Raw genomic sequence first — 63,003 nt, 5'->3', positions numbered from 1 at the left:
TGACTGCCAACACCACCGCCATTAATTCCCTCTCATACGCATGCTTTAACTTTTCTCGATCAGTAAGAGCATAACTAAAGAATGCAATTGGCTTCTTCTCCTGCATCAGAACAGCACCCAAACCCACGCCAGAAGCATTTGTTTCCACAATAAACTTCTTCGAAAAATCTGGTAAAGCTAATACTGGAGCAGTACACATAGCCTTTTTCAATTCCTCAAAAGCCAACTGAGTAGCAGAAGTCCATAAGAACTGCTCTTTCTTCAGCAAATTTGTAAGTGACTTAGCAATTAACCCATAATGCCAGAAAAAACGCCTGTAGTAACCTGTTAAACCTAAGAACCCTCGCAGCTGCTTAACATTCTTAGGAGTAGGCCACTGACGCATAGCTTCTGTCTTCGCACTATCAGTTGAGACGCCATCTTTAGAAATTATGTGCCACAAGTACTCGACCTGAGTCATTCCCATCACGCATTTCTTCTTGTTTGCGAATAACTGTATCTCCTGAAACACTTTCAATACAGCTTGAAGATGCTGCACATGTAATTCTACTGACTTGCTGTGAACAAGCACATCATCAAAGAACACCAGCACGAAGTCACGCAAGAACGGCTTGAATATCTTATTCATCAGTGCCTGAAACGTTGCAGGAGCATTGGTGAGGCAAAAATGCATCACCAGAAACTCATAATGCCCTTCAACTGTCCTGAACGCTGTCTTGGGAATATCCTCCTCGACCATACGGATTTGGTGGTAACCAGAACGTAGATCAAGCTTAGAAAACACCACGGCGCCATTCAATTCATCAAGCAGCTGATCTATGACCGGAATGGGAAACTTGTCCGAGACGGTGCCTCTGTTCAGAGCTCTATAATCCACACAGAACCGATGACTATTGTCCTTCTTCTTCACAAGTAAAACCGGACTCGAAAAAGGACTAGTACTAGCACGTATCACTCCAGACTGCAGCATTTCCTCCACCATCTGTTCCATAATCACCTTAGTTGTGTGTGGTTAACGGTACGGTCGAACCGAGACCGTGGAAACTCCTGGAAGTAATTGTATAGAGTGCTCACTTCCTCGAAAAGGAGGTAACCCCTGTGGCAATGCAAACACTGACTCCCAAGCCTTTAACAGCTCCGTAATTGCTGGATCACAATTAGCTGTAGACGCTGTCGCAACTGCACTAGAGAACATCAATTCCGGAATCTCCAGCTTTGTACTCACAGTGGAATGTAAAGATTTCAAGGACAAACGAGGTCCGTGCAAACTCCTATCTCCCTCCTTGATAAGGAAACGACAACTCCTGTTTCTTTTAATCCATCTCACATTTGCCCAATGTCTCCAGCCATTGAACCCCCAAAATAACATCTACTGATCCCAATTCCAGCGAAATAAAGTCTGAAATGAAACACGCATTGTTAATCTGAATAGAAACATCTCTGCACACTCCCAACCCTTTAACTATCACGCCATTCCCCAAAAGCACATCCAGACCTCCCGCTTCACACAACTTCAAATGTAACTTCTGCATCACAGTTGGAGAAAGGAAATTATGCGATGCTCCACTGTCCACCATGCAAATAACATCACTCCCTGCCAATCGCCCCAACAACTTCATTGTCTTAGGAGCATCGATACCCACAAAAGCAGAGTAAGATAGTGTTTTCAACTCCGGATGTAACCACTCCTCAGGTCTCTCCTCTCGCTCCTCTTCAGCATCCAATAACTCCACTTCAAATCCATTAATGACCGTAAGCACTCAGAATTCCTTCTTTGGACATATTGCTTCATGTGCTTTAGACCATTTATCCCCACATTTAAAACAAAGCCCCTGCCTCCTTAACGCATCCAGTTCATCATTAGAATGACGCTGACTTGGTCGTTGAGATGGCCTAGAAGGTGGGACATTCTCTTTCTGTGGCTTGATATCCAACATCACAGCCTTCTGGTTATTATTATAGTAACCGCCAGAACGAGCATTAGTGTTGCCACCACCATTGATAGGCTTCGAAGCCACCTTTGAAGCATCACCCAAAACACGACAGAACGTGTTAGACTCCATTTTCAACACGGCTGCAATGTAGTTTGAAAGGCCCTGTGGTTCCTTCATGCGAATCACCTCCTTCATCTCTCTGTTGAGACCAATATAAAAAATCCGTTCCAAGTGATGATCATCCAGTCCCAAAACCTGAGCTGATAAATCTTCAAACTCCGAAACGTAATCAGCTACAGAACCAGTTTGCCTGATAGAAAACAAGCGTGTGCTCGGCTCATCCTCAATAGATTCAGAGAAGCGCACAAACAAACTCTGTTTGAAATCCTTCCAACTCCTAAAGCCACCACGACGCATCACCCACACAAACCACTTCTTCAAAGCACCTTTCAAACATAGCGGAACCAGATTCAATCTCGCCTCCTCATCATACCTTCCCAATTCATAAAAATACTCCACATCCACCAACCACTCCGAAACTCTAGTACCATCGCAGAACGGCATCTCAATTTTCTTAAGCATATTCTCGCGATTGTCTAGATTAAAATCATCCTCCCTAAACGCCAATGGTGAATGCTCATGAACTCTCTCAAAACGGGAAGTCCGTACCTGCGAATGTGACGACGCGAGTACATGATCTCGTATTGGCGTCTGGATTGGTGATCGATCAATCACCGGTTGTTTCCCCAACGCCTTCAGCACCGAATCGAGTTTCGAATCCATCGACGACAACTTCGTATCCAGTGCGCCGACTCGCGACTCCAACGAATCAAAGCGATCGTCCTTCAACTTCGCATCATCGCACAACTTCTCATAAGCTCCCATCAAAAACTTAACCTGACCTTGGATCTGCTTCGTCAGATCCATAGATGCATCAGAATAGCCCGAATTTGAAGACACCGTCGCGATTTGAGAAGATCGAACCGTTTCACCGCACCAATGATAGAGTAAAGTAGATGAAAGATTTGTAAACTAAAATACTCGTTTATTGAAATGGAAATAGCTTTGTAAAGTTCAGATGTGATCTCTATCTCATAGCGATATAGATCAACACCTACGATCTCATAGCGATCGTGAAGAGACTCATATCGTCTTCTCTCAACATACAAAGCATAAAGAAACTACAACGACTCTCTTCCTTTATTAATACTCCATCTCGAGCTGAGAAGACTCTAACCGCTAACCCTCCGCTTCCTTCGGAGTCTTCTCCTTTCTTGCCAGCTCACCCATTTCCTCCAATAAGAATGCATCACTCGGATCGGCCACGTCATCCAACTCCTTATTCATAATCTTCTTTTCCCGCCTCACATTAGAACGTTGGTACTTATCAGTTAATGGCATGTCGTAGTCCCATTTTGAGCAGTTACCTTTTCATCACGAAATCGTTGATGTGGAGAGAGCTTACGAGATGTCGTAGAGTTTATAACATGCAGAGAGTCAACAGAGTTACTAATAAAGTTCCTAATGGTATATTAAGAAACAAATTGAGAATAGGGACTTGGTGATCATCATCATGTACATACACATAAACTTCCTTACATTGTGCCAAGGAAAACCAAAACATAACTCATTCGCTCGCAAGAAACAAAAAAGTCAAATTCAAAAAATGTAGATTAATATTTCTCTAATCTTGATCTTTCTGCATTACATTGAAGCGGTTAGGTTGTGGCCAGAACTCATGACGGCAACATATATGAAAAGACGACGGTTTAAGCATACTCTTCATCAAGCACCCACCAACTGATGACACTTTACAACAGTTTGGCTAATCTGTTAAAACGTTTCAATAGGCATTCCGGTCAAGCGACATAGCTCAGTTTCATTCTGTTGCAAGATGTCCACTAAATCCAATAGCTCATTAGTGATTGGGGTATCCATTCCTCCCACGTCAAGATGACTGGATCAAGTGCTCTCTTCACAGCCTGCAACACATCCACCACCAACGTATACTTAGAGAAGTCTACTCAACATAATGTTACATTAACAATCTCGTCATGATGATTCAAATAGTATATAATCAATATATTCCATTTCCAAATGCTACATCTTTTCAAAGACGCTATTAAATTATTAAACCTGAAGCTGCGTCCTTTGAGTGACATGAATCAATAAAATTACAAACTTGATACAAACCTTAGCATCTTGAATGTCGATGGAATCTGAGATCTCTCTTTGAATCTGCACAACACCAGCATTCCTCACGATCTGAAGTTCATCATGGATCATCCTCTCAGACCACCATCTCATATTAGCACCACTTACGATAATGATCGACTTCTGCCCGTTCAATTGCAACATCTCTTCCATCACAAACTTCAGGTACCCTTTAAATCCATCCCCGAACACACCTTCTATCAGCTTCCCGTGTGCTTACGAACCCACCTTGAGACGACGACATTCTACTGGAAATAATTCCAAGTGTTATTTGGATTTGTGAAGATGATGTTTGAGGTTCGTAGACTAAACTTTTATAGCAAAGATGCACCGCCTAGAAGAGGGGGAAAATGCATTGTATGTGGAATCATGGTTGTAGTAGGGCCAAGGAGTTAAGAAGGTAGTTAATGAGAGACAATCAATTCATCGTGTAACGGTCCCGGGGAGAAGAACCGGAGATGAAGCAACACCAAGACTTCTCGATCTAGAAAATTATCAGCGCTATTCGTCTAGAATAGCTCTCTCCAAACTCCATTGTTGGAGATGAATGAGAAGTCGATGAGCATGACAATGGCGAACAGAAGATGTCGACAGCCCCCATTGTTGAAGAAGGTGACTGTAAGTAGCATGATTAGTTTTTTTTTTCTGTAGCAGATCCAAATAAATATTATTGTCGCTCAATAATGTAAAGCCAAAATGTAACTGAAACAAAAAAACCATAGAAACCTGCCTATACTTATTGTATTTAAACCAAATGCACCGTATGATTAAATAAAGTGATGCGTTTTGTGCATGCGAGACACGTGTCGAAACCACATCAATCGACTTTGTGACCTGGTGCTGATGTGGCGCGCTCTCATAGGAGAGAAAAAATACTCTTTTATGCATTTTGTGCAGGCGAGACATGTGTTGAGACCACATCAATCGACTTTGTGACCTGGTGCTGACGTGGCGCTCACAGGAAATAAAATATTATTTTATATATATATAGATAGATAAATATATGTTCATTTTTATATCATTTTTATTTCTTATTACCAATTGCATATGGAAATCCGTCGCAACATGTTGCAATTCAATTTTTTCACCTTCTTCGGTTTTTACTTTGTATGTACACGACTATCAAGTAGATGATGTAACTATGTATAATGTATCAATGGTAATTTCAGTACACTACATATATTTTTCTTTTTCAGTCATTTAAATTGATGATAACTAACTGATATTGTTTTTAAACTTCTTATAATGTAAAAGTTTGGACAATGAAAACCTCCTTAATGTAATTAGTTCCCGATGTATGTAGGTTTTTGTTGATTATTGGTGTTGTAATGTGATGTTTATTAAACAACAAAAACATTTATACAAATTAAGAGGTTTGCAGCAACTTCCTACAAAAATAAAAGAGACAGTGTGTTTGAAAGAGAAAAGGAATCGACTAAAAACTAGTATACGTTTCGATTTCTACTTACTATTTTCAATATATCTGAAGGTTTTTTTCAATTACAGTTTCTTAGTAGGGTCTAAATAATATAACTGAAGGTGGTAAGAAAACTACTATTCCCTCCGTTCTCGAAAGTAAGATTTTCTAGATTTTTTTTTGTTCCACAAAGATAATTTTTAAAGTTTTTTTTGTATATTTTGAGAAACATTAATTGAAACTATTTAAATTGATAAAATTTAATTGGTAGATAGTTATTGGAAAATGTATAGAAAAATAAATAATCAATTAAATTATGAATATTTGTTATATTTTTAATATGCGTGAATACTTTAGAAAATTACTTTTGAGAACGGATGAAGTATGTATAAATAATTTAATAAAAGTAATTTTTCATTTTATAAATTCAAAAGGCCATTTCAAAATCTTGCTTGAAAATTAAATATCGTGAGTTTTAATATCATATATCCTCTATATATTATTTGTGAAATATTACAACTTCTTTTTGTAGCCACGTGTCATCATTAGGATGATTCTTAGAATTATTAGAGAAATATGTTGGTCTATCTAATTATATAATAAGTGTTTTATTAAACTAACCATAAATTCATTATTAATGTCATTTATTATTTCCTTAAATAAAGATTACGGAATTGCCTAATGTGACAATTAATGATTTTGAATAATAAAGATCTGATAAAAAAAATAATGTATCTTCTACCAAATTTGTTTAATTTTAAACTGTTAAAATAATTTAAAAAATCACAATAACCATATTATAAAAACTTAGATTTTTGTGTATATGTTATATTTTGAATTTTAAAAAACGACTATAAATTACTAAAACTGTTAAAAGTCTCACATTCAAATTTTGCGATCCATGGTTTAAAATTTTTGTTATGACAAAATACAAATGATTACAAAATCATATAAATAAAAGTCTAATTTAATTAATCATTAATATTTAAAATATATATGTATATATATCATTTTAAATTAAACTATAAACCATATTGAATAAATAAATATTTTAATTTCAAAATTTACTTTGAATAATTTTTTTTGATAAAAATTTTGAACTAACATTGATAAATTTTTTTAAATTATAAATTACTAAAATTATTAATCCCACAATGAAAATTTTGTTATAAGTAATTTAAAGTTTTTGCTATTAAAGATACACATGATCAAAAAAACATATGAGTAGAAAACATCATTTAATAGACATTAGTATTAAAATTATACTATGTATGTTAGTATCATTTAAATTTAATTACATATCCTATCAAATTTTTTAAAAAATTGTTTGGATTAATAAAATTGATTTATACGTTCGCACCAATTTAATTATATATGTAATAGTTACTGACTTTTAATTATTTAATATATATTTATTATTTCATAATATGTAAGAACATATAATACATAAAATAATTTATATATATAATGTTTATAATTCAAGGCGCGGATCTAATCTAGTATATATATATATATATACATATATATATGTGTGTGTACATACAAATGTCCCATTGTGATCATACGAAAAAACGTCACGTTGATAATAGGCAATGTTATTCAACAATATTAATTTCCTTGACGAAGGTTTTGGTTGACTCCGTATAACGAGATTGTTTTTCTTATATAAATAATTTTTATTTTATCACATGCACATGTCACGTTGATAGTAGACAATATTTATTGTATACTAGGGTTCTCCGCTTCGCGCGGAATATGCTTCGTGTGTGATATGTATGTATTACTATATTTTTCATTGCAATTGTGCTATGCTAGGATCTCGAAGAGAAGTATATAAATCGGTTGTGCGTCGTAGATGATCAACCCGTGGTTTACATTATGCTAAAACTTAGTGGTCTTATAGTGAATTTTTTTTTCTGGACACTTAAGAGTTAATTTATATGTTTGTAATCTGACTTGTACTATTTATATGATCAACCTATGTTTGATCTTAATTTTTTTATTTTGTTATTTTTATTATAGATTATGTATATCTTAATATTAAAAAGAATGGATTCCAATTTCGTGGTTATACGTTTTTTCTTTAATTCAATGAATTTATTTACCAATGAACGAAAAGTATACATACAACTATTGTGGTCTAAATACTTCAAATTACAATTATAATTATATATGTAATTCATAAACTAAAAATTACAATTAAATATGTTGCTAATATTTTTTGTGTACTTTGCAAGTTGTAAAAATACGACCACTTCTGCTTTTTTTCTTTTTTAGGATGTTTGTTTTCTATACGATGTGTAATTCACTTATGACTACTTTTTCTTTTATAAAAATATTTGATATGTTTTTTCTAAAATATAAGAAATATGTATCGTAAACATGTGTTGATTTTGCCCAATTTTTAAAGATGTTAATATTTTCTATATGCTTTTCTAAGTACTCTTAGTTATTTGTGACTGTGCCTGATGTTTATCTGTGGATTTTTGTGATGTTTATTGGTGGGTTTTCAATGTGTTTGTATTTATGTGTACAAAACTATATGTTGTTAGTTCATTTTGAAATATATATATATATTGCTTTATTATGGGTTCGAAGATTCATATTTCAGTGAACACCCGCCCGTTGGTAACAATTGGTTCTTAAAATATTAGGCTGTCATATGTATCACTTCGCATATGATATAAATAGCGAAAGTGGTTGCCTAAATTATTATTTTGGAGCTGGAATGGATATTAAGGTGGACATCTTTTTGAATTTTCATTTGTGTTTTACGCAGTTTCAATTGTATTGTCTTCTGAATTTATGTTCAGACTTCATGTTTTTTATTTCTTGTAACAAAAATTTATGGAATTCATTTGTTCTAGGAGAAAATAAAACAATCTTCAGCAACACCACAACATACTAAAAACACACAGCAATACAGAATGATCATAAGATGATTAAAAAAATTCTGACAACAAAACAGAAGAAAAAAGCAGATAATGTAAAAACAAAAACGTATGGTTTGATAGATATTCTCTCTCACGCTGTCTCCATGTTCCTTCCCTGCCCTAGTACCCGTGGCTTGCATTCCAAGAAAAGCTTATCCACCATTTTATCGTCTTGCTCCTCATCATCTCCTCCAACACCTCAACCTCTGCCTTCATCACCACATATTCCTCCTCCTTTACATTCTCTTTCAGCCACTCCTTCATCCCCATATTTTCAGGTTCGAGGCTAATCTCACCGTTCACCGTTTCAATCTTGTACATCCCAAACTGCAGATTCCTTGTTGGGTAATTGTTAACAAACCATCCTGTTCCAATACTTCCTTTTCCACTACCCACATCGATAAATACTTTCCTTTAGTAGCTCCCAATGTTCAGGAAAACCAAAAATAAAAAAAAGTAGACTGGGATTTCAAAAGTGTTACCGTTTAGGGATTATGCTCTCTCTCTCTCTCTTGAGCCCTGATTTAGTCCTCTGATAATTATACGAGTAATAAAATGGACAAATCTCCAAAATAGCAATTTTCTAAGTTTATATCACAAAAATAGCACTCAAAAACTAAAATGACCAAAATATCACCTTTCTAAGTTTATCCTTTGAAAATTTTAATTTTTTTATTTTTCAAAATTTGAAATCTTATTCCCAAAACCTCATTTCTAAACTCTAAACCCTAAACCCTAAACTCTAAACCCTAAACCATAAACCCTAAACCCTAAACCCTAAACCCTAAACTCTAAACCCTAAACCCTAAACCCTAAACCCTAAACCCTAAACCCTAAACCCTAAAATCTAAACCCTAAACCCTAAACTCTAAACCCTAAACCCTAAACCCTAAACCCTAAACCCTAAACCGTAAACCGTAAACCGTAAACCGTAAACCCTAAACCCTAAACCCTAAACCCCACCCTTTAACTCTAAACCCTAAATTTGTGACTTTTGATAAAACATTAAGTGCTATTTTTGTGACTTTTGATCTTGAGTGCTAGTTTGTGAACAAAAACTTGATTTAGTGCTATTTTTGTCTTTTTCTCTGATAAAATCGTTTTAAAGATATAAAATTTCAATCTTAAGACCTAGGAGATGCGAAGAAGGATGTACCAGCGGTGATAAAAGAATTGATCGGAGCCGCTGCCACAGTGTAAACCGAAGAAAGGTCAACTCATGCGGTATTAATATTTCTCGCGGTCACGGCGGTTGTAGTGGCGACTGAAGAGGCTGAGGCCAAGTGGTTAAGATGGTGTTGAGAGGATTCTGCGGCTATGGGCTGTAGCGGTGATCATCTGATGGACCTTGGTCGTAGAGAATGCCTTTGAACACGTAACCTCCGATGTTCACAGCCGTTTGATATGCATACTCTTCGTCTTCATCGTCGATTGAGCTGACTCTCGTACACCGGAAAACGGTGGGTAATATCTCCGGTGGTAGGTGACTACTCTCAAGCCCTAAATTCAATAAAAATGAAAATTATTATAAAGCCAGACATAACACATATTTTAATATAAAGTTCATATAATCGAATAAAACCAAATCCTTGTAAAGCTAATTACCGTAGAGATTGGTAATAGCGTTAGAGATGGCAGGACAAACTCCTTCAGCAGAACCTGACATATCTTCACCAAGCATTCGCTTCGCCATCCTCTCTTTCAGTTACTCAACTTCTGCACACAGACATATCAAAAATGTCAAAAAAAAGAAAATTTGTAACAGAGAAATTGATTTTTAACAAACCTGAAGTTTCTATTCAGATCCGTTGTTTCAATAGATTGATAGGATGGTTTAAAGAGTAGGGATGCTAACATTTTTATACTCGATGTTTCACCGCCTTCCAAGAACAAAGTTTGCATTGAAGGTAGATCGAGATCTATAACTGGACTTCTGCCACCAGAGGTTTAAGATGATTTAAATCAGGGCTCAAGAACAAAGTTTGCATTGAAGGATGATTTAAGACGGAATTTAATAGGATGAATCTATAACTGGTGGATTTCGGGATCTATAGGAAGAAGATGAGGCAACTGAATCGAAACTCTAGGAGGTGACCCAATATCGCGACGACGGAGAAAAAAAACGGGTTGACAAAACAACGCGTGTGGAGCATATTGACTGACTCTTTATCAAATGGGCTTCACCAAATATGCACAAAAAAGTCCAAACGAATTAGAATAAATGAAACGCAAAGTTTAAAGAATGAACATGTGTCGAGCTGCTAGGAGACGAATTTTCTAGCTGGAATCCTACGTGGACAGCCTAGGAGGGAGTTAAACACTCCTCTATATATATAGACTAGTGGTGTTCCGGCGGATTCGTATATTTTATTCTCTAATGAGTTCATAATTATATTTTGATCTATTTGATAGTGGTTAGTGCTGGAGTGTAAAGTGGTTTTTACTAACCGATTCAATAAAAATAGAATAAATAGCTGATAATTACATCAAAGTAAATATAGTTGAATTTAAAACATAAAGTAAAATTGATGTTCCAAAAGTAAAAAATGTAAATGCATGTGTTTGTTTTATGATTATCTTGTTCGAACGGAGATAATAAATTTGTTCATCCTATTAAAATAATAACAATCTTTGGATGCATTGTTAATGTCATAGATATAGCAACCTGTTAGAAAATTCATTGTAGACATGTGTATATTAAAAAGTAAAACATTTTAAATATTATAGTAGGCCTTAATGTAAAGCCCAAATAAAAATTTACCCGCCATTTCAGTTGGGTTTTAACATTTAGTTGGCCTTAAATGTTGAGGTGATGGAAGTTGCGGTGGAGAAGGAAGGAGACGTACGTCCGGAGAGCTGTCAGTGATCGTTGATGCTACACTCGTCAGCGTGAGGATGAGCTCTTCAAGTATGCCTCAGTGTCTTCCTCATCATTATAATTTTTCATTCTCATACTTAGATGTGTATAATCTACGGTGTATGTTTAGACATTCTAAAACTATTCATAATGTTCTAGGGTCATATAAAAATTTATGCCCTTATTTTTCATATATTTTTTTCTATAATGTTCTACATACATCTAAAATTTTCTTATAACACCGTGATATACCTTTTCTTTTGCTAAGCAACCGTGATACTTTAACCGGCATGTTCTTTTGTCTATGTTTTGAGCCGAGCATGGTCTTCTTAGCCTTCAGAGTAAATCTTCCAAAGCTTCAAGTAGTGAGATTATAATTACGGTAAAAACACACACACACACAACAGTCAAAAAGTCAAGGTCCAAAGAGATGACAATTCAGATAATGACTTAAACTCATCAAAATATAATCATGTTTTATTATGTTAATCTTTCTTTCTGTAACTTGAAAGTCGCAATAGAAACTCAAATTTTAGTAGACCGTATTTTTTTTCAATTTGGATATAGATCTTAACTGAGGAAAACCAAGTTTAGGTTGCATTTATCATTTTATTAAATATTTTATTTAGTTTCATTAAATATTTTATTTTATTTTTGTTTTAATTTCATATATATGTAAATCATTATTTTCATGATTGATTTCTTTATTTCGTTTCTATCTTGTTGTTGTTAAATAAATTTTGTTAAAATTGTTTTGATGAAGCTATGTTCTATTTTTAGTTTAGGTTATTTAGTTTCTTTTATGTTTTAATGTGTTCCTTCCATGTTATTCTATATTTTATCTTCTAATAATCATGTTTAATTGATGAGGTCTACTTAATTAGAAGTTTGAGGGACGTAAAAAAAAATTAGAAGTTTGAGGTAATTTAAATTAAAATGATTAATCATTTCTTATTTAAACATGAATTTTAAAATTTTATTTTATAAACTATTGAACTGTTTTGAAATATTTTGAAGTTTTCATTGTAAAGTCTTTTTAATTAAGATTTTAGTTTAAACTAAAAAATAAATCTTATAACAAATGAGATTTTAGAGTAGTTTAACTTAAATCAGAGTATTTCTTAAATCTTCCAAAATCATTTTAAAACTTACTAAAATGACATCGCTTCAGGTTCTAAATTTAATAGATTCCCCATGTATTTCTGTTGATTAAAAATGTTATTCGTTTCAAAAAAAAATCACGGAAATAATTAAAATGAAATATGTTTTAAAATATTTTAGCTGTATTTATTAAACAATGTCCAATAAAACAACATAAATCAAACAAAATTAACTACTTGCAAAGTTCAACCCGTAATGAAAAGAAAATTGATTAATGATATCTTACAAAAAAAAAAAACAAATCATGGTTAGTTTAAGGGTCTATTTAATTGGAAGTTTGAGGTAATTTAAATTAAAGTGACAAATCATTTGTTATTTAAACATAAATTTTTAAATTGTTATTGAACTTGATTATTCATAAACTATTTGAAAATAATTGTTTAAAATATTATGAAGTTGTAATTTTTAAAATTTTCAGTTATTGTATAGTGTTTTTAGTGGAATTTTTAGTTTTAAAAAAATCTTTTAGTTTGTTGAAATTCTAGAATAATTTAATTTAATCAGAGTAATTCTTAAATTTTCCAAGACCATTTACAACTGCCTAAAATTAAATCCCTTTAGCTTCCAAATTTAATCATTACCCCATGTATTTCTTCAGATTTCTTTTCTTTTATTTTCAAAAACGAAATATATTTAATTAAGATATTTAAAAACTATATTAAATATGTACTTAATCAAACCATAACAATATCCAAAAACAATATAAATCACACAAAATTAATAACTTGCAAAGTTCAAAAAAAAAAACTTTCAAAGTTCAATATCCAAGAAAACAATATAAATCAAAAAAAATTAACCACTTGCAAAGTTCAACAATTCAGACCGTAATAAAGGGAAATTGATTAATTATAACTTACAAAGAAAAAAAATAATCTGTGAAACTAAAGGAAAACATTTGTTTATACGGTATGAACCAGAATTATTTGTTTATATGGTATGAACCAGAATTACACAGAGTACGGGATACTTGGATCAATAACGTTACACTCAAGTCTTTGAAACAAAAATATATACAACAAAGCTCGCTTAGCTTCACAAATTTTTTTTTTGGGTTTGGACATGTATATAGGATCTATGTATATGGTTAAACCGGTACCGAACTGGAAAGAGTCAATCTTTGTTGATCAAAGCCTCTTTCCCTGAAGATGTTTTGTCATGACACTCAGAAACACTATAAAAATGAAATGGATTCTTTGATACTCAAATTGCAGCAGCTTCTGTTGTGTTGATTCAACATGCTGATTCAGATTCTCTCATCAGATACCTTCGTTTTGAAGATTCTGATTCTGATTCCTCTTTATCTCCTACTTCATCTTTCGCTTATAATCTATGGCTCTATGACATTTATAGTCTGCTCGTAACAAAACCTCCAATTTATAATATATAATATGCTGAATTCAAACACTATAAAGATACTTACTCTTCTAAACAGAAAAACCACTATTGTTCGTCAGTATTCCAGTAACAATGTTTGCAGTGGCTGCACATTCTTATGATTGAATAGATATCAGTAGAAAGAGTACTACAGTCTCAATATATAGAGAAGAATGTATAGGAGAGAGAGATTAAGAACATGCATACCCATCCCAAGGGTAGACAGTCCAACATCATTGTACTGCTGCATATACTTATGAAACAAAACCAAGTTACATCAATCTCTGTCAATACTAAATTACAGAGGCTAGAACATAAGTAATAACTACACCAACAAAATCTAAAACATTTTGCCTGAGAGAACTAAAGCACATAAAAGTTTTACAACGGTGGTTTTGTAGAAAATTACATCCTAGATAGAGTAAAAATTGAGCTTTTTGAGTGGATACACAGAACATTACATCCTAGATAGAAACATATCATGGAGTTCAAGTTAATAGGCAGAACAAATCCCTGAAGTTAACCCAAAAATCTCTGCTTTTTCTGAATAAAAATGACCTCGAGAGCATTCAGAAGGACTCCTCTCGTAAAGAGCTACGAAGCTAACCACAAAAAGATTAGCATTTTTCAATAAATCTATAAGATAACAAAGGAATCAGGAGTTGTAGAGATACGATCGATTGAACAATAGAAACAAACAAATAGCACTCCTTTAATCCAAAAACATACCAGGTAGTTGTCTGTTCGTGTTCGACAGTGTAAGTAACTGGTCGTACATATGGAATCAGAAAAATTCATTTGGTAGGCTTCACTGACTCTGGCAACTTTCAAAAAAAGTGCCATTAGTGAAACGTATGGCGAGGGAGCATCAGACAATCGAAAATTCTGGGTTTCGTCGAACCCACTCATCATGTACACAGAGCCTTTAGTGAAACGCTCCCTGCAGATGCTGAGACGGTTCGCATTCACGGATCTTTGCATAAGCGTTGACTGTTGCAGACAAACAAATGAAAAAAATTACAGTCTCTGTAAAACTGGTATCGTCAAAAGGGTTTACAAAATTCGGGACAGATTACCTTGGCTGTGGTTGAACATCGACCGGCTTTCAGATCACCAAGCAGGGTGAATGAATTCGCCATTGTTGGAGGTGATAATGAGCAGAGATGATACTTGTAGTTTTCGTACACACGGCGGTTTTCATCGCTGCAACGATGTCAATTAATAGGAGAGCTTTGGTTGGTTACATACGAAGAGTCTGAGCTCAATTTAATGTTTCGTAGTTGGGTAAGTGGGACAAAGCTTGTTAATGCTCGGATTAAAGGACCACATTAATGGAAACGCAAGCGTTTCAGGTTGTATATTGGAGGCGGCTCTGTCGGGACAACGACGACGATTGACCTAAATGGAGTTTTTTCTGTAGAACACAAAATATGGGCTTTGAGACAAAGACAAATAAAAGAACGCAGAGAAAGGAAAAATCGGTTTCGTTGATTTTTTTTAGGTGACATGTGTCCAAATTTGCCCTATGCTACTTGCTGAGGTGGCACAAAGAGAAGAGAGAGAAGTCTATTTTATTGTTATAGATAGATAGATATGGTGCTAGTTGTAGATGAAACTGAAAGTTGGTATCTTATCATAGTCGATTAAAGTGAAAAAAAAAACAAAAAATCTCGTAATTATAGAAATAAATAACAATTCCTTCATTCGAGTGGCACCATACAAATCGTGTGATTGTAAGAGGTAGAACTCAGTCACACCTTTTTCGCCGCAAATACTAAGTCTTAGTTAGCTCCCCACTCCTCTCTTTTATTAATCAGCTAACCAAAAACATTTTATATATATATATATAAGAAGTCACCTTTCATTCAGATCCATATCCCTCCCTTCTACACAAACATCACAGTCTTAACGCTTATTTTACAGAGAAACAAGTATCAAAGAAGAGCAAAAAAGTATCCACAACAATGTATATTTCACCGTCTGTATTAATACGCCTCCTTTTGGTCCCTATCTTGGCCGTGGTGGCCATACAACTTCTATTTGTACGCGCTGTTTCGTCAGTGAACATGACAAATCCGTATCTACACCATAAATGCTTTGTCACTCTAGGGAAATACAAACCGGGAAGTCAGTATGAGAAAAACCTTAAACGTATAATCAATGAATTCCCTAAAGGAAGTTTTAAGAGAGGTTTCATCTCTATGACCCTTGGTGAAAGTCCTGATTTCATAGTCATGCTCTTTCAATGCCGCGGAGACACCCACGGGCCCAAATGCCGTTCTTGCTATGCTACCGCCAAACCCGAGGTAAACTCACTTTACAAATTTTGAGATGTATCAGTTTTGGTTACATCCCGTGCATGCAATTTTTTTTTTTTTTTGATTATGGCATCACATATTTTAATATGCATATGACAGTTTTTTAAGAGATGTCCAAGGCACAAAGGTGGAATAATATGGTACGACCAATGTTCTTTATATTTTTCTACGATCGATTCTTTAGGCATGATCGACTACGACAACAATTTCTGTATGTCCAATGCAACGAAAATAAGCGACGATCTATATAACCAAGTCAAACCGCGGCATTTCATCGACGATATGATACAAAATGCCACTCGTGAAGCTAAACGAGAAGCGCCGTACTACATGGCGGAGGAGAAGAGGGTGGGGAAGGAAACGATATATGGAATGGCTGAGTGCTCCTTTGACATGTCGCAAAAAAACTGTAGGAAGTGTTTAGAACGAAATAATTTCTATTTTGCGAGATGTTTTTGGGATAAACTAGGAGCCAGAGTTTTGGGTAAAAGCTGTAGTTTTAGGTATGAGTTTTATCCTTTCATTTTACCTAAGGCCGGTCCTAAATATTTGAAGCCTTAATAAGCAATTTATAGAAAAAGTATTCGGATCTTTTCTCTATGCAAATTTTAAATTTTATTATATTGAAATCTTTTTATTTAGACAAAAATGTATGATGGAGTTTGAATTAATATATACTCCTCGTTATAGACTACAAAGGATGAATTTTTGGAGATTGATAACAGTTAAAATCATGGCAAATTCATCAATAGTTGTTGGGGGAATGATACAGATGACGAAAGGATGATCCGTGATCTTGTACATATTAGTGCATCATCCGATTTAAAAGAGATCAACTTTCACGATCGACCCCTCTCGTAGCGATGGATGGACGGTAGTGATTCACACCACCAGCTGGGATGAAAACCGTGGATCACAGAGTAGCTTGAATATTGATTAAACAAATATAGTATATAGTAGTCCAGAGAAAGTAAAGATGTTGATACATTTTCATCAAGGAAGAGGAGATGTTGATAATCAAGGAAGAGGAGGGTGATTCCCATACATTCACCGCTTTTATTGATGTTCCACGAATCCAGAAAAGGAGGAGGCGGTTGTACGACCTAGCTCTCGTCAAAGGTGGAGGGGAGGGCGGCTCATCGACAGCAGCAGCACCAGAGTAAGACATTTGGAATGAGGGTTCTAGGTTTTCGGGGGAGGATAAACTTAGAGAGCTTGTGTGTGACGCTTGATTCCAGTCTCAAGCCTCTCGTATTTCTACGGTTTGATGTCTTCTTTGGTTTTGATACGCATCAAGCGTTGATAGTAAAGTAAGGGAAACAGAGAGTTCGTAGGAGTTACGGATTTTAATGTGAACTGAAAATTCATTACATATGGTAAGAGAGTAAAGTTCAAGGGAGTGGCCAAAAGAGAAGGAAATGAAGAGAAACGGGAGGTAGAAAGGTGAGAGGAAAATTGACTTTCCAAACAACGGCGGAGACAGTGTTGGTCAACCGTCGAAGATGAATACTACTTCAAACCACAATCGACCTAATCCTAAACGCAGAGTTTGGTTTACTTACCAGAAAACTTAAGGTGATGAAGGGCTTCACTATGGATTTTGGGCTGAATTGAATTTCTTAACAGGAACAGTAGTAAAATATATATTACGGGCCACAACAAAATTAATTTAGTCTAAACCAATGTACGAAGACTGAATATTTCTGGTCTAAGTGGAAACCACCAAAACCATTAGATTTTAGGTTGGGCTGCCAAAAGTTTTTAATGGGCTGCGAAGACTAACTTAATTTTTGGAATAATTTTTGTATTCCAAACCCAGTCTGCGATGACCTGTCATTTTAATTGGCCAGGAATATTTCATCTGACATGGCACCATTTAGAAGCTCCAAAAATAGCTCCTTTTATATAGTAGGATATTCTATGAAGTTATTTTAACTTTTCTTGCAAATTTTTTTTCCTGTTCTAAAATTATTTTAAGATTTTATTTATATTAATAATTTTTTTTTCTTTTAATAAATTCTATCAACTGTCCATCCGACTTTGGTAAAAACGCATTTATTAATACATAGTAGACTAGCCTAAAAACGTCCACACATTCTGACTTAAATTTAAACAGTTTTCAATTAGTATCAGGAAGTACACCAATCGTCTGTTGCATCTCATCTTGTTAACCACTTGGTCGGAAGTCCAAATTCATACTAGCCAAAAATCAATAATTTAGTTCCAAAAAAAAAGGAACTTGTGGCTAACGTGAATACATGTTGAGCTTTAAGTGATTACCATAAGACTATTACTACTTGGTTATTTTAAAATTGTTAGACTATGTACAATGGTTTCAACACTCTTCTCATATTCAACACCCTCTTTTTCTCTTTTTAATATTTCACATCATCTTCTCTCTCTTTCACCTCATTTATTCAACACCCACTTCAATCTACACCTCTACAATGGTTTGTTTTAAAAATTTAACACCCTACCCCCACAACTCTTAATTCATATTTTTGTTTTTACAATTAACTTAAAAACTAAAAATAACATAACTTTTAATAATATTTATTTTGAATTATTATACTTAGCTTAATTTTTAAATAATATCAAAATATGTATTAATAAAACAATCAAAATTAAGAACATATTTATTTTTTAAGTAAGATATTTACCAAATTTTATTTTCAAAAATACGAAACTTATTATTATTAAAACAACTAAATTTAGGAAACTTTAAATACACACGATACAAACACATATTATTAAGAAATTTTAAACACACACAATAAAAAGCACACAAACTAAAAATACATTAAAACTCTTAAAGAACATACATATTTTTTAAAGAAAATTAACCATGAAACATTCCAAATTTTGTCCATATGTGTTTAACTAGATCTGATTGCAATCATGATGTATATTTGAATCACGTAATTCAGATCTAGTACGCACATGATTTGCAAATGCGGGTAGCACCTCAGTAGAAAATGGTTGTGGTGTACTCGAACCACTTGCCCCAGATTGATCATAATCGGTCCAATTCTAAGCATATGTATCTCGATCATCCTTAACAATCATTTATGCAATATGATACATGACTGCATGATGATAGCAAGATCTGATATCTCCCACATGCGAGCTGGTTCACGAATGATTTTAAACCGAGCATGTAAGACCATGTACAATGGTTTCAATACCCTCCCCATATTCAACACCCTCTTTTCTCTTTTTAACCTTCCACATCATCTTCTCCAACATCCGATGTGTGACACTTTGTGTCTAATACCCCTCGAGATGATGGCTCTTTGAGCGTCAATCTCGGAATGCTCGGACAAGGATCGATTGGCCAACTTTGGGCCATATCGATGTGGATCGGGTTGGACTGGGTGAATCGGGCTCTGATACCATGTTAAGCTAGATGAGCTTCCAACCTAAAACCAATTGGTGATAAGTGGAGTGGCTCATCTATCTTATATATAACTAAAGATCTCTTTCAACTACCGATGTGGGACACTTTGTGTCTAATAGCAGTGTCATTGTCCATCGCGAAAAAAAAAATCCAAGGAAGAAGTTCATATACCAGCAGCGATCGACGATAATAGGCCATTGTCGTACGACAGAGTATCACGAGTATCGGTCGAACGCCACTTAAATGTGTCGATCGACGCTCACCATCAGCGCTCAGGTATAACGTTTCTCCTTATTAAATTTAGTACTTATGAATTATTTTTCCCCACCAATCTTAGACTGTATAACACTAGGGACAATGTTGTTAAAGTCTGGGGGAGGTTCTACTAATATTATGTTTTACTTTGAGTATATAAAAGTAAGATCCAAGGAGACGATTGCTCTAAAAATCGACCGATGAGACTTGGTCGATATCGATCGATAGTACGACACCAAAAAATATAAATTGTCATTTTATTGTGTTGGTCAATATTGACATCAACGAGCATGTATATCGTTTTCTTTGTTACATTATGTAATTATGATTTATGTTCTCACCAAACTTCGACTAGATATACACTGGAGACAGTGTAATTTAAGTCTGGGGGGAGGTTTACTGATATTTAGTTTATCTATGAGTTTTATAAAATATTTTCAAAAAGTTTTTATTGAGTCAAAAACGGGATAATGAACTTTACAATTTCACTTATTATCTAACCACTCTCTAACACCACTCTTAGATTTATTGACTGCAAAGTGTATTAGAGATACCAAAGTGGATCACCTGCCTATTATCCACACTTGCCGAGAATGTTTAAAGGAACCAAAGCTAATCTCCAACCTAATTGAGCTTATCTTGTTGTCTTGGGGCTTGGTATACATTAGATCGGATTCCTCCTGCAAGTCTGGAAAGTAAAAGTCTATGTGTTTCTGATTCCTTCTCTCTCTCTCTTCTGAATCTATATAAATAAAAGATTGAAATGATTACCTGCGGTTTAGAGGGGTATGAGTGTTTCCTGCGAACCCATTATTCTACTCTAATGGAATGATCACACATCGTTGGAAGCGAGGGGCAGGAGTGTCTCCTATGACCCCATTATTCGCCTACACTTTGTCAAGAAAAAAGAAAGAGTGAAAAATAAAATAGAAAATCAAAATGAAGATGAATAAAGATGGACTGTATCATCATCATTGTTCATTGGAATTGAGATTCAGAGAATAGAGAAAGAGGAAAGAAAGGGATCAGATAAGACTACATGTATGTTCAGAAACTTGCTTGAGTAAGAGTTCATGTGTCTTTTGATCGATACTTCCAAGGTAAAGCTTACACCTTTTATATATGTATTAAATGAGATCAGTAGAGGGGCGAGTCAGACACTATTAGCTAAGTTGCTGGTTAGATAGATTTGGTTGCTAAGCTAGGATATGGTATATAGAATACCTCTGAAGTTAGAATTGATTTGATGTGGCTTGCAACATTGTAGAGGTGATGATAGTGAGTTCTTAAATTGTGTGAGTCACTGCTGTTTTCAAACCTCTTTCAGAGAGACAGCTCGTTGTTTTGCTTGAGGACATGCAAAATAGTAAGTCTGGAGGAGTTGATATACATGGACTTTACCAACTTTTAGCCATTATAGGTGTTTTTAGATACATTATAGTTGTTTTGTAGTTTTTTTAGTACGTTTTCAAGTTCAGGTACGTTTTGGAGAAATATGGTTATTTTAGGGTTTTTGGAGCCTTTTGAGGTGCAGAGCTGCACAGACGCGTCAGATGTTTAGATACGGATGGAGACCTTTCCACAGTGCGATTGAGCTGATCTTTTGACACGCGATAGTGATTTTAGTTAGATTTCTAACGCCACCGGTCTGAGGTCAATCCAACGGTTAGATCAGAAGTTATTCCCGGTTTACTAAAGAGTGGTCATTATCTAATCTAATTCATATTGTGCTAGGATTGCTAGAAACAAGCAGAAGCTGATTTAGTTTAACCTAGTGAGCAAGTCAAACCCGGGTAGTAAAGCTTGCTAGAAGGAACGTCGATCGACAACTCCTTAGTTGTATCGATCGACGATCTGAAAGGTGTATCGATCAATAATCCTTAATCGGGAACGATTGACACTTTTTCAAGACCAACAAGCAACAGGTGAGGTTTTAGATCTAGACAATAGATAATCTAAACAAACGGAAGTTGATATATTATTACTTAGTTTGAGTTTTAGAATATCCAACCTTAGCATATATATCTCTATAATCCCGATTGCCTGAATAGGAATCCTAAGTCTAGCAAACCATGCTTCCATCAAATAACTCATCAATTTAGTGAACAACTACTTTGTTCACTCTTTCTGCTATTTATTTTTTTATAATCTATTAGCCTAACTTAATCAATAACTATTTAGATCTAATGTGTGCTCTAGCTCCCTGTGAATTCGATCCCAAAGTGCTACAACTCGGCCTCTTATTTGAGAGAGTACAAATAACTTTTTAGAGTAATTTGAGTGATATCACCCTTTGAAAAATTCCTTCGTCACTGTTATGTTGAAATCTTTATGTGTATACATCCAATTCCGTAACTGGTATATATTGCCATCACTTTATTTTTTTTGTGCTTCACGTTTTTATGTTATTTTTTGGTGTGTCTTTCAATCTCGAGAATTTTATATTTATAGAAAATATTCGTCATTGGTAGGTAAGAATTTAACAACTAATTTGCAACAAAAATTGTTTACAAGTCTTTTACTTTGAAATAACAACGACTTTATGAGGAGATAATTTAGGTGTAGCTCACTAAAAACACATTTTCACCAACCACTTCACTTTTATTTGAATCTTCGTCGTTAACAAAAATGTAAAATCTATCGTCATAAAATACTCCTTTTTTACAATGGCTTTACAAAGAATATTTTCATTCATCGTAAAATTATATGTGTTTTAAGAAGAATATTTCTTCTTGTAAATTTAAGACGAATATTTCTTCTAGTAAATTTACTTTGACTTTACGACGAATCTGTTTTTCCACGTAAACGGCTCGCTAAATTGTTGTTAGTTTACGACGAACGTAAACTTTCGTAGTAAATTGTATATTTTCTTGTAGTGGTTGTTCGATATATTGGATATCATATATAGATATTTGTATAAAATATTTCACCTTCTCTAAGTTAACTTATAAAAATACATAGTATAAATAATTTATGGTTTATTTGACTTATTATAATTTTTGTTAGCGATTTATTATAATTACATTCATAATAGTATGTGTTTGAAATAATATAATTTATCTTTATATGTTAATATTTAAAATTTTAATATATTTTAAAATTTTAAAATATAAAATTTTGTATAAATAGTAAACTTTTATATATCCTAAAATTACATACAGTTTTATATCTATGTTTATAGATTATTGGTTATTCTATTAAATTTGTGTAAAGTTTGAACTTTAACATTTTAAATTCACTTAATTTTATATATTTAATGTTTGTGTTTTCAAACTTTTATATCGATAAATTGTTTTATAAATTTTTTAAATAAAAATAAAAATGAACATTATGGAAAGAGTTATTTTCACTCTAGGACACTTCTCATCTTTTTATTACATTCTAAGTCATTTCTTGCTACTCGGACAGTTTATGTGACTAAAACCCAAAACTTAGTTGGTCCTACAAACTTTAATATGTTGTCACTTTCTTTATCAGATAACTTTTTAGTTACCGACATAATTGAAATGATGGGAGACGCGACAGTAAGGATGAAACCGATGCAAAAGACACAACCGTTCTCGACGCAAGAGGAGCTTTGGTCTCGACACAAGGGGAACCGCTACAGTGGGGTCGAAGCTGATAATGCGACGGTGGAAGATGTAGCAGTGAGCCGCCGTGGTGATTTTGGCAAATTTGGAAAAAAATGGATTCAACAAAATATCGCTTTTTAGTTTGAAATCGATTATTTGCAAATGTATTTTTTTGCAGTCAAAACAACATGTAAACACACAAAATTAGGTTTAGGAAGAAACCATGGTTGACGGCCGTCCAAACTTTACAGAAACCATGGTTGACAGCCGTCCAAACTTTACAGAAACCCTAAACGTTCGTAGGTAGAAGATGAGTTAATTACGATTTTGCCATTAATGAAAAAAGAACACACAAAAATTTGACAAAAAAGGGAGTTTGGCGATTCAAACTTGGGATGCTATAGATAATCTGCTATTACCGCTGGGCCACATTTAATTTCTTAGTCTATTTTACGTGAACCAGCTAATATACAAACAACTTCATACAACTATCAAAAAAAACAAAAAATCAAAACTAAACAGTATGCAAGATATCACATTTTGTAACTAGTACGAGATAGTTTAAGAATTTGAGATATTTTTCAGAAATTTGAATTTTTTTTTTTTTAATTTGAGATTTTGTGGCAACTACCGGTTCTAATAAAGATCACAAATGTAACTACTTAAAAATTGTAATATATTATTTCACTCTAAGAAAATAACTCGAGAGTCATGATAATCAAAATACAAATTTGTACAGATTTACAAGTGTACAAATATTATATGTGTACATATGTACATCTTCACATGTGTACACTATCTATATATATATAAAAATGTTTAATTCTCTCATGTTGTACCATGTCAGAAAGTCGCTCTCTACGACACTGACACGTGTCCTCGTTCGTCCAAAACGCGGCGTATCATTGAAAATGTTTGATGTTGAGCTTTATCCTCCGTATTTATTTATGGGCTACGTCTGTGGCCTTTGTTCATTTATGGCTTCGTCCTGTATGTTATTTCATGGGCTTTCTGTAAAAAAAGATATATAGAAAGATACATGCGTCATACCCAAATATATGGTCCATTACGAATGGTGAGTCGTCTAGCATTTATTCATTTATTGAATGTTAATTAGTATGTTTTTTTAATACACAGAATCGAAACACAACGGACTGCTTATATCTTCATGAACGATGATTAATTTTAAAAATACTCATTAGAACAGACTATGCATATCACGTTACTCAATATTGAAACAAAAACAATTACCAAATTTACAGAGCGCTGCGTATAAAAATTACTCTACAAGATAACAATGATTCCTTTTACGTTAAATGAGAGTTATGTTGATTTTCCCACTAACGCTACGTTATCAAGAAAGAACTCTACCCTTTACGTTACATATTTCTCACAACATAAATCAAACAAGTAATAAAAGAGAAATAAGAGCATCAGGGAGGACCATGGCCGGCTCACGAGGGGGGACAAGCGGTGCGACCGCCCCGGGCCCAAGCCCGTGTCCCCCCGTATAATAATAATTAAGGGATCCAATTTTTTTATAAATCTATATATTTATATATATAAAAATATAATAAATAAAATTAAAAAGGGCCCAAAATTATTTGATATGTATATAGTTTTATTTTCATTACAAATATGTAAAATATTACTGATTAAATTTTAAAAATATTTTAAACATTATCTACATATAAATTTAAAAGGGTAAAAAAAACAATTTTTTTCCCTAGGGCCCCTAACAATATTTCAAGTAGTGTTTTCTCTCATTTCAGCTCGCCATGTCATCAAATAGGGTGAGGAGAGAGTAATCACAATATTTACACACAAATAAAGTGGCAGACCGACCCTAGTCTTATTATATAAAAAAGAGTTTGCTCTCTCCTTAGAGAGACACATCAGCATCCATGTCACAAATTTAGTTCACCACGTCGTGACATGTCTCCCTATATACTAAACACACCGTTTTATTAAGTCTGATGGCATAATGGGCTTTGTTCTATTGGCGTTGTATATTAAGTAGAAGAAGTTGAAATCTTTGAAACAAAATTGAAAACGTAATATTGCTATTATAGACTTCTTCTCTACTTCCTCAAATTTGATAAATCGATACAAAGAACCAAAGAATATGAACAGCTCTTCTTATGCGTTTTTTTTTCATTATCCTGAAACAATCTTCGATCTACACGAACCTAAAAGTCTCTTTCTTTTTTCCCAGGGGCATCCATGATGAAGCTACAGGCGGTCCTCAGCGGTTTCATCCTTACCTTTTGCCTCCGTTACTCCGTCTACGTCTCCTTCATCATCACTGGAGCTTTCTTCGGCGAACTGGTAAGAGATCTAAACCTATGGTTTTACATATTCTTAAAGTTCATATATTTCCAGATTTGTTTTTTTTTATTCAAACAGCGACTATTCTCTATTTACAAGAGAGGGCTAGAGACACGAATTGATTGTTTTAGGGTTTGTGAAGTCTCCACTTCCATGAATCAGATTCAGATAGATAAAGTAATTAGAGGATTCGGCTTTTATTATATTTCAGAGCAATTCTCAGAATTCCATTAGTCAAATTCATAGTGTGGAAATCCTACCAGCCAAATAGACCATCGAGTTATATGAACTATATGTATTTCATTTCTTAATTTCAGGTAATTTCAAGTTTGTTTTCAAAATTATACAATCAGTCATCCTCGACTTAGCTATTCTGTTCTCATCATCTTTGTATTTTTCATAACTCAAGACTCATATACGTTTTTAAATCTGTTAAAATTCTCATTGATTCAGGCAGTCGCAACGCATAGTCAATAACAGAGAGTTGAAAAAAAGTGTACTTGCAAATGCAATATAGGAAGACGGACATAGGAAGTTGTTGAGCTTGGACATGAGGCAAAATGACCAAGAGAGAGGTGCAGCGGTGGGTCACACATAAGTAGAAGCAGAAGGATGAGAAAATAAAGGCAGTAAGGATGGGAGGGATCACAATCCAAGAACAACGAAGCAATAGTTTACTGCAATCTACAAGAATGCCAGTAAGTATGAGAAAATAAAGGCAGTAAGTATGTGAGCAAGTTTAGGAAGTCAACGAAGCAGCACAAATTTTGTGAGAAGGATGAGATGAAGCGGAAATTTTTTCAGAGGATCAACGTAAACAACATCATGTAGTTTATCCTTAAAAAAATCACGAAAAGGTACTGACCTATGCCATGGACTTTATAATTCAGACATACATTTACATTTTTCTCTTTTCATTCTAAGTAGAAGACCAAGAGCAAAACAAAACATAGCTTTGTGCTCAGTTAGCTGACACTATATGAATGTTAAACATCTGAAAGTTATTGCATTGTTTTTACTGGTTCTGAGGAGCGGCTTATATAACAATGCTGGAACAAATAAAAAAAACAAACTATCAACCAGACCAAAGTCGCTGTCACACTATCCTCCAGAAATCTCAAGTTATTAAAGCAATAAGAGTTGCTCTCAGAGTTCAACGATACCATTAAGTTGTCTCGAACGTGTTTACAGACCTAGAGACGTCGTGAGGTGGACGTCGATTAGGAAGAAGAAGAAGATTATGCTGCACTTTGTATATCCATGGAGATCTCAGTGTTGAGTTGGTGAGTTCACTAATATGTGCTTAGTTGTTACTGTGACATATGTTTATTGTGAGTGAATTTTAATGATCTTCGGCATGGTTGGAATGAGATAAAAGAGTGATCAAAAACTGAAATTCCCCTTTATATTTTTTGGCATCTCCTTTGTCATCCATCTTCATTTTTTCTCATGATTTTCTCTCAGGTCCTTTGCTTGCTATTGACTTTTTGCTAATTAATACTACATTCTCTAATTATTCATACAAATAAATATTTGTAATTCTTTTTTTGGCAGTGAAGGATTGATGGTACCCCCATCAAACGAAATTCTAAATCTATTATCTGTAAAGACTAGGCGCCATCGGTCAACATTTTAGCAAACATATTCATACATTTTCTTAAAATTGAATTATAGCCTTTTACAAAACTATGTAATTACCAAAAATATAATGATCTTTGACACTCAAAGCCGTTAGTTGTTATAGTTGAAGAAAAGGAGGGATATTGTAACCAACATAGATAATTAAGTCTGCAAATGTTAGCGGCTCTCTATCAACATTATATAATAAGATATATATGGTTAAAAAATAATATATATATATATATATATATATATATATATTCTTTAACTCTAAATAATTAAGTTTACATAAAATTAATTTAAAGAAATATAAAATATTATTTGCCATTTTATGTTATAAACAAATTGGTTGTAAGAATATATTTAGCTTTCATATTTTCAAGGTTAGTTTTTTTGCATGATAACTAATTTTGTTGAATAAATATTGTTAATCTAAAGTTATAGTAAAAAAATAGTTTAACATGTTATATATATAAAGAAATTTATCTAAAATAAATAATAAAATCTAATAAATAAAACAAAAAGGTTTTCAATGAAAATATACAATAAACTTCATTAATATACAATATCTTTATTATATATAACAACTTAATGTTAAATTTAAAAAGTAATATTTATTTTGTGATTCTTATCTGTTATATGAAGAATATGTGTTATTTAATCTTTATATATAACTATATCACAACTAAATTATATACCGCCGCCTGTCCTCCGACCCTATCCACGGTTCTTTGTGATCTATGTACTAACCTAATATTTAAAATGAGACAAAGCAACTGGTATATTACATACACGGATAAATATAATAGCAATTTTCCTGAACAGAACACTAAACAGTACACACATAATATTGATAGATACATAGATCATTAAACAATTCATTCCAACGAAACAATTAAAATTAGATTATTTCATCCGGAGGAGAAAAAAAAAAACATAGTATCTGTTCCTTAGTTATTACCATTGAAACACTATTTAATTTGTACAACTGAAGCAATAGTTGCTATTATTGTCCAGGCATCCATAATCCTAAATTTAATATATCTACCAATTACTTAACAACGTATAACAAAAATCAGACAAACCATCAAACTATCATGCATTCCTCCCTCCAACCACAAAAAACCATGAGACATATGAACAACCAAGGTTAAATACATTAATACTTTAGCTTCAAGATCATTTTATAATTCACACCCCCGCCTGCCCATATTATAAAACAATGTATCATATAATCGCTTTGTCTGTTCACCTAACGAACTTCTAATTAAATAGACTATATACTTTGATGTACATGTAGACATTTTAACTGTGTATATCATATGCACTTAATGTACATGTGTATAACCCGAGTTTTTGGACATCGAAACAAGATGATTATACAATTTCTGTCTTTTTTTACAAAATATAAATGTACAAGCGCATAAGTATATATATGTATGTTTGTAAAAGTTGAGGTTATATAAAAGTTGAGTCTATAAGACGTTGAGGGTGTCCACATATGATTTAAAACTCATTTAAAATCAATGAACTAAGTTCCATTTGTATGTGTTGTTAGGTTAACTTTATCTATTACTAGGGGAGGTCCGCGCTACGCGCGGGATTTGATGGATCCATTTTTATAAAAATATAATTTTGTGTAAATTTTATTTTATGTTAAGTTGGCTATGAGTATGATTATGTTGTCTACCACAAATTTCAATTATATAACTAAAAATGATCGAATTTATAGTATTGTTGATGTTTTAATCCCTAATTATAAGCTTTTATAGTGTTTTAAGTTTTATAACACTATAAAATATATAAATCAATCTGATTCGATCAGAAGAAAATGAGATCAAATTTTCTAATACTATTGTATCTTCATTTTTGTGAGGGCTTAAAAAATAGTGGAGAATAAGATTTTTATTTAGAGGAACTTTTTGTTAGAGTTAATATAAACATATAAAGATTTTTTTAGTTTCTCTAATTAAATTTACTACTCTTATTGTTTTCTCATTATTTATATTTTATGTTGATGTTAATGTTCAATATTTTAGTATTGCATGTTTACTTTGCTTGTGTTGGACGCTTTGAACCTAAATTTGTTGCTCCAAAAAAAACAAATTGTTGCTCGACTCCTATATTGTCTTTCAACGTTGATAATGTTTTCACATGTTTTGGGATTTTGTTTTATGTTTTAACGGTTATAAATTTTTAGATAGAGAATTACACGTTAGCCCCATCTAAAGTTAATGAATTCGAGAGTTAAGATGAATTCCAAAAAGTCGTGACCTTCTAAACAGTCTAGAAGGTTTCACCGAGAGTCATCAAAATCCTGCAAGATCAATGAAACTTATAAAAGGAAACTTTCTATTAGATTTAAAAACATTACAAAATTAAAAAAACAATATTTTCATTATTAGAATGGATGTGGTTACTTTTGGAATCATAGATGAAATTAAATTATTATTCATCATTTTCTTTTTCTGCATCATCGTCTGCTTCATCACTATTGAAGACACCTCTGCAACAACCGCCTCTCTTCTTAATCTTTCCTTGCATTCGATGGGAACCTCTATTCTTAGATCAGATATCGTTGTCACCAATAAGATTTGTAGTTCTGGTTGAAGTGCTGTTTCTAGATCTGTGCGTAGAAACAAATAAATCTATTTTTTTAAAAGGAATTAACATCATTTGATGAGTAGTCGTCATGCGCTACCAACTAAATTTGGATCCACTTTTTTAGATTTGTAGACCTTTTTTGAATACTTTTTTTTTTAAATTCCGTCTACAGTAAAATAATTGTCTACAAAAAATTTGGGTGACTATTGACTAATGAAAAGTTTTTTTTTCTGAAGAAGGACTAATGATAAAGTTATAAACATTATGGAAGTTTAAATTATATGGAGCCATGCGCAAAATGTAGTTTTGCGTTTATAGTTATGTCTACATGTTCAAAATAACATTTTCATAGTACGTAATATTGTAACACATCTTTATAACAAAACCTATGAACAAAAATCGATTGTATCTGATCGACCCACAATAACATGAATTTTAAAGTCCCACTTTTGTATTAAAGTATTGGTCTGATATTTTCTGGTTATTTCATTTCATTTATTGATTTTATAATAATAACTGCCAGTTTCATCATCATCGTTACACCGGATGAAAGATTATTCACCGTGGCTTATTGATGAGAAGAAGCAATCCTCTTAGATCTGGAAATCTTTCCTCAAACTTCGATCCTTAGCTGAGCTCTTCATTCGTTGACATATAGAGGAGGGAAACAAGGGCAGCTTTTGGTTTGATCAGTGGTCGGGTCCTTTGATAAAATTGGTTGGTCCAAGGATCTCACAAGCGTCTGTTGCGTCTTGTTGCACATCCTTGGGTTGAAACCTAAGACCGGCAAAAGAATTCATGCTGCAGAACAGGTTCAAGTAATTATCTGCTCCCTCCATCTCCCATCGCTATCATCATCATCAGATAAGTACACTTGGGTTTGTGGGGGATCATGAATTAAGGGCAGCATTAACGGCAACGCTTAGACAAGTGCTAAGGGGTGGGCTCCATAGCAAAAGAGGGAGCAGCGACGCCAAAGACGCCAGATCAAGCGGTGTGTTTTTTTCAGTGCTTGCACTGTTTCACGGACCCCATTGATACATGGCGGTCCGCGATTGATTCGTTTTTAAATTATTATTTTTTAAAATCAGACAAAAAACTTAAAAAAAAAAAAAAATTAAGCACCCCAAGCGTTAATGGTGCTCTAAGTAACTACTCCACTGCCTTAACTTGGAAGGCTCTTATAAACCGGGGTCATACTTTTGACTGGGAGAAATTAATCTGGTTTAAAGGGCACATACGAGTCACACCTTCATGCTTTGGGTCACTAATCTTGATAGGCTCCCATTGCCTGTTGGGGCCTTCAAATCCCCAAATCATGCTGCATTTGTAACACCTAGCTACGACGAGTCCATAGACCATCTATTCCACACTTGGACTTCGCTATTTGCATGGTTAGACACAAATGATGATATGCTTTCCCAGCCACTCTAAGACTTCTAGCTGTACAAGCTACTATTTAAAAACTATGGGCTGAGTGGAATGGAAGGCTGCATGGCTAGTCCGTAACGTCATTCACGTGAGGAAACATCACAGATGCTTCCGTAACCATATGCATCATTGGATGATCGATGTATTCCTTAGTTTCTCTGTTATTTGATTTTGTATTTGCTGATTTTAATTTTTTTTTTGGGCTGCTTGAAAACTCTACCCTTGTACATGTACAATCAGTTTCATTTTAATGAGATTCTCATACTTATTATAAACACAAAAACACTATAGGAGACAATGTTGAAGTTACATGAGGCGCAAAGATCCCTTCGTTCTCAACAGTTTTCCCCTGAGAGACGATGTTGTCATCGACCCAAAGGTTAGAAACGGGAACCCTAGAGAGCAGTCATCCTACACTTGACGGCGATGACCCCTGTCCTTTCGGAGCTTCGAGACATCTCACCAGGTTTCGCCTGGATGATTCGAGTCGGAGCTCCAATTATATCAGATTCATTATTACCGTTGACGAATCCATCACCGGAGCTGAATCGTCAGATGAGGAAGAAGGTAGAACGGAGATTGCGAGTGTGTAGGGGTTATAGATCGGATCGGTATAAATTGAGTGATACGAGAATACGGCGGCCTTGGTTACGAATCGGAAGCAAGCTTCAATGGCAGGAGAAGGAACTCAGAGGAGGAGGCTTTTGCGTAGGGTTTTAGATGGAGGGAGTCAACTGTTGCTACTTGTAGTATCTTTTATGGCCCAATCATAATAACTTTTTTTATGAAAAAATAATGTTAAGCCCAAATTTATTGTATATTTGTAAAAATAATCTTTTTAGTTTTTAAGAAAAGATAAAAAATTTATTTGTATTTTAATTTTATAATTATCATGTGTCGTAATTATGTTAATTAGCAATTTAAAAAATAATTATATAATAAAATTATTTTTTTTGCCTACAATAAAAATTAGTAATATATTCTAACATGAATTTATAAAACTCATTTAAAATCCAGTGTTATTGAACTTGACATTTTATTCTGAAATCCACTGTTATTGAAAATATTTTAAGTTGTGGAATTTTAAAGTTTTTAAGAGATTTTAGAGTGTTTAGGTGGAATTTCTTAGTTAAAAAAAATAAAACTCAAATCTCATAGTTTTAGGTGATATTCTATAATGGTTTAACAAAAATCATTTTATTCTCTACAATTCATTAAAATCATCTAAAACCTCATTAAAAATCAAATCAATTCAAATTTTAGATTGAATAACCGAAAAAGATGAAATGTGACTTAAAGTGTAAATTCTTTTTATATTAAATCAAGTATTCATTTTATTGAAATAGACATTTTAGATGGAGAAAAATTCTAAAATCGTATATATTGTATATGGACTATGGAGACAAAAGAAAAGATAAAGTAGGAGCAAAGAATACAATAGGATGCGGAAGTAGTTAGAATTTTGTAAAGATGAAGTGGTCAAAAGTAATCAGACAAATTACATGGGATTCTTAATCCATCGACCCACCTCTCTTGTCTTCTGTTTTCACAGTTACACACCTTTAAATGATTTCAGCGAAAATAAAGTAATGTCAACTATATCAATCACCAGCAAAGTAATGATACTCAAGGGCTTTAGTTAACTTTGTTATAAACCGATGATCGACTATGGACCAGCCCGTACTGCAGGCCCAATCCGGAACATGATAAAGACAACCAGAGACTATGTGTTTATCTAGTATATATTCCATGTATATCTGTAACATAGTGTTTATCCTTATCCTTATCTTGTTAGGATAAACATGACTTTATGACGGTCTAATACCTTGTATATATATGGACCTTCTGGTCGACAGTAATAATAACAGAAGTATTTCCCCAACACTTCATTTACAACACGTTATCAGCACGACGTTGCTCTCATAAACCCTAACCCTAAAAACCAGAAATAAATCCGAGCAGTAAAAACCCTAATTCCCGACGAACTTCAAACAGCTCTATCCCTAAACTCCGGTGGATCCAGACGACGAGCCAGATACCAAATTAAAGCTCTTGACGAGACGAAGCCAACGCCGCTAACCCCGCATCAATCGGAGTTCGGACGCGCCCTCACGCTCAGCTACAATACAGGCGGAAAATTTGTTCCAGAAACCAAAATCTCTCTCAACCATATACCAGTCTCCTATTCCAACAAGCAGCAACAAAAACAATAATTCCGAGCAGTCCATCAGCTAACCAGGAAGATCTCTAACTGATAGACCGATCAACCCATCAAAAGTTTTCAGGTATCATCGAAAACTCATCTAAAACCCATAAAAGTATTAAATACCCCCATCCGCAGCCATGTAGCTATATTTAGCAACATGTCTCTGCAAATAAAATAAAACCAGAAACCATAAACTCTTTAAAATCTCGAACCTGAACTTGTTTTGAACATGTTCTTAATCTGAAACTGATTTTAAAATTGTTTAAAACTTTTCCTGATGATAGTTTCACATTAGAACTGTTTAGGATTGAAAGTTAAACAATTTTTTAAAAATCTGACTGCTATATGTTGAAAGAAACCGACTGTTACTTGCTTAAACTTATCATTATTGTCCTGTTTAATGTTCTTATCTGATCTGAATCAACTAGAACTGTTAAGGACTGCATGTTACATAATTTTTTTTGAAAATCTGATCATGGTTTCATAAATTAATCCGAGGTTTTACCTCCAGTTCTTGTCTGAGAAATTTGTTTTCCTGATGATTGATAACGACTATAACTTGATTAGGATTGAAAAAAAAATATTTTTTTAATATTTAAAATCGAAATATCAGAGATATATCTGAGAAAATATATTTATTTTTAAATCGAAAAGTATATAATAAATTGCTTGAATAAATCAAATCTTCCTGATTTTTTTTTTAAGTCACAATAATTTCTGATTTGATTATTTTTCGAAAAAAAAAATAATAATAATAATAATATATGGTATATTTTTCGAAAACCCTAACCTGATTTCATGATTGAATTGGTTTGCTTGATTGCATATTGTTTGCATACTAATATTGCATACTGAACATGAAATCTCGACTGTTAGGGATATAGATCATTCATAGTTTTCAAGAAATCTGATCTGAACTGAAAAAAAAATCATTATACTAAATGATCCGATCCAATGGGATGAAGAAAATATGGAACATTTTCCTGATCATCTAAGATAGAATCCCTAAAGGCCTTGAAACCTTGTGTTTGAAATAAGAGGACCTTAAATCTGAAAAATACATTGATCCACACCTTAAACCGTATGGTTTTAAGAAAATGCATCATTTAGAAATTTTTTTCTTTTGGTCCGTGTGTGGCATTGATATGAAGCATGAAAAATTTCAAAAAGATTACTTGATTAAGACCTGTTTTGAATAATGATTTCAGATGTCGAGTTTCATACCCTCAGATTACAAAGCCCTTGATCTCTCTGGAGATAATTATCTTGATTGGGCTATAAACACTTCAGCCGTCTTGAAGTCTAGAGGACTTGGGAAGTGCATCAAGTATGGCAATGACACCCTTGCGTGTGAAAGACACAGAGCCATAATGATTATGCGACACCATCTCTGTGAGGACCTAAGAGACGAGTTTGGATATGTTAATGATCCTCATAATCTCTGGTCATTTTTGAATTCTAGATTCTGTGAGCCATTGTTGCACGAATCCAAGAAAAAATGGGAAGCTCTAAGGTTCCAGGATTATGAATCCGTGGACAATTATCACTCTGATCTTATGAGAATCACCTATAGTCTTAGACTATGTGGTGAATTGGTAACAAACGAGGATTTGTTAAACAAAACTCGTGACACATTCCATTCAGAGGAAGTGTTGTTATCACATCAGGCCAAAGGTTTCACCACCTATTATGACATGTTCTCATATTTATTAGACATTGAGCAAAAGAAGCAGAAAAGGATGGATAACATCAGACGGTTTAATGACATCATGGAGATATATTATGAAGTACTAGACAGTGAGATGAAAATCCCTGAAGCTAATAAAGCCACATTTGATAAGAAGAGATCTGAGGAGGATTCCGAGTGGACACTCATGGACCATGAGGTCGGATTATACATTGAATAATTTTCCGACATTCTGATTTTATGTTTTCATATCTGATTTGATTTATTTGTTATTCATTTATGTTATTGAAATAATAAAAACGATTTTGTTTTTATATATTATCTTGTTTGGTCTTGCTTGATGATTCTTGATTAAATAACAAATAAAAACTTAATAAAAGGATAATCAGTCCACTGATAGTTGATTTCATGCATGGTTTAATTTTACCTTGATTGTATAGGTTTAACTTTACCTTCCTGCAATCACATAAAATCAATTGTTGGGTGTAGACTAATGAGTCAGTTCACTGATAGATTAATTTCTCGCATAGATTTAACTTCATCTTGATTGTATAGGTTCAACTTTACCTTCCTACAATCACTTGAAATCAATTAATTGGTACTGACAATGGCAAAAGACACGACATTATTCAGACCCATTGAGTTATAAAGAAAAAAAATATTTCAATGTTTTCTACATTGAACCAGTGAGCAAAGAAAATACGATTCCTTTCACATTTTTGAAAAATCGCCTAAAAGCATTATGAATGCCTATACCCATATTTTCTACTGATTTATTCTATGCTAAGGATCAGTATGAAAGAGGCATAAAGCCATGATAACCAGTATGGTTCACCACGAAATAAACACTTATGGCATGACCAGATTAGCCATCTTGATCCAAAACATGATGAAAAATTAATTAAGGCACAAAAGTGATCCCATAAAATCTCACAATGTGTTATAAGTACACAAAAGGGAAAATCACTAAAATAATTAAGGCTCCACTGTCCTAAGCACTACGAAATTATGAGTATGTTCATGAGGGGGAGAGAGGACTAAAACCCACAGTCCATGATCATATCATAAATTCGGATTCCATGGTTTACAACCATAATATACACGGCTGGAAAGCTTTAAAGCTCTCACTAATGGTACATCACCCACGTCCAGCCTAAAGCTTAAGGACATTATGTATATAAATATTGATTTACATCAGGCCATACATGTAAGCATAGACATTCCCACCTCTGAATGATTAAGGGTCATAAACCAGACATATACACAAACCATCTTAAGAAAATACGAATATTCCACCACATATATGTGTGCCATTTAAGATGGAACCTCAGATGAGGATTGGGAATATATATTAGATAAATAAGACTTCCTCCACGAAACTATAATGTATCTTGTGCCAAACATGGATGATTTAATCAAGTGGCCAAGAACACAGATTACAAAAGATAGTAATCTGATTATCCAACTTTGAAAGGAGAAAGTTATCAGGCTGATAAAGAGTAAAGAGTAAAAGAGAAATATAATGGTATCAACCATAGTTGTCTTGGCAAGATCCTCAGACCAAAGATTATGATCTAGACGTTCTAAAAGAATATGATCAAAAGATATAAAAGCTAGCAGAAATATATGCCAGACACACTGACCCGAAAAGAAAAAATGACTATGTCATACCAGCTTAAGCACCACGAATTTGATGTCTAAGAGACACAATCAAGTTGCTACAATGTCTATTAGAGATAGACAAATAAGTTCCAAATAATAAGGAACCTCGGAAAGTAATGAAAGGTGCTCAGAATCGTACAAATCCGAGTTCATAAGAGAAACCAGTTCAGACAGAGAAATAAGGTTGCGCAACCACACATCTAAGGTACCAGACCATGTAGTTTGGGACGCCAAACTGCAAGGTATAAAGGTCTTGGATAATAAGATCTCAAAATCTAATTAGATCATGTCTGGAACAGTATGAAACTAAAGATAAAGAGTGTTAACACCAAAGATGTATTTACATACATAAGAGCTCATAAAAGATTGTAGTACTTGGGATTTGAAGGATATAACCTGAGGATCATGAACCCACATAGAGTACTCATAAAACCTATATAGGGACGTGGGGTGTTCAAAGAATTCAAAGTAATTATAAGACAGATGGGCGTAGTAACCATGTACATACAGAAAAGCCATCTAAGAAAGAAACCAGTGAATGGATCTTGTGAGATAAGAAATTTCGTGAGATTAAAGGACATGACCACATGGTATAGTGTGTCCATGTTCCTTCTAAATAACGTTCAAGTATAGCTTGATTACACAAGGATACTCACAAGGACCAAGAAACAATTTATAAAGAGATATGCTCCTATATGGTGGATGCTACTACAGAAAATCAAGTTTAATTTTGTCTGGATATTTACTAAAGAAATAATGGTGTAGTAAGCAGCAAATGGATCACTGGATAAAGGTATCAACGTACCATAGAAATATGAGAAAGAAATTCTCATAGAACAAGCTTTGTTCCTAAGTTGTTTATGGATTGTAATATACAGCAGCTGTAAGTAATATGAAAGACTAAGTATTTACTTAGTACAGTCAGTCCATACAGAAAATATTATAATTCCTTGTGATCATAATAAAGACCAACTGAGAAAAAAAAGTTTAATGGTTCAAAGGTTCAATGATACAAGTTATCGATTGATTAAACAGGCTATGTTTTACATATGGAAAGTCTGTAGAAAAATCATAGCCGTGTGTGTGTGTGTGTCAGCACGCCTAAGTGAGAACCATAAACCAGGATAGTGACCAGAAGGATGTCTGGTCGTGGCTTAATGATTATAAGCATTGCTAAAGCAAGAAAAGATCGATAACCATGTACAAAGGACATGAGTGTATGACTGCGAATTCATTGTGTGATGAGTTTCATTGCAGCAAATAATTATTGATGGTATAACCTTAGACACTCATGATTATGAACGAATATAGACAAGGTCTATAGCTCAACATGGATCGACAAAAGAAAATAAAGAATGATTGGTTACAATGGATAAAGCCATTAGCACATACGAAGAGATATAAGTCCGAATGAACGAAAGATATGAAGTAAAGTTGTGCGTATGTGTTCTGGGTCTATGACTCAATATATATTGAATGTCCACGTTTTGGGAAAGCCATATAACCAAAGAGAATCTGTGAGACATGAAAAAGGACCTGCAAGTAAAGTTTTATTGAAGATTATAAAGTCCATCCGAGCATCGTTTGAAGCACCATCAGTTCATCCAAGACTTACAAGTTCATTCAAGGAAAATCCAGCTGATCATCTTCACCAAGTCATAGGCAACTTCAACGTTTAAGAAGACTCGGATATCAGATGGGAATGCGTCTACTACAGTGATGCATTCATCTGGGGGAGTTCATGTGTTGTACTCTTTTTCCTGTCCTTGGTTTTCCATTTTGCCACATTGGTTTTGAGGTTTTTCAGGAGATGTTTTAATGAGGCAACATTAAGCATGCAACGAACCTGTACCGGATGTGTCGATCAAGGGGGAGTGTTATAAACCAAATGATGATCGACCATGGACCAGCCCGTACTGCAGGCCCAATCTAGGACATGATAAAGACAATGATAAAGACAACCGTAGACTATGTGTTTATTTCATGTATATCTGTAACATAGTGTTTATCCTTATCTTGTAGGATAAACATGACTTTATGACGGTCTAATACTTTGTAATAATAACAGAAGTATTTCCCCAATGCTTAACCTAAAACAAAATTAATTTTTTTTCTTGTCATATATCCTATGATAAAGATGCTTTGACAACTCACTCTACATGAGATCACTGGAATTAGTATGAAAATGAAGTGTTTAAACATTCAATCTGATGTCTCTTCCTATATGATTTATGTAAATGAGATTAAAGTTTCGCCTTGATTTAAAGATTAGAACATTTGATCTAATTAGGAAAAAAAAAAAACAAACAAACGAATCAAGTTCAAGAACTGGAAAGTGATAGAAAGATGTCGAATTTACAAATGTATGGTCTACTCTAGTCGTTGACCAGCTTCGCATGCACTGGAGCGGGAGTATTGACTACGGAGCTCGGCGGATTTAACGGCGGTGATGCCGATTCTTCCGCTGGAGGTGGCGGCGGCATTGATGTCTGCGATGCAGGTGGAGGAGGTGCGGTGGTTGTATCTGAATCCGGCGGAGGAGGAGAAAATTGCGGCGGAGGATTCAGATTAGACGGAGGCGGAGGCGAATTCGGGTTTACGATCGGCGCCGGCGGAGTAGTGGTGATTGGAACAGATGGGTTTGGTGATGATGAGCCGGGTGGGGCCGGTGGGGAAGATCCGAGCACGGGCGGGTTCGGGTTCGGGTTCGGGGTAGGATTAGGAAACGGAGTTATGAAAGGGGAGGAAGAGGAAGAAGAAGATGAATCGGTGGGAGACGAGCAATAGTCGCCGGAGCAGTGGTGTGAGTGACGACGGAAGACACCCAAGCCTACGACGAGACCAATGACTACAACAACGGTGACGATGAAAATAAAAATCTTGGTGGCTTTTCCGACATAGCAGAGCATTGTCTGAGAGTGAATCAGAAGATTACAGATGAGATTGGATTTAGATCTTCTTTATTTTCCACAGCTACTTTTATTTTAGTTCTTTTTCTTTTTGGTTGAAGAGAGTTTTTATTTTTAACTTGAGTTGAAACGAGATAGATAATGAAAACATACGATGGTGGGAGTAAACGCTAGCTAGGATGGCCACGTGAAAGCCAACATTGGCACGTCAATTATTATATTGTTTGCCCTTTTCTTTGCTTCTTTTCTAGAAAAAATGGATCTGACCACCAGCCGCCCGAGCATATGAACAACCAATGCTCTGATACCACTCGAAAGGACCCGACCCATTTTTTCGTAACATCAGTACGAGTCTGGCTCGACTTCATCGATCAGACTTGAGCCATTTTCATATTTTTTCTTACTTAGAATTATTTCAGAGTGTTAGTTCTTTTTCAGACATTCAAGTAAAGCATAATACGATTTGAATACATAATCTGAGGTTCGAGTTAACAAGTCAGTTCGCTATAAGCTATTACATGTTAATTTCGTCATATATCTACCCAAACCCACCATCCTTCCTTCCTGCCATTTTCTCGTGTTCAAGCTATGTCTTTACCCTTTCGGGTCTGGTCCTGATCTGCATCCAAACAAGGAGGCATAAGCAAACAGTATGCTTAGTGAGAGCGGTCATTCCGTCCCACTCAGCCAAGTAAAGCAATCGAGTCAATCAGTCAATAAACGGACATGCTAATCATCAGTCAGTTACTTAGCCGACCCAATCGTTCCAAGCCAGCGCGCCATCAGATTCAGTCAAGCCCTAGCAGGCCAATACGGCTCTAGGCGCATGATCTGATCCAGATGCGTCGATGGAAGGAACCGACTGTTCGGACCAAGCCATAATTTAGCGGATAATTCGAATTAGACAAGCAATCAGTACATAGAACATTCCTATCAATCAGACTACGATTCAGTACGATAGGCTAGGGTCACGCACTCACCTTTGTCTTAGAGTCAGTTTGTTCTGTTTGATTCGGTCTCTACTCACACCTCTTGAACGGTTTCTGTCGGATCTTCGAACGTTCAGACAGTCGGATTCACCCCACAGACGATCGTTCTTGACTCGAACTTGATCAATCCAGCCAAATATCGAAAACTCTCTCTTAATTGGACTTTTCTCTCTGGTTCTTTCTTCCCGTTTCCGTACAGAAAAAGCGAAATAAGACAAAGGAGACGATTAAAATGGGCAGTTGGTGGTTTAGGCCCGAGAAACTGCCAAGTTAACCGTTTCCGCTTATTTTACACGCGGCTCTTAATCCGTAACCGCCACCCCGCGCTCCAAAGCGTTCCAGCGCGAGTTTTTCCCTTTTTTGGACTTTAACTGTTCCCGCCAGTTTTACTTAGACGAAACTCGAGCTAGAGCTGACTGATCCAGTCGATAACTCTAACCACCTTGTCTGAATCAGACTGATACTACTAAATCAGCTCATCTCATCTTAGCCGACAGTCTTAACCGCCTTGTCTGATTTCCGACAATCGCTGTCTAGCCGACCAGTTCAACCGTCTTGTCCGAATCCAACAACACTTGTCCGGATCCGACCATCGCTGTCCGAAAATTCCGTTTTGCCTGGATTTTCATCGAGTTGTCCGAACATCCTGAGTTCCACAAACCGAACGGCCTGTCCAATAACCCGAGCGTAAGACCGACTAATGGAGCTTTGTTTAGCTCAAAAACAGATATGTTCCTAGCTTTAATCGGGTACATGGTTTTGCTCTAGTCAATACTAATGAGGCGCCGATCCAAGTTCTCCCATCCACCCACGGAAAGTCCTTCGAACTCTGATCAGCTCTTTCTAGCATCATCCAATCCATTCAGTACGTTCTTACAGTCCGGCCAGTCAGTCCTCAGATCATCCTAACATCGATCTTCGGAACACGGTCGCTACAAGTTCTCCCCCACTTGGCTCAGACTCGTCCTCGAGTCTTTCTTCCAGATCTTTCCTTAAGTTTGTCGAACCACTTTGGAAACTCAGCTTTCATTCTCGCCTCTGGCTCCCAAGTCGTTTCTTCTTCTCCATCGCAGTCCCAAACGACTTGGATCATTTTGATATTATTTCTGCCTTCAGGTTTGGTTTTTCTACCAATGATCCGGACTGGTCGTCCCTCCACAGTAAGGTTCTCTCTCAAGTCAGATGGTGGTTCAGGAACCACATTGTCTTGATTCCTTATGCATTTTCGCAGCAAAGATACATGGAACACGTTATGGAACTGAGCCATCGATGAGGGCAGCTCCAATTTGTAGGCGGCCTTTTCAATCCTTTCCAGGATCTTGTACGGCCCTATGTATCTTGGACTCAGCTTGGCATTCTTTGAGGATCGGTCCTTGCCTTTGTAGGTGACGGTTTTGAGATATACCATGTCTCCTACTTCGAACTCAAGGTCTTTCATGCGTCTATCTGCATAACTCTTTTGTCTGTCCTGAGACTCTTTCATCTTCAGTTTCAAGACTCGGATTCTTTCAGTTGTCTCTTCCACAAAATCTCGGCCAAATATGATGCGCTCCCCCACTTGGGTCCAGCATAGCGGTGTCCTACACGGACGTCCGTACAATGCCTCGTAAGGCGACATTCCAATGCTTGCATGATAGCTGTTGTTGTAAGAAAACTCTGCCAGATGCAAGTACTGATCCCATTTGTCTCCCCAATCCAGAACACAAGATCGCAGTAAGTCTTCAAGTGTTCGGATTGTCCTCTCTGATTGTCCATCCGTTTGCGGATGATATGCTGTACTCATATGGACCTTGGTCCCCATCAACTTCTGCATAGCTCTCCAGAAGGCCGAATAAAACTTGGAGTCTCGATCTGACACTATGCTTACCGGAATTCCATGAAGTATGACGATCTGTTCCACGTATAACTTGGATAGCACCGCTGCATTGTCTGTTTTGTTGATAGCCAAGAAGTGTGCGGACTTGGTCAATCTGTCCACTATCACCCAGATAGCGTCCTTGCCGTTCCTCATTGGCAAGCCAGTCACGAAGTCCATCGTGATCTTATCCCAAGGCCATTCTGGGATGGGTAAACTCTGAAGTAGTCCACTCGGGACTTGATTTTTTACCTTCACCATTTGGCAAATTGGGCACCCAGCTACCCATTTTGTAACATCACGCTTCATTCCAACCCAATGATAGTATCTCTTCAAGTCTCGGTACATCTTATTGGCTCATGGATGTGTCGAAAACTTGGACTGATGTGCCTCCTTTAGGATCTCATCCTGCAACCCTTTGTCGTTAGGAACACACACTCGGCCATTAACCAGAATCGTCCCATTGTTTGAAGTCTAATACTCCGTCTTCTCGTTCTTTGAAGCTTTGATCAGATCTTCATCCTTTTCCTGTGCAAGGCGAACTTGGGACAACAAATCCGCCTGATCCGCTGCACCAAGACCCAACAGTTCCAATTCGTCAGTCAAGGCATCTAATCGTAAGGTTCCAACCATGTGAACTAGTTCTTCCATGTCTTTCTCTGAAGCCGAAGCTACTCTCTTCCGGCTCAAGGCATCTGCGACCAGATTTTCCTTTCCCGGATGGTAGGCAATATCCAAGTCGTAATCCGCAACCAGTTCCATCCAACGCCTCTGTCTAAGGTTCAACTCTGGTTGAGTAAAGATATACTTCAAGCTCTTATGGTCCGTGAAGACTTGGACCTTAGCACCATAGAGATAAGACCACCATATTTTCAGCGCAAACACGACAGCAGCCATCTCTAAGTCGTGTGTTGGATAGTTCCCTTCGTGTTTCCTTAGCTGTCTAGACGCATACACGATCACTTTGCCTTGCTGCATCAATATGCACCCAAGTCCAACTTTGGATGCTACTGTGTACACCACGTATATCTCGTTGTCCATTGGAAGAGCCAATACTGGAGTAGTCGTCAACATCATCTTGAGTTTGCTGAAACTCACATCACAGCCTTCTGTCCACACGAACTGAACATCTTTCCCGGTCAACTTTGTCAACGGTTGAGCCATGCTGGCAAATCCCTTAACAAACCGTCGGTAGTATCCAGCCAGTCCGAGAAAACTCCTGATCTCCGTTGCGTTCCTTGGTCTGGGCCAGTCCGCAATGGCCTTGATCTTCTCTTGGTCCACCGACACTCCCTTGTCCGAGACCACGTGACCGAAGAAACCAATTTCTCTTTGCCAAAAGCTGCATTTGTTGAACTTGGCGAACAACTTATGTTCCCGCAGCTTATCCAAAACAATTCTCAGATGGTCCTTGTGCTCTTCCTGATTCTTTGAGTAGATCAAGATGTCGTCAATGAAGACTATAATGAATTCATCCAGGTAATCTCTGAAAACTTTATTCATCATCTTCATAAAGGCTGCAGGGGCGTTGGTCAATCCGAAGGGCATGACCACAAACTCGTAGTGGCCGTATCTCGATCTGAAGGCTGTCTTACGGACATCCTCTTCAGCAATCGGAATCTGATGGTATCCCGAAGCTAAATCAATCTTGGAGAAACAAGTAGCACCTCGGAGTTGGTCCAATAACTCGTCTATCCTTGGAAGAGGGTACTTGTTCTTCACTGTGACTCTGTTAATCCCCCTGTAGTCAATGCATAGCCTGAAGCTACCATCTTTCTTCTTCACGAACAGAACCAGTGCGCCCCAAAGTGAACTGCTTGGGCGCATAAACCCTTTCTCCATCAGTTCATCTAACTATTTCTTAAGTTCTGCCATTTCAGCCGGAGCCATCCGGTACGGAGCTTTCGAGATTGGCTTTGTGCCCGGCTAAAGCTCAATCGTGAAAGGATCAGAACGGTCCGGTGGTAATCTTGTCAAGGATTCGAACACGTCATCATACTCCTTTACAATCAGAATCCCTTCCAACTCAGCATCAGGTCCGACTTCCACAGTTTTGATTGCAGCCAGATAAGCCTCACATCCATTTTCCAGCATTCTTTCTGCTTGAAGTGCTGAAATGATCAGACACCCATTGGTTGGTCTGGCCCCTTGATAGACAAGCTTTCCACTGCCGATTTCAAACTGAACTCGGCCACGATGACAATCAAGATTGCTGGGGTTAAAATCGGTCACGACGGAATCAATATCTGAAAGTCCGTAAAAATCGGCATGAACGTTTTTACGAAAAATAAATCTTAGAAAAAGATCTATTTTTACGAAGAATCTTGCGGAGAAAACACATTAACGAAAAATCGGAGAAAGACACGAACAAGGTTGTCGCGTAGCAACCAGCGCAAAAGCTGGTCGCTACGTAGCGTGCTCGGTCGCTGCGTAGCGTGCTCGGTCGCTGCGTAGCGTGCTCGGTCGCTGCATAGTGTCGGTCGCTGCGTAGCGCGGTCGGTCGCTGCGTAGCGCGCTCGGTCGCTGCGTAGCGCGCTCGGTCGCTGCGTAGCGCGCTCGGTCGCTGCGTAGCGCGGTCGGTCGCTGCGTAGCGCGGTCGGTCGCTGCGTAGCGCGCTCAGTCGCTGCGTAGCGCTCTCGGTCGCTGCGTAGCGCGCTCGGTCGCTGCGTAGCGCGCTCGGTCGCTGCGTAGCGCGCTCGGTCGCTGCGTAGCGCGCTCGGTCGCTGCGTAGCGACTGTGCACGCACACGACTCGGTCGCTACATAGCGACCGTGCACGCACACGACTCGGTCGCTACGTAGCGACCGTGCTATCTTAAAAATAGATACGACGCGAATCCATGCATTCTCGTCTACTCTCTAATGCTATCTCCCGAAGACCGTAGCCAACCCATTTCATGTTTCTCGTCATTTGAAGTCATCAATCGAACTTTACGATAAAAACCACGAAAAGTTCGTTTTTATCGAAAGAAGCCGTAATAAACGTTTCGAGTCAAACAACGGCCCAAAGAGACCTAGGACGTGACTCGAAACCCACTTACAATTTCTTAACCAAAAACCCATAAACCGTAGGACGGTTTATGCTTGGTTCGCAAGGAAAGATAAATGTCAAGTTTCCGCGGATAAATATGAAGTATTCGAAGATAATTAGAAAGATCGGGAAAAGCAGAATATCTCCATTATTTAAGTTATGACGGCTTAAGGGCAGAAGAGAAAAAAGCGTAAACCGACCTAGGAGCGAGTATATAAGGAGTCCTAGGCGAGAGGCACGAGGGAGAACTTTTGAGAGGGAGAACTCTCGGCACTTAGAAACTCTGAGACACTATTCTCGACATGCTCTGTTTGCATGACTGGCACCCGATTACCAGACGAATGCGCACAAGCAGTTCGATCTCTTGGTTCACTCTTGAACTACGTTCGGCTTGATCCTCGAAAGGGGTACGTAGGCAGCCTTTCATAAGGTTCAGTCTGAAATCAATCAAAAGCTTTTCTGTATTTTCTTCGTCTTTTGTTATCGAGCTGCGACTCAACTAGGTTTGAGCTTTTAGGCCGCTAGAACTAGGTTACTCGCTGACAGCCTTTGCGGCCAAAGCTTTTATGATCTCTTGTAATGATTGCAACGCTCTTACGCGGACTCGAAATAAAATCTATTGTTTTCTCTAAATTCGTTTGTTATCTTTTCACGATTTCCGCATATATTTGGTCACTTGCCGTTGGCTCTCGCAGAGATCCGAGACCTCTGAGAAATTAGGGTTTTCCTAGTTTCCTAATTTAAACGTAAATCGACAGTGCGAATTTTGGTTCCCACAGTTTGGCGCTAGAAGGAGGTGGGTACAGATTATTCTAACTCATAGCCGCAAAACGCTTGATCAAAACAATGTCTGGAAATACGAAAGAGAAAATCGCAGTTCACAACAACGCTGGTAAGAAAACTCCAGCCGCCACTGCGCCTATGGCCAACGCCTATGCAAATGCCACAGTTCTTGAGAAAATCGAAAACTTTGCTGCGACTTTTCGCCACAGGAAGTGCAATGAAACGAGCTCGCGATTTCTATTTTTAAACATAAAGGGAAACGATAAATCTTATCAAACCTCGTAAGTTTGGCTCATTACCGAACAAAAGAAATCTCAATGCGTAAGGGTTTTACCAAAACACATTTTCCGAAAACATTTTGGAAAGGTAAAACTTGTTCTCCCAAAAACCGGAAAAAACCCCTAGGTTAATCGCGGAAAAAGGAAGCGAAACAAATCGATTACACAGCTCGGTCGCTACGTAGTGATCGAGCAAGCACACGGCTCGGTTGCTACGTAGCGACCAAGCTCAAGCCAAGAAGGGTCCAGTCAGGCCTAAAAAGGGTCCTCCTTCGCGTTCTCTTTTGAATCCTCATCGAAACGCTTTTCATTTCGTCTCAATCGGAGTTTCCGTTGAGATTTTACATCGAAAACAAGTAGGACTCTTCTTGGCTTACTTCTACTCGCTACATAGCGATCTGTCAGACCTCCAGCTCGCTGCATAGCGACCTGTCAGGACTCAAAAATCTCCTCCTTTGTGTTCTCTTTTGAATCCCGATCGAAACGCTATTCGTTTCGTCTCAATCGGAGTTTCCGTTGAGATTTTACGACGAAAACAAGTAAGACTCGTCTAAACTCCTTCGCTTGCTCCTACTCGCCCTTACCTCCATCTTTGTGTTCTCCTTCAAATCTCGATCGAAACGTCTTTTTTTTCGTCTCGATTGGAGTTACCATTGAAACTTTGCGATAAAAAAACCCGCAAAGACTAGTTTTCTCGCGTGGATTCAGATTAATCGTATAATACGGCAACAGTTAACTTAACACCTTAGCCACCTCAACTATACGATTAAGTTGAACCTTTTTATCGACTTCGTATCAGTCAAGTTAGGAAGATAAATGTCAAGTTTCAAAGGATAAACACCAATACCGAAAAAGGCGAACATACAAAAGAAGAGGAAGGGGAAATGAGCAAGCAAAACTGAGAAGAGACAAAACTGCATCTTCGAGAGAACTAAGGTATTTGCGACTTGAAATTTTTGAAATCAGACTTGGAGGTTTCGTAGGAAATTACTAAGAAATAAAAATGCCTTTGAGACTGCCATAGAACTTTAGGGAACGTAAAACCTTGGTGGATAGTCTAGCGAACTAAGTCTTAGGTGATTTTTCCTGTCTCGATATATTGTTCCATAACTGTTCGTCCAGATCTTGCAAACTGATCTAAACTCTCCGAAAATTGAGAAACGATCGCCATGCATATCAAGCTCGCTTCCTAAGAAGAGGAAAACTAGAGACATGAACGTCGTCTTAAAACCGATTCGTTTCTGGCAATTTTCTCGAAAAAGACATATTCCAAGTCTCCAACCTGGAAACAACCAAATCACAGTCCAAGCGTCGTCATCAAACCGACTCGGACTGTCGAGCATTCTATTCCTCGAGAAAAAAGGGTCGGAGTAGGTGCGTATACTATACTCGTATACTCCCATACTTCAAAAAAATATACATACAATGCGATGTCTCGACAAGATCATCCTAAAAGCAAACGACAATCTGAGATTCGTCTAAACGCTAGGAACTAATCCAAACCATGTTGGAAAAATTCTCAAAGACTATACAGTATCTATCATCGCAATCATTCGTTTAGAAAACCTCTGCCAAACTTCAGAATGAAAGTCGATGATTTGCTGAAGTCATAAAGATCTTTTCCGATTTGATAAAGCGGGTTTCGTATAAAAATCATTATACGAGAAATCTTCAGACATCAAAGCATCACTCTCATTTTCCGTTGAACCAACCGACTCACGAAAAAACATCAAAAACATTTGCGACAAAGCAAAATCATAAACAAAAGTAACAGAAAATACGACAAAGAGAACACGTCATCTCCGCTCGTCGACTAAGTCTATCGCTGTTTAACTGATTCATTCAAGAAACCTGCAAAGACGTTTCGCGACTAGATCTCGGTGAAATAACCTTTGGTAAAACTCCATGAGTGACTTAGAGAAACTTTCACCGAAGAATAAAAAAAAAAGCAAAAACGTTTCTCAAAAATCTGTGGAAACATCATATTTTGACTTATCCATATGTCGCGTCAATTTAATAAATTCGTAAAAACCGGTCACCCGTTACTTACGCAAAAAATTCTTCTTATAATCAGATCATGTCATACGAAGTAACTTTCGAAAGTAAACGTAACAGGTTTTACGAAAAAGTACTTTCCTTATAGGGAAAAACCAAGCTGTATGATCCGACATTGGACGACCAATATAAACTTTACTTCCTCGCACCACGATCTGAAAGGTCTCATTCTTTAGCCCTATGACTCACTGGCATCCGCTCTCATTCCTCTTGGTCACGTCTGAGCAGGAGATCACCCCGCAACCAACTCCGCACGGGCTCTGTATCGAGCTATTTAGGCTTTATCTCCCTCGGAAACAAAGGAAAAAACTTCCATACGAATAAATGAAACATTATACGAAACTTTCATCGTATAAATTAACACTAAAGTGGAAAAACGTTTTCTACCACCATGGGCATACTCGGCCTAGCAATCTCGATAAACACCATTCGTCACTCGCCCAATTGCGCCTTTCCTTCGAAGCCGAACTAGGTTACATCATCCCCTTTAAGGACGATTCTAACCGACTTGACCTTATTGACAGCACGAAAGTGTCATGGTCTAATCCTTTGGCAACAACGTCCTTGGCTATAAAGCTGAGCACAACCTTCATGCAAAGCCAAAACAATTGAGCGACCACCGCTCCAATAACTTGACGGCTAAACGGTAATCCGGAATTTGTCTTGAAACGCCAAGTAACGATTACACAAAAATTATCGTACCACCCAAAAACGGGAATCATACAGTAAATTTGTCATAATAAAACTCAGTCCTAACAACCAAACAGTTAACGGAAAGGTTCCACTTGTCAAAAATCGACCAAGTTCCATATACTACGATTCACTTTAAGCCCGCTGTGTTTTACTCGTAAAATGCGGCATGTAAGGAAAACTCGTAACAGAGCTCCTATAGCTAAACGGAACATCCTGAAATAGACACGAAAGAAATCTCGGAAAGCCAACAGCACACAAAGCACGGTATAGGAGGATGCCTCTTTCCGGGGACAAATTTACGCGACCCCTTGGTCCTAACTCCTCGATCGCAAATCAAATCCAAACATGAACAACAATTCTGGCTGCGAACATCCGTAGTCAAACCAGAATGTTTCCCAAACGCAGGGCTAAGACTAATCCCTTGCAACATCGTGAAACATCTTCAAGCCCGCGAACATTTCAAGCACGAAACGCGGCATACGAAAGAATAACAAATCTTCAGCATCGCGAGACGTCGCAGACGCCTGAAGATTCGTTCTTCGACGAAATTTCTTTCCTCGATAAAAACACTTTCTTGGAAGACCAGACAGTCATACGCACTAACATCTTCTCAAAACATATGCTTCGTGAAGACTCAAAACGGTAATTTTAACCATTAAGTTTGTTCCTGATCACAACAAACTCTTAACGTCCTAAACAGACTTAGCCATCTCGTAGAGATGACGTCTCGTACATCCGACACAAAGATAATAGCGCTATAAAAGAAACCCAAAATTTTTGGTCAGCACTTCCAGGAGGCTTAAAAATTGTCCTTGGAGAGATGCTCGGTTCCAACCATACAAGTCGTATAAGCCGAGAACATATCGCGGACATTAAATCGGTATGGAATCAGGATGAAACTGAAACGGGATACGTAAGTCGAATTAGTCATCACACCCTCTAAAACCAGGAGTAAACCTAGGTCTTGCCCTAAACGCAGTGCACTAGTCTCTAACATCTCTAGGCATAGTATCAAAAACCTTGATACGAGATCCCAAAATTTGTCTCTTTACCAATATTCGAGCGTCTTCAGAAATCCCGCAAGTTTACACACTGCAGAAAACTCTCGAAACAAATCACGGATATATCAGTTCACATAGAGTTAGATTACGAGATGACAACTGGTAGTCTTCCTTCTACACCCATATAAAATGCCATCGGCAGCAACACGCCTGATAACCTCTACATAAAAACCTGACCGTAAAGGTCTCGCTGGAAAACTAGTCATACAAACCTTAACTCCAAGATGAACCACGAAAGGCTTGATCCCTTCAACAAGGGTACGTAGGCAGCCGTCATAAGGCGCAGCCCCAATCTTATCGCGTTCTACTTTTAGAAGAGCGAGAAGACCACTTAACACGGACCTTTTCGACCATTAATTTCGCCTAACTTGCCTAACTTGCCAAGCCACTCGCTAAAACCTCACGCTAGAAGCTCATGGTTCTCACGAGCTAGGGGGCTAACTGTTGGGGTCAAAATTGGTCACGACGGAATCAATGTCTGAAAGTCCGTAAAAATCGGCATGAACGTTTTTACGAAAAATAAATCTTAGAAAAAGATCTATTTTTACGAAGAATCTTGCAGAGAAAACACATTCACGAAAAATCGGAGAAAGACCCGAACAAGGTTGCCGCGTAGCAACCAGCGCAAAAGCTGGTCGCTACGTAGCGACCGAGCTCTCACCAAAGCTCGGTCGCTACGTAGCGTGCTCGGACGCTACGTAGTGTGCTCGGTCGGTACGTAGCGTGCTCGGTCGCTACGTAGCTTGCTCGATCGCTACGTAGTGTGCTCGGTCGCTACGTAGCGTGCTCGGTCGCTACGTAGCGTGCTCGGTCGCTACGTAGCGTGCTCGGTCGCTACGTAGCGTGATCGGTCGCTACGTAGCGTGCCCGGTCTTAAAAATCGATACGACACGAATCCATGCATTCTCGTCTACTCTTTAATGCTATCTCCCAAATACCGTAGCCAACCCATTTCATGTTTCTCGTCATTTGAAGTCATCAATCGAACTTTACGATAAAAACCGCGGAAAGTTCGTTTTTATCGAAAGAAGCCGTAATAAACGTTTCGAGTCAAACAACAGCCCAAAGAGACCTAGGACGTGACTCGAAACCCACTTACGATTTCTTAACCAAAAGCCCATAAACCGTAGGACGGTTTATGCTTGGTTCGCAAGGAAAGATAAATGTCAAGTTTCCGCGGATAAATATGAAGTATTCGAAGATAATTAGAAAGATCGGGAAAAACGAAATATCTCCATTTTTAAGTTATGACGGCTTAAGGGCAGAAGAGGAAAAAGCGTAAACCAACCTAGGAGCGAGTATATAAGGAGTCCTAGGCGAGAGGCACGAGGGAGAACTTTTGAGAGGGAGAACTCTCGGCACTTAGAAACTCTGAGGCACTATTCTCGACATGCTCTGTTTCCATGACTGGCACCCGATTACCAGAGTAACGCGCACAAGCAGTTCGATCTCTTGGTTCACTCTTGAACTACGTTCGGCTTGATCCTCGAAAGGGGTACGTAGGCAGCCTTTCATAAGGTTCAGTCCGAAATCAATCAAAAGCTTTTCTGTATTTTTTTCCTCTTTTGTTATCGAGCTGCGATTCAACTAGGTTTGAGCTTTTAGGCCGCTAGAACTAGGTTACTCGCTGACAAACTTTGCGGCCAAAGCTTTTATGATCTCTTGTAATGATCGCAACGCTCTTACGCGGACTCAAAATAAGATCTACTGTTTTCTCTAAATTCGTTTGTTATCTTTTCACGATTTCCGCATATATTTGGTCACTTGCCGTTGGCTCTCGCAGAGATCCGGGACCTCTGGGAAATTAGGGTTTTCCTAGTTTCCTAATTTAAACGTAAATCGACAGCGCGAATTTTGGTTCCCACAAAGATGTGACGTGTATTTAATCAGCCAATCCATTCCAAGGATCACATCGTATGATTTCACTGGGCAAACGACCAAGTCGGCTGGCATGTTCACTCCTCCGATCATCACAGAGACGTTTCGGATTTTCTCTGAAGTGTACATGATCTGACCACCAGCCGCCCGAACCAGTCTTACTTCTTCTTCTGGTTCTTTCTGAAATTCCCCAATTCCAATCATCTCGAGTTGCACAAAGCAGTGAGATGCACCGGAAACAAACAGAACATAGGTTACCACTCCACCCATGACTAAGGTCCCTACATATTCACCCGGAACACTAAGGACCTACTCTACAAGCAAGCAATTTCACACAGAAATTCTTAAGGCAAAGGTGAGAGATAGGATGACTCACCAGTGATCGGACGAGACGTGCGTGGGTCCATTGACTCATCACCGATTGTGTACACCCGCGGCATGATGGACTGCCTCTTTTCCGCCGGCTGAGGCCCATCACTCGGACGCTTCCCAGAAGATTGCGCGTCCTTCGGACACTGATTCTTGTAGTGCCCCGTTTCGCCGCAGTTGTAGCACACACGTTCCCCAGCACCCTTGTTCTGGCTCTTCGGCCTTAGATCTTCCTCAGGGCAATCATGCACCTTGTGATCCATACTTCCGCAACGGTGACAAGCTCCCGTAGCAGCACGGCATACACCAGAGTGCATCTTCCCGCAAGTCGAACGCCCACTGCAACCTGTTGCATTCGGCTTGCTGGAAGAGCCAGCCTTCACCGGCTTTTGATTCTTTCCCGCATGCTTACCAGGATGGACATGCGCCACTGTGCCAAACACCTTGGCTTCCTCACTGATTCCAGCTTCCTGTTATGCGGCCTTTTCCACCAGTTCGGCCACAATATCATAGTTTCAGATCTTACAACGAGTTCGGAGATCGACCCTGAGTCCTCGCATGAATTTGCGGACCAAGGAAATTTCCGACTCAGGATGGACATGCGCCACTGTGCCAAACACCTTGGCTTCCTCACTGATTCCAGCTTCCTGTTATGCGGCCTTTTCCACCAGTTCGGCCACAATATCATAGTTTCAGATCTTACAACGAGTTCGGAGATCGACCCGTGGCCATTGACCCTAAAAGTAGTCTTTCACTGCTTATGTAAGAGAGAAAGTAATGTAAGCGTGAGCGTAACAGCGCGCCGAAAATCTGAATCATAAGAATAACAGGTAAAATAACTAAAAGTAGGAGCAAAAAAAAACATCCCAAAAGTAGAAGATGTACCATCTTCCCTACAGAGATTTTGTCATCGAATATCTTAGCGGCATCCTCGGCAGGAATGTGAGTAACTCTCTGTTGTCCCTCCGTCTTTGATTAACGTAGCCTAGGCTTCCATGATGATTATGATTCAAAATCATCATAAAAGATGGGAATACAAACAAATGAATCGACTTTTAGTCTATCCAATTCTACCTTGGGCTGAATCACATGGAGAAGCTAAGTTAAAAACAATATCTGAAGATTCAGCCACAGCGTTGTGGGCAACAACAGACTCAAAGCCATTGACGACTCCACTACCTCCATCTCCAATCTCCTCAATGTTCACGGAAGCAGCATGGATTGAAGATTATGAAGAAGATGTAGAAACCTTGTTAAGTTTAGCCGGCTTTGTATTCTCTTTCTATCTTTCCACCAGCAGAGACGATCTGGATCATCCCTTCTTATAAATTAAATGATGTAAGGAAATATAATGAGGGAGTAACCTTTTTATACTCGCAGATAGACCTCCTTGTAGATGATGAACACGCATTGAACGCTAGATTGTGGTTGATGTAATTAAGAAGGATGTTAACGCGATGAATCTGTAACTGAGAGCGTCTGAGTTATTTTTAAGTAGATCAAACGACGCGACATAAAGCCTACGAAGAAATAATGGCGGAGTTGGGAAAAGCGATGTGACGCCTTATGGGTTGGATTTTGAGCATAATTTAAACCCCATCTATATAACGTAGCCCAATTAAATTGTACAATTAAGTAAATGAAACTCAGAGTTTTGTAACTTAGGACAGGTGTCACGCTTACGGAACTCGAGTTTCTGGCATGTCTGCTGTGGTGGTGCGTCCTGGAGGGATAAAACCATCTTTTATATATAAAGATATTGAAACTGTAAAGTTTAGTCGAAAAAAGGAACCTGTAAGTTTCATCAGTCAACCTGTGAGAAATTAGGAGCTACACCAAAGAAGTTTGACGTATTTAGCTATCTGCCAAATTGAACTGTTCCTCGAATGAATGTGATGTTTTTGGACTCTGCTATCCCTACTCACACTGCCATGTAAAATACTATTGTGTTAGGCAAAATCTTACGAGGAGATTTTGTAATATTTTATTCTCTGCGTGCAAGATTGTCCACGATATTACAATACCATTTAATTGTTATTATCCTTTTTGAATTCCAAAATAGGTTCATATTTTTCTCTTTCATCTCTCCAAATAAACTCGATGTTCCGTAATTCTCTTTCTCTCCAAAGAAACTTTGTTTCCATCTCACTCATCAAATTCATTGATTTTGCAAGCTAGCACACTGGTTTTTCATGCTAGAACGTGCAGCAGAATCGCATTTCCTCTCTTCAGCTCCCATCTATGCAACTCGCCGGTCAGATTCATGAGTCTCTCAAGCTCTGTTGTAGTTTAAAATCACTAAATTCTTAGGAAAAGATCTTTCCGGTACGACTCCTTCTCAAATATGCTTGTGACTTCCTGGTAATAAATTCTCTGGCTCGACCCTGCCACAGATCGTTGAGTTTAAGTTCAAGAACGCTCTTGTTTTAGTGACGACAAGGTTTGAGGTTTGGTTCCTTTTGTATTAAGCCGGTTAGATCGTCTTTCTTTGGCTGGGAACAATCTCTCTGGTACGATTCTGTTTGAGCTGTCTCGTTTTGGAGAAGATGATTTTGTCGCAAATAACGGTCTCGCGATTAAATTGCGGAGGATGTTGGGTTTTGATGGTGGTTATGATTAAAGTGCTTGTGGTGGAAGAAGCTGTTAGATGTTATTCTTGTTGGATAGACATTTACATTATTGTCGAGACAATACAAACTTTAACCAGATATTATTTTACGTAGATGTTAAAGACAGTTGAAAGAACCTGTACATAGATGGAAATCATTTTATTTACACGGGTTGTAAATAAGTAAATTGTAACGTAAGTTATGTTAGACGGCTACAATAATTTTTGATGCATCGTCACAAACCAAAAATAACAGACAGTTATATAATTTATTAGTCAAGATACTTAATATTTTATTTCAAGTAACCCATTTTCTAAAAATGTAAGTATTATATTAGCTGTCCAACAATTTGATATGCACCAATAAACAAACATGTCTAAACATTATTTGTATGTTCTTTTCATATGATATAGCTATGGTCTTTATTCTTATGGTACCTAAGAATGTGATATACAGAATTCAAACATGTTTTATCCCAAATAACTTGTTTGTTAACCATGTAAATATTATATTAACCGTCTAATAATTTGATGTTACCAACAAATCAGTTTTTACACTAAGTTAACTCATTATTTAACCGTGTATATATTATATTAAACGATCTGAAATTTCCAACGAATACATATACATAAGCATTATTAACATGTTCATTCAATATGTCACAGCTATGATCTTGACTTCTTAATATTATGATATCAATTCTTGTTAGTATGTTCATTATTCATATTTTTATATCTCTTTGGAATTGATCCTTGAGATTTGTTGTTAAACGTCTAACCTTTTTTAGTGATATCTAACATTATTTTTAGCTGAGCTATGAAGGTTTTATCCGGATACCTACATTTTCAAGCATTTGTGTTTTTTTATTGAAGCTAATAATATGTTTGAAAAGATACGTGAAAATTTAGCCGGTTATACACCATCATTTACACTACCCATCTTTGTATATGATATCATTAATAGTTTAAAAATACAAGTAAATATCCGGCTACAGCAATGTGTTCTTATATAAATATAAAATTAGCTGTCCACTGCATAAGTAGTATAGAATTAGCCTTCCATTGTAGCCATCCATCTTTATAAAAACAAGTAAATAACGTGTTATCAATTTAAATATAAAATTAGCCGTCTACTCTTTGCTATAGCCATTCCTTAAAATTAGCCGTCTATTTTCACAATGCATAATACAAACAGATCTCGAATTGTAACAACCATTAAAACAAATAATTCAAATCATTCAATAAGTACTAGAAACTAAAAGATTAAGTATGTAATAAAAATCTCTTCACAGTGGATAAATGAAGAATCGGTGAAGGAAAAATAAATCTGCAACAACAAGATGGAAAACATCATTGGTAGCTTAATATCATTAATGGAGGAAAGAAGATAAATCTTCCCATGAAGTTTAAAATAGTGAATATTCTGAACCCTCCGATGTACCACCTCCCGCTGATAAACATGCGTGGCAGCTTTGACGTATGCGCATGTCTTTGCTTCTTCTGTGCCAAAAAATTGCTCCAACTCCATCTTCAAAGACCCATCCTTTGAAAGACTTAATCCTCGATTCACGCTAGGAAGCTATGAGATCGTTGTGACAACTCGTCATTGCCATGTCTATCTCAGTCGCAAAGTATTCCTTCACCATCTTGGACAAAATCTTTGTAGGAAAAGAAAAGATGGTGGAGAAGAAATAAAAAAAAAACTCATTTTTTTTACATTCTCTCTCTCTCTTTCCATAGATCTAATAAAATCTTTCACTTATCTTTTCAAATCTTTTTGATATTTTACAAAATCTATATGTCAGCTAATATCATACAATAGGAAATGAGTTGAAAGTCGAACAGTCTACGGTGAAGGGCTGAAGTCGTCATTTCGCAACTATCATATCTATAATGAAACCTAACTTATACTGTTATTGGCATTTACCTAATTTCATAGTTTTTTATGGGTTTTGAGCAAATTAGCTCAATAAATGAAAAGTAGCATTAATACGGGGTAGAGTACAGGCATGTGCAAGATTTATGGGACGGAATTGTTGTTTCTCTATCATTCTTGTGATTTGACCTTACCTATTTCAAAATAGATGAAGTTTTAAAACTGTACACAACTATTAAGAAAATTTTTTTATCTTAAAGGTATCATTAAAATATATAATATAAAAATTATTCAACCAATCACAAAAAAAACTACAAAATATCATTGACTACACAGTTTTTGATAAAGTTAAAAAGTACATTGGTATATGAAAATATCATCTATTTTGAAACATCAAAAACTTCCTACAACATCATATATTTAGAAACGGAGGGAGTATAATTTTGGGTAATTAATTCATTCTATAACTAATTACTTTAACTTATCGATATACCATGTGACTTTTATATAATATTATCATTTTGTCCTTCTATCCTACCGGCAAAACCTGCAAACAAAAATAGTTTCAATTAATAATTATTAACAACAAAAGTAATTTGTGGCCCTCTAACTTTCACACACCTTTTGCAAATTATTTTTTATTTGGTAAATCCATAATAACTTTGCGAAGGAGAAAACTGTTTGCAAAGACTTTGGCGGTGATGGACGGGAAACATCAAAAATTCGAAAATCTACATATGCGACGAGCCATTCTAAGCGTGGCACCGATATGACTGAACTCTTGTGGATTCGACTTCACATGTACGTTTTGCGGAAGATACTTTTAAGTATTGTAAGTCACGGTTGCAATATTGTTCCATTCCATTTGACGATTTTATTATGTTCCATTCCATTTGACAATACTATTTTAGCATGTTCCATTTCACTTGACGATTACTAAATATATAGTGTTCTATTTTGTTTAAAAATATAGTTTGTAATTTTTTTAAGTTGATATTTGGGTTTAGGGTTTAGTTTTTAGTATTTAGAAGGTGAGGGGTATGATTGAGGTATGGTTGGGGTCAGCATTGACTCATTCCATGGAATCATAGACATTTCATAATTTCATCAATATGTACTATGCTATTTATTTTGTTCCATTCTATTTGGGTTTAGGGTTTATGGTTTATATTAAGGTTTAGAGTTTATATTTGGGTTTATGGCTTATATTTGGGTTTAGGGTTTATTAATTAGGGTCTTAGGTTTCATATTTAGGGGTTGGGGTGGGGTTGGGATAAAATTTAGTATATAGGTGTTAGATTCATATACTACTTGAGTGATATGGAATACATTCTTTATTAAAAAAGTTTCTATTCATACGAGGTAAAGAAGTGTTTGAAATAGCTGATTTACGTGAGGTGAAAATAATGGTGCTTCACTCTTATCCATAACACCAAGTGACGACGTCATGCACTCTCTTTTTCTTTCACTGGAAATTTGCTAGTGAAGAGGGTATAACCAAGTAAAATATGAGACAAAAGCTAGTTACTTAATAACGTCAAAATCAATATTATTTTCTTAATTTTTATTCAGAATTTAGTTATTGAGCAAATTCTCCCAATTTTGGTCTTGCACTTGAGATAGAATAAGGGTCTTTGAAACTATGCATATACATCATATGGACAATATACATAACAACAGTAAAGTACACGATTTTACAGATGCCATGAATAAAAGTTCATATAAGATTACTTGTATGAATCTGCATACATCATAATTTATAGCAATCACACTCCAAAATACCAGGTTTAAAAGCATTAGCTAGACGTTTGGTCTATTATTAAATTATTTTCCCCCTATAATATTTGTTAATTTATATATGTATGATAATTTTAATTCACTGGAATTTATCAAAATAAAAATATCTACAATTTAAAATGATTTGGAAGGATTTGAACTTCAATGAGTTTCTGGATTATTTTTCTAGTTATGGAAATCGCTATAATTTAGATTTTTTTTTTGAGATTTCATATTTTATCAAAACACGTTAAAATCACAAAATGTATTAAAATTATTGTTTAAGTATTTTCAATAGCAGTAAATTTAAACTATACTTTTAAATCTAAACATTTAAGTTTTTTTAATTATGTTCGACCAATAAAGAAATTGTTATTTTAATACAAAAAACTTCAAAATTCAGATTGTTACACCCCGTATCATCCCATCCCACTATCTTACACGAAAAGGCCAGTCCCCACTTGACGTGAAGTTCCCCCAAGAAGAGAACCGAAATTGTTATTGCGGGTGGAAATGCAATTACAGGAGTGTTCAATTTGGATTTCACTTTAATGTCAGATTGTTTTGTTGTGCCCAAGTTTTTTGGTTTATAAAGGTGAAACAGAATCATCACTAATCTAAATACTATTAGGACAAAGCTTTGTCGGGAAGGTATAACATGACGGAGATGTTTATTTTTTCGTCCTTTTCTAGCAAATATTTCTTACAAAGAGCTATGTCTAATTCTAATCATTCGATAGCTTTGAAAATTTTGCAATATATGATAAACCTCTATAAATTAATAATGTTAGTACTTTGAAATTTTATTAATTTATAGAGATATTAATTTATAAAAGTTTCCATATTTAGATTTTTTAATTTAAGATATATTTATTCTAAGATAAGAAAAGTATTTTATTTTATTGTATAGAGATTAATTGTTATTTTTTGAAATTTGACATATTAATTTTATTATATTATTTGGTGTATATAATATATATTACATAGAAGTTAAATGTGGTTTTAGATATAATATAACTATATCTCATCAAAAATATATTAAGTGTTAAAAAAATATAAAGATAATTTAATTGTGAATATAAAACGGATAATATAATAATCGGTTCTTACTTATATAAAAATATATATACATATAAATTATTAATTTATAATTTTAATGAGACCATATATTTACGTAGAATTTTCTAAAAAATTATTATCTTATTATTTTATCGATTTGTGTCAATTTGAACCGGTCCAAGTTAAGACCATCAAAATTTATTAATTTATAGAGATTATTAATTTATCGAGTATTAATTTATAGAAGTTCTACTGTATACTGAGGGCCTGATTGGTTCAAACGCAGCGGCTGCGGTTGCGGTTGCGGAAGTTTGCGAATGCAGGTGGTTGCGGTTTCTAACAGTTTTAAGAGATTTGTACGACTGGTTCGGCGTTTAAAATTTGGTGCGTTTGCGGGATATTTATGACTGGTTAACTACCAAATGCATCAGCGATTAAATAATAAATTAACAATATTTACATTTTATATAATTATAAAAATATAAAACATCATAATATTATATTAAATATAAAAATTATATTTAGCAAGTTATAGTTTTAAATTTTTAAAAATTATAGAAAATATTTTTATTTTAAAATTTTATAATATTAATTAATATATAATAGATATATTTTAGTATTTTCATAATTCATATTAAAAAAATTAATTGAACATTTTTAATTTTTAATTTTTATTGTTTAAAAAAAAAGAAAAAAAGTTATCCTCCTGCAACCGCAAACGCTAGCTGGAACAGCTTTTGAATTTCTGAGATTTAGAACGGTTTGAAGCGGTTTAGAGCGGTTTGAGTGATTGTTGCAAAACACTAACAACCATTACTAACCGCAAAAGCTGCGTTTGCGGGTGATAGCGGAGAAACCAGTCATAAATCTCAATCCCAACCGAATCAAAAAGAATTTCGAAAATAATGCGATGAAAAAAAGAAAGTCCATTGCAACGAAAACCCAACGTAAATGCGCCTTTTTTGTTCTTTTTTGCAAATTAATGAGACAGAGAGAGTAACGGGGGAAGCGGGAGAGCTTAGATAATGGCAGAGTAATTGATGGGAGAGTAACTGGTCGCAGACATAACTTCAAATTCAATCGCTACGCTCAAAGTGTCATCTTCGTCCAAGTAAACCTCCCTGAGCTTATCCATTGACACCACTTTGTCGTGACCGCAACCTGAGTTTGATTGATCGTGCCAGCAGTTAACTGCAACAAAAATAAAAGAATAAGTACGCATATTATTTAAATCAAAGGAGCAAAATGAATATCTAAGTTTATCAAAAAAAAAATGAATATCTAAGTCTATAGATAGTTTTATCTCATCAATTGGTATTAACTTAAGAAAGCTATACATATATATATATATATATATATATATAATAACAAGACAATAGGTTTACTACATACATTTCTCTGTGATGTGATTAGATCTACATGGGTCTAGAACTCGGAAATGACCACGCGTGTAAATCCTCTCATCCGGTAACAATCTTTCATTGTCGGCTAGATGTAGAAAAATGGAGATCCATTTGTCGTCTAATGTAGAGAAGCACTTGCGATAAAACCTTAGCACCCTAGACAAGAATATTAAGCACGTGTTATATCATACATGCACACACACATAGGTGGATATTTATAAACTCACCATGTCTTTCCTCCCACTGAAAATGTATTAGACATGTAATAGAGATGTTCATTCAGCATCGTGAAATTCTTGACACTAAAGAAGAATTTGGAATAACAAAAATTCTCATTAAAAGAGACGATTTCCCAGTTGGTAAGGGTTGAATCAATCGTCACATGACTCACATCAACTCCAAATTCGCATTGATCTTCCTCAAATATATATCCATTTTTAGGATCATTGAATAACTCAAGTGGAAGCATTTGAGAAGATCCCCACACCTTCTTCAGTGCATTAAAACGCTTCACTTGTGTATCTGTACGAGTGTGTGTTTGTACGTGAATATTATTTTAAAAGAAACAAATAAAGGTGGCATTATATATCAATGGGAAGTTGGCATAGTATATGTGAAATATATGTAGTAAAAACTATATAGAGCAGTAGGCAAATGAACTTACATACCTTGAATACATAAATATTTGTTTACTTTCTTGTTATAGACAAAGAAGGTGAGATATGCAAACACCTCGCTTGTGCTGTCTATTTCAACGTACATCGAAATATATCCACTTCCATTGTCCTTTTCATTCCCTTTTGGATATATAATTAATCTCCTGGTATTTCAGAAACAAGATTATACAAGAGCTCCGTTTCAGAAACAAGATTATTATTATAATAATAAAATAATCAAAGGACTTCTATCATCAAAATTAACATATGTACGCTTCACGATTTAGATAAATAACCAATACTGGAATAGTAAATAAGTACCAATTGTAGCCATTTACTAAGAAACCACGAGTGTGGTATTTTTCACCGATGAGTTGTGCGAGATTCTGGACTTTCAGGGAATAAGAACCAGGAGGACGTTCTGTCCAGAAGGTTTGCGAAGTTGTTGACTCTGATGCGAAGGAACACAACGAAGATGTTTCTTCATCCGAAACTGTAACGACCATCCTTAATGATCAAGTCAACCAGAAACAGACGAAAGATTAATCGTTAAATACTCTATACAGAGATAAAATGAAAAGACTAGGAGTGTTCAGTCAAATATAAGGAAAAAATAAGATCGAGGCAGACTGTGATTTAGGGCTACAGTCGATAAACCTGAAGCGGTGAGAGCGAGACAGAGCCAGGAATCAAAACGCAGAATCGAGACAAGTAAACCCTAACTTTAGTAATATATATTCAGAGTGCAGCTCGAC

The 63,003-nt window shown here is 36.2% G+C and overlaps 5 protein-coding genes and 2 long non-coding RNA genes across 10 annotated transcripts in view; 2 read left to right on the top strand and 5 right to left on the bottom strand.

Annotated features, from left to right (window-relative positions):
• Positions 1 to 8,367: 8,367 nt before the first annotated feature.
• LOC125580216 (protein SHI RELATED SEQUENCE 7-like) lies at positions 8,368 to 15,552 on the bottom strand. Of its 2 annotated transcripts, XR_007317969.1 has the most exons (5): positions 14,967 to 15,552; positions 10,354 to 14,880; positions 10,104 to 10,214; positions 9,655 to 9,998; positions 8,368 to 9,030 (listed from the first exon to the last, which is right to left on the bottom strand). XR_007317969.1 is itself a non-coding variant. In XM_048744423.1 (3 exons), exons 2-3 carry the CDS (start codon positions 10,189 to 10,191, stop codon positions 9,814 to 9,816), a joined length of 273 nt encoding a protein of 90 aa, XP_048600380.1. In that variant the 5' UTR covers positions 10,192 to 10,214; positions 10,354 to 10,653; the 3' UTR covers positions 8,450 to 9,813. The 2 variants fall into 2 exon arrangements, 1 of the variants encoding a protein (XP_048600380.1); XM_048744423.1 differs by lacking the exon at positions 14,967 to 15,552 and having other exon boundaries at positions 8,450 to 9,998; positions 10,354 to 10,653.
• A 191-nt stretch (positions 15,553 to 15,743) lies between these two features.
• Positions 15,744 to 16,799, top strand: LOC106395710 (putative cysteine-rich repeat secretory protein 17). Its single transcript, XM_013836091.3, has 2 exons — positions 15,744 to 16,196; positions 16,308 to 16,799. The coding sequence occupies exons 1-2, from the start codon at positions 15,855 to 15,857 to the stop codon at positions 16,767 to 16,769; spliced, it is 804 nt and encodes a 267-aa protein (XP_013691545.1). The 5' UTR covers positions 15,744 to 15,854; the 3' UTR covers positions 16,770 to 16,799.
• A 60-nt stretch (positions 16,800 to 16,859) lies between these two features.
• On the bottom strand, positions 16,860 to 17,809 carry LOC125580217. The gene is made up of 2 exons (XR_007317970.1): positions 17,195 to 17,809; positions 16,860 to 17,102 (listed from the first exon to the last, which is right to left on the bottom strand). It is a non-coding gene; the product is annotated as an uncharacterized LOC125580217 (long non-coding RNA).
• A 7,656-nt stretch (positions 17,810 to 25,465) lies between these two features.
• Positions 25,466 to 27,571, top strand: LOC125575328. Of its 3 annotated transcripts, none has more exons than XR_007317968.1 (3): positions 25,466 to 25,760; positions 26,214 to 27,043; positions 27,315 to 27,571. It is a non-coding gene; the product is annotated as an uncharacterized LOC125575328 (long non-coding RNA). The 3 variants fall into 3 exon arrangements; XR_007317966.1 differs by lacking the exon at positions 27,315 to 27,571 and having other exon boundaries at positions 25,469 to 25,760; positions 26,214 to 26,617; positions 26,952 to 27,192; XR_007317967.1 differs by lacking the exon at positions 27,315 to 27,571 and having other exon boundaries at positions 25,469 to 25,760; positions 26,214 to 26,617; positions 26,790 to 27,192.
• Positions 27,572 to 39,208: 11,637 nt separating this feature from the next.
• On the bottom strand, positions 39,209 to 40,073 carry LOC106394632 (proline-rich receptor-like protein kinase PERK8). Its single transcript, XM_013835203.3, has one exon. The coding sequence runs from the start codon at positions 39,877 to 39,879 to the stop codon at positions 39,346 to 39,348; it is 534 nt and encodes a 177-aa protein (XP_013690657.2). The 5' UTR covers positions 39,880 to 40,073; the 3' UTR covers positions 39,209 to 39,345.
• A 4,576-nt stretch (positions 40,074 to 44,649) lies between these two features.
• Positions 44,650 to 53,558, bottom strand: LOC125579986. Its single transcript, XM_048743915.1, has 4 exons — positions 53,397 to 53,558; positions 52,878 to 53,340; positions 52,535 to 52,782; positions 44,650 to 44,904 (listed from the first exon to the last, which is right to left on the bottom strand). The coding sequence occupies exons 1-4, from the start codon at positions 53,556 to 53,558 to the stop codon at positions 44,650 to 44,652; spliced, it is 1,128 nt and encodes a 375-aa protein (XP_048599872.1).
• A 7,396-nt stretch (positions 53,559 to 60,954) lies between these two features.
• The window catches only part of LOC106392522, a 2,154-nt gene continuing 105 nt past the window's right edge, over positions 60,955 to 63,003 (bottom strand). Inside the window, exons 1-5 of the mRNA XM_013833330.3 lie at positions 62,570 to 63,003; positions 62,261 to 62,412; positions 61,820 to 62,114; positions 61,582 to 61,748; positions 60,955 to 61,380 (exon numbers count right to left, since the gene is read on the bottom strand). The exon at positions 62,570 to 63,003 is cut by the window's right edge and continues 105 nt beyond it. Of these exons, the coding sequence (XP_013688784.2) occupies positions 61,208 to 61,380; positions 61,582 to 61,748; positions 61,820 to 62,114; positions 62,261 to 62,412; positions 62,570 to 62,754 (972 nt within the window). The 5' untranslated portion in view covers positions 62,755 to 63,003 and the 3' untranslated portion in view covers positions 60,955 to 61,207. The remainder of the gene's footprint in view (positions 61,381 to 61,581; positions 61,749 to 61,819; positions 62,115 to 62,260; positions 62,413 to 62,569) is intronic.

The sequence above is a fragment of the Brassica napus genome, chromosome C1 (assembly GCF_020379485.1).
Source record: "Brassica napus cultivar Da-Ae chromosome C1, Da-Ae, whole genome shotgun sequence".
Taxonomy (NCBI): Eukaryota; Viridiplantae; Streptophyta; class Magnoliopsida; order Brassicales; family Brassicaceae; genus Brassica; species Brassica napus.
This window is presented reverse-complemented; position numbering and strand designations above follow the sequence as displayed.

Coding starts and splice junctions, on each gene's coding strand:
- LOC106394632 (XM_013835203.3), bottom strand. CDS start 39,879: ATGCTCTGCTATGTCGGAAAAGCCACCAAGATTTTTATTTTCATCGTC.
- LOC125580216 (XM_048744423.1), bottom strand. CDS start 10,191: ATGGCGAAGCGAATGCTTGGTGAAGATATGTCAGGTTCTGCTGAAGGA. Junction 9,999..10,103: donor CGCTATTACCAATCTCTACG/GTAATTAGCTTT, acceptor TATTGAATTTAG/GGCTTGAGAGTAGTCACCTA.
- LOC106395710 (XM_013836091.3), top strand. CDS start 15,855: ATGTATATTTCACCGTCTGTATTAATACGCCTCCTTTTGGTCCCTATC. Junction 16,197..16,307: donor ATGCTACCGCCAAACCCGAG/GTAAACTCACTT, acceptor TGCATATGACAG/TTTTTTAAGAGATGTCCAAG.
- LOC125579986 (XM_048743915.1), bottom strand. CDS start 53,558: ATGATATTGTGGCCGAACTGGTGGAAAAGGCCGCATAACAGGAAGCTG. Junction 53,341..53,396: donor GGTCGATCTCCGAACTCGTT/GTAAGATCTGAA, acceptor GCCGCATAACAG/GAAGCTGGAATCAGTGAGGA. Junction 44,905..52,534: donor GCCCAGTGAAATCATACGAT/GTGATCCTTGGA, acceptor GGCCGAGTTCAG/TTTGAAATCGGCAGTGGAAA.